This window comes from Amphiura filiformis, chromosome 11 (genome assembly GCF_039555335.1).
Source record: "Amphiura filiformis chromosome 11, Afil_fr2py, whole genome shotgun sequence".
Lineage (NCBI taxonomy): Eukaryota > Metazoa > Echinodermata > Ophiuroidea > Amphilepidida > Amphiuridae > Amphiura > Amphiura filiformis.
Genome location: NC_092638.1, coordinates 17837486 through 17909574, shown reverse-complemented (window position 1 = coordinate 17909574; position 72089 = coordinate 17837486). Strand labels below are relative to the sequence as shown.

At 35.9% G+C, this 72089-nt stretch overlaps 1 protein-coding gene across 1 annotated transcript; it reads left to right on the top strand.

Annotated features, from left to right (window-relative positions):
- The first annotated feature begins 15255 nt into the window (after window positions 1–15255).
- LOC140163519 (tolloid-like protein 1) lies at window positions 15256–47290 on the top strand. The gene is made up of 10 exons (XM_072186834.1): window positions 15256–15328; window positions 17897–18067; window positions 21327–21434; window positions 22031–22384; window positions 25853–25960; window positions 26558–26911; window positions 35501–35617; window positions 41347–41706; window positions 45033–45182; window positions 47118–47290. The coding sequence occupies exons 1-10, from the start codon at window positions 15256–15258 to the stop codon at window positions 47288–47290; spliced, it is 1968 nt and encodes a 655-aa protein (XP_072042935.1).
- Window positions 47291–72089: the final 24799 nt, after the last annotated feature.

Sequence of the window (72089 nt, the reverse complement as noted above, 5' to 3'; positions counted from 1 at the left end):
CAAGGTGTGTGATAAATAATTGTACATCGACGGTAAAGTGTGCTTTTGTGTGCATGTCACAACTCAAGCACACCCTTGGGTTGTATTAGAACAAAGGGTACCTCTCGTTCGTGTAGGCGATTTCACATGACTTTTGTTTCATCACTTATTGACAGTAGCCTGCCTATTATAGCGTTAATACGCTATCAGGTCAGTTACCGATTTAATGGCGGGAGACCTTTGTCCCTAACAAAAGGTACCTCTCGATAAATAGCGTTTCGGTAAATCAAATCGGCACAAAGGAACAAAGCATTACGTAATCTATTTTCTCTCCTTTCTATCTCTAACCTCCTTGGATTGTACACTTTCATTAATATTGATTGGCAACATCTTCCAATATGTCACACAGTGTCATCGCCCCGATATCTTCATGGCAGAAATCGCCATGGTAGGTTGAATCCACCGCCACGCATGGCTATTTTGTATCGACCTGTTTAATAGTTTTGAGTCGTATAATGGGCCGAAGGACATCTGACTAAGGCTACTGACAATAGCCCCGATTAGCTCGGTGACTGACCTCGCTGTGTGTCAGTCGAGCATGGATGCCATAGGTCATATCCTTTTAGACAACCTCAACGATTGGCCTACACACTGCGCTATATAATTCGGCACATATAAATCAGATTTATTGCCTGAATTATTGTCAGATTTTGACTCAAGACGCAAGCTACTGTCTCAAGACGTACGCTAACGACTATCATATCTGTTCAAAATATATATTCAAGGGCAAGAAACCACATCTGGTTTCTTTATACGAAATTATTTACGGGAGATATTCATCATTTTCTGGGCCGGTATCCAAAGATTTTCTTCGCATATCAAACTCGTGCATAGCAAATTCCCGTGTATCGATCCCGGGTATTTATTTTAGTATCTCTGCTGACAAAGTAATTATTAGCCAGGCGATGTCGGTGTGTGACAGTGCTCTAATCAGACACAATAGAACAATGAACGTTGCAGCCCGTTGGTGATATACAGGTACAAGTACTGATTGTTTAGAAAAAGCTGATGCATGTCCTGTTACTACTGATAATTGTCCCCAAGTACATATTATTGATAATGTTCACGTAAATGACATACCAAATAATGTTCATGAAAATTGTAAGCACTACTTGTGGCACATGCTCTAGGAAAATTATGCCTGTACAGAAAACATTTTCATGTATCCAGTGTTCAGTCAGCGTTCGAAATAGGGCCGGTCAGCCGGCCATTGGCCTGTAACTTTTTGGCCAGGCCGGTAACTTTCGTGACTAGCAGTCTAGTTGCCGGCCAGGCTGGCCGGTAACTTTTTAAAGGTCAAAGTTTTAGTTTTTAAACATAATTCATGAATAATGCATCTTTTATCTGTCATTATTTTATTAAATCACTTACGAAGCATGGTATAAATAAATTTAATAGTTTCAATCCGACAAAATGCAGTCCCGATCTTACCAGAAACATTTACGGTTCAACCACCGCTTCGACCAGCCTAAGTTTTATTGTGTGAATTATATTAGTCCGAGTCTGACTTTGGAGTCTCTGACATCAGTAATGTGGATCATGATTCAGTTGTGTAAGAAGTTTACGGTGGAGGGGACGTACTCGAATTACATTTTGATAGGGTGTGCCGCTGGAACTCTGAAACCCCTACCTGTATTAAAACGACTGATTAGACATTTGTTGACAAATTTTTCTCAAATCAGGATCCTACATGTTTAGGGATTTTTTCTCAAATCGGGACCCATGTTTAGGGATTTGTTGCAGTTGCCACTTTAGTTTAGCTCATAGACTCATAGCTGGGACAAATTCCCGGGAACTGGAATAAAATTACCAGCAGTAACCTACACGTCCCTATTTTGTACCTATTCAGAATTATTGTTATAATTATACAGTTCATTTTAAATATGCATGACAAATAATTCCTTGGTTTAAAACGTCACTATTGAACTTGTTGTAACATTTAATTGACGGAAATAATTCAATATGTGTCCCAGCTTATAATTTCACGTTTCAAAGCTCAAAACGTTTTGGCCGGTAACTTTTCACCTGGGTCGGCAACTTTTCAGAGTTACAGGACTGACTGGCCTGTAACTTTTTGAGGCATATTTCGAACACTGAGTGTTCTTTATTGTTTCATAGAAGTTGTATTGATATTGATTTTGATGAAAATAACTCTTTCTGGTGTGAATCTTTAAAATTATTTTGCTGGCAAATCATGATGATTTTGCCATATTTTTAATTGATCAATGATGACAAAGTATCACCAGCTGAATCCATTGTCAGGGTATGTCAGGTAATCAAGAAAAACAAACAAAATGGCAACTATATTGCAATTCCAGGTTCCCACCCAAAACTATTGTTCCTCAATCCGACTACCTTTCCATGGTATCATGACTGACACCGTCATAGGAGGCTTTTACTTTTACAGATTGTGTATTCAATATGTCTCCCTCTATTTATCTCATCTTTTTATTATTATTATTATTTTTTATGATGGCAGTAAACTAACACCAAGAAACTCAGCTTGAGGAAAGAGGTAGTGTTCACTTAGGCAAAACATGATAGAATGACAAAAGATGCAATGGAGAAAAGGAAAGAGGAATAAAAAGCCGCGGCAAAGAAACAAAATCCAAGGAAAAAACTAACACGTTTTCCTACCAGAACCACACTTGGCACATATGTTGCTTGGGTTAAGGACTGCTCATTATTAATGCGGGAGGGGGACCGGGAGAATGTTGAGCTTTATTGGTGAAATATACCTACCCCCCTATTGCGATTAATTTTACGTACCCCCCTTTGAATCAAACAAAATCACATAACCCCCCCCCCTCTTTCAAGCAAACTTCAATATTAATTCAGTCACAGAAATTAGGATTTTGACATGGGGGATGGGGTTTGAAAAAAATTCTTAAAGTCATAGTGAATCCAGCTCTTTTTGCGACAAAATAAGTTTATTGTAGAAATGCGCATGAAAATTTTTGCCATTTTGAAGCCAAATTGATAAAATGATGGTACAAGAGTGGAATAAATTCGCACGAAGCGCACAAAAAATTGCAATTTTGTGACTAAAATTGCCAAATATATGTTTAATTTAGTGAGAAACCACATAGGCTTACAGGCCTCAACATGGGGGGGGGGGGGGGTGATTGTATGGACCATGCCCCTGGGAAAAATATTGGGGGAAATCCCCCATCCTCTGGGATCTATGCCTATGCCAATATATAGATCTACTGTTGGTGAGAAAATTTATATGTGTGCAGTGCTTGCAGGTGGGGTGGTCATGTGGTTAGGAGTGAGTGGTTTGTGTGTGTGTAGCATGTGACAGTGCGTAGATTTCTTTTTTGACATTGGGGGATGGGGTAGGAAAAAGGAAAAATTTCTTGAAGTACAATGAATGCAGCACATTTTGGCTGTTGACTATGTTTATGGTAACAAATGCGCGCTTCGCGCGCAATTTTTTTCCCTATTGAAGCTAAAATGGTGACATATGGTGTAAAATAATAGTGAATGACTATTAAATTTCACATGACCCCCTATCAGGAAAAATAAAATCACATAACCCCCCCCTGTTTGTCAAAGTGCAAATCACATAACCCCCTCCCACATTAATAATGAGCGGTCCCTAATAGGATCAAAAAAGGCCACGGGCAACCTCGATTTTCCCCTTAAATTCAAGATGGCGCCCAAAATCCCCACGTGTACAAAAAATCATTAAAATAATATGTTTTGACATCTTTATGTGCATCAAATGTCATCATGTCACCTAAAATGTTTCCAGATATAAGGCAAAATATGCAAGCAGATTAGCTTCAGTCAATGGCTCATCACTTGACATTGAAGCACTTCAGACATATCGAATTGCATTCTGAAAACGAAAAATGTCCTGATGATATCATATAATTTTGATTTTTTGAAATTCGCAATGTAATACACATTTTATGGCAAATGATTTAAAATTGATATTTTTGATATTTATCAGTACTCGAAGTAAACTTTATAAATCTGATGATTTATGCTTAATATGTAGGTGGGATGAAAAGCCGACGATCAATTGAAAATGTTGACCTTTCGTAATAAAGATATGAATTTTTTTCCCAAAACACCAAAAAAATTAGGTCTTTTGGGGAAAAAAATCCATATCTTCAATATAAAAGGTCAAAATTTTCAATTGATCGTCGGCTACATACTCTTTAAGAATATATCATTAGATTTATAAAATTTACTTCGAGGACTGTATTATATCAAAAATATGAAAAATATCAAATTTTCATAATTTGTCATAAAATTTGTATTATATCGTGAATTTCAAAAAATGAAAATTATTTGATATCAGAAAGATATTCTTCGTATTCAGAATGCAATTCGATATGTCTGATGTGCTCTCATGTCCCACAAAAATACAGTCGAAACGCTCAAAACGCTCATTCCAGATCCCTTAAGTAAATGCCACCATTTTCGCCTAAAATGTATAAGCAAAATACACAAACAGATTAACTTCAGTCAATGTCTTATCACTTGACCTTGAAATATTCAAAGTGAATGCCACTATTTTCGCATAAAACGTATAAGCAAAATATACAAACAGTCAATGTCTCATCACTTGACCTTGAAATATTCAAAATGGCTGCTATTTGCAATGTTCAGGATAATGCTCAACCCGTCTACCTTTCCGTGGTATCATGACTGACACCGTCATCAGAGGCTTTCACTTTTACGCACTGTGTATTCAATATTTCTCCCTCTGTATATCTCATATTTTGTTTTAAATATTTTTATGATGGCAGTAAACTAACACCAAGAAATTCAGCTTGAGGAAAGAGGTAGGCTCATTATTTTCTACCCGGGTAAGCCGGGTGGAAATAAAACATATTTAAAGAAAATAATTTAATATCCCAACCTAACGCTAAATACGGTGCATCCGCCTAATGTCAATTAGCCAAGACATGGCAGAAGGAAAAAGATGGAATGAAGCAAAGGAAAGAGGTATAAATAACCGCGGCAAAGAAACAAAAAAGGTGCGCGTAGGAGGCCTATGTTCAGTTTCCACCTTACATGCAGGACATAATTTGGAGTTCATTGTCGCTTTTGGTTCAAATATGGAGGTGGTAAGTTTATCATCCAAGTACATCGTATTTGAGGATATTGCAAACTGTGTATCCAGTCAGTTTCACATATGTATAGTAAGACCTGAGAAAATAGATAGCTATAGATCCCAGATAAGTCATAACTATCATCTGACGATGTCTGTTTTTAAAATGAAACCACAAGTTAATGTACAAGCAAACATTAATTGAATACACGGTGCTTCGATAACTATAAGAACAAGGAATATGGGACTGGCAAGTTTATCATCAAAGTATTTGAGAATATCAAAATTGCGTAACCAGTCACTTTCATTTCATGGTTTCGTACGTCAGGAGACTATAGATTCAAGGTAAGTCACAACTATCATCTGACAATGTCTGTTTAAATCAAACAACTCGTTGATATACAAGGAGACATTAATTGAATGCATTTTGGTTCGATTGCTATAAGTGGGCTGATATTGACTTCTCTATAAACAAAGATCAAATCTTTACTTACAGATCTGGAGTACAAAGAAGGTGCACGGCATTCTGTAATATACCTTCCGATTGCCCTTCCTTTTATTTTCACATTCTTCTTACAATTTCACTCCAGGTCAAATTATCGTACCGTTTTTTCTAATTTGTCTGTTTATTTTCTCCAGAATCGCTGTACAGAGGTTCCGTATACCTTATTGTGATTCACTTTCAAATACTGTTCTTTTGTGTTTTGCTTTACCTCTACTTTATTTTAGGTAAAACGTGCATCATTATCATGATTATCCACGTTCTCTATGAAGTAATTTACTACGAAGATATTTCCCCCGTCAGTCTTTTCTTTCTTCAACATGGCTTTTAAACTTTAAATCTCTAAAACGCCAAATAAATGGCAAAAAAGAAAAAGAGAAAAGCAGACACCGATTAACACTAACTAAATGTTAAGTATTCGCAAAAAGTACATGCCAATCATAATGATTACAATATGCAGGCTTAAGAGCTCTTAAGCTAGAAACATACTGATATTGGAAACTTATCGAATCCAGTTTCATATGTCTTCAAATCTACGATTAATTCGCGTTGGTTGACGTAGTTTCATCTTCAACTGATTCCAAAACAGCTGTTGTCCAATTGGATTTTCAGGCCACTTCAATACTTCTTTGTTACATAATATTTGGCGAAGCAACAACGTCTTTTTCTCATCTGTACAAGTATAAGTACATCTTCATTGTCCCTTACCAATCGCATTCGCGCAATCTGTAGCTGATAATTACACCATCCGTCATCCATGAAGTTTTCTGATAACACTGCGATAGTTTTACGGCTGTGATAAATACCGTCAATACCGTGACATGGCAAATAAAATTGAGAATGTAATGCCCTGCTGGAATGTCACCTCTTTCTTTCATACAAAGACGAAACTCTTCTGGTCCATCTTCAATGTTTGCAATGAGTTGATCATTTATCCATGCTTCATTATCTCTGTGATAGGCAACATAAGCATGATATCGACGACGCATAATTGGTGCTTCTCTGGCATCAACATCATCCTCATCCTCGCTATTCATGATATCAGCATCATCATTGTCTACATATCGCTGATATCTTCTCTGATAAAACAAAACCCAGAATTTGTAGTGTATACGCCATCGATATTTATCAATGGTAGCAGTTGTGATCCATATGGCAACCACACCCAACACGACAGTGGGAATATAGTAGTCAAGATGCAGACTGCAGTCCAAATTCTGTGAAACCAGTTTGTTTTGTGCCTTCTGGAGGAGGCTCTATGTATGTTCTCTGATCTGCGAGTATCCAATATTGTAGGGGTTTAATGTTACAGGTACAAACCAATGAGTTGTTCCCAAATTCAAGATTCTGCAAGTTGTATGGATTCATCACCAAGAAGTCAGGTATTACCATTAACACATTGCTAGATATAATAAGGGTTTGTAAACTACACCAGGCACAAAAAGAAACTCTTACTGTTCAATAACTTGATAATTTGGGATTATTCTGAAATATACATTTTGTTAATTGGACTTTGCTTTCTCAATTGACACCCTGTTCGTGAAAAACGAACAAGAATTGACCAATATATGCGCCTCCAAAGCCTCAAACCCCAAAATCAAAAGTTGCATTTTGAACGATTTTCAATGGGAACGCATCATTGTATTGCACACAAGCACCACGGGCCAATCAATAAAGCACACTTTTCATTTTGGGGTTTGAGAGTTTGGTGGCGCATATCTTGGTCAATTCTTGCTCAATGTTCACGAACAGGATGTCAAATGAGAAAGACAAGTCCAATTAACAAAATGTATATTTCAGAATAATCCAAAATTATCAAGTTATTGAACAGTAAGGATGAATATAACTGACGAGTTTCTTTTTGTGCCTGGTGTATACAAACTTTTCAAAGCATTCAAATTGAAAAGATTGTTTCCAGCTAAATTAAGATAAGTGAGACTTGACATGTGATGAAATTGATTGTTTGGTAAGCTTTCTAATTTATTATGACTGAGATCCATGTGATAGAGATTTATTAGTGACCAAAAGTGCTTGTCGATATTTCGGAGGTTATTGATACTCAGGTCTAAATATCGCAAATTGTAACTCTCAGCAACAACTGACGCTAAGTTGCACTTTGTTAATGTCATATTTTCTAGGAGAGGAAACGTGACATTTTCTTGTTTATAAAATATACTTCCTTTTGAGTCAGAAATGATAAGTGACTCACAGTGTCAACACCCTGCATTATAAATATTTTTTCCATTCAGCTCCATACTCCGTTGAAATCAATATTCTATTATTGACACAGATAAAGAAATACGATTATGAAGATTATCATTCATCCAGGTATAAATAACTATGAAATTATTATAATCTGATCTACTGGACTTACGTTTTTGTGAGTGGCAATATTTCACATCCTATCTCGGATGCATCATCAGGCCAACTGATGTTAAAGCGGCAAAAGTTTGTTGACCTGTGAAGATGATGTTACGTCACAGGTCGAAGATATAGACAGATAAAGAAAGAAAGTTTACATATGTATTGTGTTATAGGACATGCACCTGGAACCTAACTGAATGGGCTAAACGTGTTCCTTTATACCTATAAAGCATAATTGTAATTCTCAAAATTAAATATATCACAATTTTTACGGGCGATTTAAATATCTTTACGGACAAAATGCAGTAAAACATATACACAACAAACAGCAGTCGCCGCTAATTAGTGTATTGCATTTCAAGTTAGTGTACTGGAAACAAAACCCTGATTTTACCTGAAAACAAATCGATTTTTCTTGTAATAGCAACATCATATGGGGGTACTAGAGCATGCACAAATCGTAATAATGTGTAGAAAATAGAAACACTGTGGTATCTCATATGATAGTCATGGTATCTCGAACAAAATCGCCATGCGTAGCTGTTGAAAAACGAGAGGATTCGCTGTACTATCACGGCAATTTTGACACGAAGATATAGGGATGATGACGATGTGTGACTTGACATGTGAACAATTGCCCCATGCAAAATTCCCTGTCATTTCAAGTCTATGGAAGACAATGTTCGCAATTTTAGGTGATAATGTACACAATGGCATACGGATGAGATAATCAATTACTATTATACTATTTGTGCCAACTGAAACAGAAAGAGATCTGAGGGAATCGATGGGTTTGTAGGATCGGTATCCAAAATAAATAGAATATGTGTTAACATTTTTCAACTGCACATTAATCACATTGTTACATGATGTAAGGTCCAAATATTCGACGGGATTATCAGAGGTAGTAAAGTGTTTCCAATCTTAACGTGATTTTGTTGGAGATATCCCCTATGCTATTTGTGCTCAGATCCAAATGTGTTAGTGAACCAGCAACCGCTCCCAGTGCTTCATAAGGAATTTCAGTGAGACCATTACGTTTGAGATCCAGTGACTCAAGGTGTGATAAGCCGCGAAAGGCATATTTGGATAGATATATTTTCACACGAATGGGTGGGTGACAAACTGATATTCTCAGATTTTGTAGGTATGGAAACATACTCAATGCACCATCTTCAATCGATAAATGACAATCCAAAGTTCGGAATTCTTTGCAATATGAAATAATTTCCAACGATGTCACAGATGAATTTGATAATGATCCAGCCATAACATGTCGGAATACACTGTTGCTATCTACAGGGTGTCCCAAAAAAAGAGGCCCCACATTGCGCCCTCTTTTTCTCCTATTTCTGAAAAGTTGATCAAATATATTTTGGTATGTAAAGAAACCTTCAATCGTTAGCTTTAATAAACCAAAACAATTATTTCAATCGGCTCATAACTTTTGAAGATATGTCCTTTTAAAGAAATGTATCCGTTTAACACTCTGTCCACGGAGGAGGTTTGGCTACTTCAAACATTGAAAAGTGCATATACCATGCATGAATATAAAACATTCCTCGATGATAACTTTATAAAATAACAACTTTATTTAAGGGAATGGGCTTTACCGGTGGGCTTATGGGTTATGGATTTTGTTAAGTGTCATTAATTTGGGCGAAATTAATGTGGGATGGGACTTCTTTTGCTATACTTGCAATTACTTATGTTTTTCTCGTTTCTTGCTTTCTTTTTATTGACAACATAAGTAATTTCTCTTTTTGGAATAAAAGGTAGCCCTGTAAAGGGCTGTTTAGTTTGTCTTTGGTTCTTTTGAAATGAGTTTACTGTGCTGCTCTGCCCTCTACCTGGTTCCCTCCGTGACGAATACATGTTTCAGCCCTAGTTCTCATTGCATTAATTGCGTTGCGTACCATCCTTAAGGCCTTGTGCGCCGGGTACTTTCGAATGCAGCAGTAATACGGGGTTGCGAAGATGTTTGAAGCTAGCTGGTGATCCTCGCTTATAGTGAATGCTTTCCCAAGACTAATGCTATTATCTATCCATGTCATTAACCATGTGTTTCGTTTAAATCTTTGATGTAGCCAAACCTCATCCGTGGACAGAGTGAAAAACTGGTACATTTCTTAAAGAGGGCATATCTTCAAAAATTGTGAGCCGATTGAAAGAATTGTTTTGGTTTATTAAAGCAAACGATTTAGGGTGTCTTTACATACCAAAATATATTTAATCAACGTTTCAGAAATAGGAGAAAAAGAGGGCGCAATGTGGGGCCTCTTTTTTTTGGGACACCCTGTACGTGCAGTTTCAGAGTATACAATGAAGCTGGTAACTTAGTAAATAGATCTGATCATTTGCTTTCATTCCAATATTTTGTAGAATTACCTGAATTATCGGAACATGATACTGTTAATTCTTTGAGACTAGTCATATTCCGAATGGGATAAGTTATATAGTCAACCCTATTGAAAGACATGTTAAATGTCTTTACCATTTGTAGACCTGCTATTGCTTTACATGGCGTAGAGGTCAACCTGGTGAGAGAAATATCTAAATATGTAAGATGGATGAGATTCATAACCAGTTTCTCCGGCATGCTTAGGGAGTGTTCATTAATACTTTGGTAGGGGGGCTGGTCTACCTCAAATTTTTCACTCCAAAACTTTTTTGACCCCCCCTCGATGGACCGCTAAACTTTTTTGACCGCCCTCTTTGACAGATAAAACTATTTGACCCCCCCATTATCGTATAACAAACATACTTAGTGTTGTTTCCAGTGGTGTGGTATCTGGGTCACATGAGGGAGGCAAATGTTTGAAACATTCCCGGTGGGACAATTGTGCATGAAATACAAGCACAAGGAAATGTTCATTTTATACTTAATTTAGATTTGTCCCAAATCAGGGTGTTTATCTGATTTTACAGGGATAAATGAAATAGAAGTATTTGGAGGTTCATAGGTGAATAATTTGGATCTGTGGCTATTACGATAGTACTGTATAAATGCGCGTGAACCGCCCAAAAATTTGGCCATATTGAAGCTTGAATTGTCAAATATTGTTAAAATTAGAACTAATTTATGCAAAAAGCTAAAATGGTCAAATATGAGATTAATTTGGTCACGCAAATGTACACAGGTATCAGTTTTGGCCCCCAAAGACCGTGGTACAAAATGTACCTGGGCCTGTGCCCACTCTGCCTATGGTAAATCTACCCATGGGCCTTTGTGTACAAAATAATTTTGCAATGAGAAATAGTAAACTGAACATGCTGAAATGTGCAGTTTACGTGCAAAGAAATCCTATTTATTTGCAATATTTTCTTGATTTAGTTGTATTTGATCAGATTGTAGCCTACTTTGAAGAGATATAAAATTTTATGATAAAAAGAGCCAGTATTTCTCAGACCAACCCAGATGTTGCATGTTACTGATCATCTTTAATGTTATAATTAATAGATATGTGTACACTAAGTGCAATCATTTTTTCAAAGAAAAGCACTGTAAACGAAAACTTGCCCATTTTAAAAGTGATATAGAAGGTCTCAATGCGCGTGAAGCGCGCGAAAATTTTGGATTTTGAAGAGGAAAACTTTTTAGGCCCCCCTTTCCTACCACCTAAAACTTTTTGGTCCCCCCTCTTTTAAGGTCCAAAACTTTTTTTTTTTTTCCTCCTTTTTTACCAGCCCCCCCCACCAAAGTATTTCTGAACACTCCCTTAATTCCACTGTTATATACTGGGTGGTTAGGTCTAAATGTTTCAGACTAGTGAGACTAGCAAACAATTGCTCTGGTAATCTTGCTATGTAATTGAAAGATAAATCTAAATATTCCAAACTGAGCAGATTCGCAAATACTGTCTTTGGTAAGCTTGATATATAATTGGCCGATATATTCAAATATTTAAGACTGATGAGGTCTTTGAACAGAACAGCTGGTACCGATGTGATGATAATATTATTACTTACATCCAATCGAGTCAGATTAGTTAAGGCTTTGAAAACAGAAGCAGATAAGGTACTAATTGAATTATCTGACATGTTAAGCTCTTGCAACATGTGTAGACCACTAAATACTGATGGTGGTAGACTTTCCAGAACACAGAAAGCAATATCTAACCTTTTCAATGATTTGATAGAGTGAAATGGAGTTCCATTTAATGTAAAGCCATATTGATTCAATTGATAGCTTAGATCTAACGTTTCCAGCTTGTTCAGTCCTGTAAATGCATTGGTACTAATATTGAGTATCTTGTTGTGGCTCAAATCTAATTCATGAAGCGAGGTGAGATGAATAAATCTCATCCCATTGACGGTTGTTAGTTCATTGTAACTAAAATTTAACATCTTAATCATGTTAATGTCGCGGTGCTTAAGCGGCATGAGCGGTGGAATACTAGTAAGTTGTCTATTATTACAGTCTAATTTGGTGCTGTTGTACACGGTAAACCTTTTGGGTAGATAACGCTACTAGATGATTCTACGGTGATAACAAGAACAGCCAATCTCAATAAGAGAGAAAACATTGTGAACAGTCTGTTGGCAAATATGAAGTGGAGAAAGCTGCTCAAGGGAGCGGAATGTGTTCAAATTATAAACCTTCACTGATTGTCGGATGCTTTAGTAAGTCACGGCTACTCTCTAACAGCTTCTTTGACAAAGTGAAACGAAATAAAGATTGGTCAAAATATAATAATGAAGACTTTACCAACAGCAAATTCGAAAATTTCAGAAATGTAAATCTTCATGACCATATTTGGAATCAGCATGAAAAATGCATTCAAAGGAGTACAAACAAGCCTAGTATTGATTCAGTAGTTCTTAAGATAACTATTGATATTTTGGGAAAATATTTCAAAACTTGAACTTTTTCCATTGAAGCGCATGGCTAGCACGCAGAGCATTAAGTTTATCTTCAAGGTAAAGGCTGTTTGAGAATATTTGAAACCTATGTATCCAGTCAGTTTCACTTCATTGTCTGGTAAGACATGAAACCAATGAATCCCAGGTACGATTTGCGTAATGTTTAAATGAAACAAGTCGTTGAAGTACAAGTAAACAGTAATTGAATACACGGTGCTTCAATTGCTATAAGAACAAAGAATATAGCTTAAAAATTTGTAACTCATAAGCACACTGCTGTTTGAATAATATTATCGTTATAACGCTGTCGGAAAGCTGAATACACTTTAATTAAGAGAGCAGTTATTATATTTTCAGATACATCTTTGATATGCTGATTTACTTGTACTTTGGCACAAACATTTGTGTTAGTGCTCAACAGAATGTGCTCAAAGAATTTAGAAAAAAAAAAATAGACACAGAGCAGGCTCCACAAAACAGAGTGACATGTATGCATGTTATAATTTGAAATATACTTGAGTCTAATTATAAATAATTATTATATTTAAATGAAACAAGTCGTTGAAGTACAAGTAAACATTAATTGAATACACGATGCTTCAATTGCTATAAGAACAAAGAATATACAGGGTGTAACAATAAAATTTATACAATTGCATTTTGACTTCTCCGGAAAAAACTAAATGAGTTATGGCACAAATGTTATATGCAATACAAGCAGTAATATCTTGGCTAAAAGAAGACGTTTAGTTGGTTTCTTTACTAGCTTGGATTCAAAAGTTATGTCAGATTAATTAAATCGTCCAGAAAACGTGTTGGGCCACTTTTGCCATGTTTGCGCATATCAAGTTTGAACCGCGTAGATATGCATATCGTGCATTAAACATCAAAGAACTGACACAAAATAATTATAAGTGGTGTTTCTTCATATAATTAACATGAACTTAATAATGATAGGCCTATTTCTTTAAAATCTATAAATGAAGTCATGACATTTCTTTCAAATAATCTTATAAATAAAGTAATTTCTCATATCCCTGAGATATCATCGGTAAAACTGAGAACAGTTTTTGCATCCATAAGTACAAAACAATACAATTTTGAAATTAAGTTCATCTGGGCTTCTGTAGCTGTTCTGGGGCGACCACTATTGCCAGCATTCTGTTAACAAATTCCAGATACTTCTCATAGTTATATGTAGTTGTATTCCTTGATGGAAGACGTGAGTTTGGCAAATGAGCTAAAAACGATCGTATGGTTTCTGCTTGGCTCCGTGTGCTACCGAATGTCACAAACATAAAAATACGCTCTTCCAACGAGAATTGGGGTTGAAGTTGTTGAGCTGCAGCCACGATTTCTAGCAAATGAGGTTGTTATGTCAGTGCTTAGTTGTGACTTCCAAAAACTCAAGGAGATATTCTATTATGTAATCATTTCTACCACTTCGAATACCCCATTGTTTAAAACTACCTATCATAAGCGCACCGTCCAACTGGTCCGTGGTTCAACTCTATTCAGTCACTTTTGTAACACTTAGACAAAAGTGGCCCAAGCGGTTTTAAGACTAGGTTACATAATTGGCCATATCTTCACTTGTATACCATATATTTTATTCAAACAAAGCTTATCTGGTGGCTAAAGAAATTATCCTGATAGACATATAAATATCAAACCAAAAAATACGCGGCATACCAGTGTCATTCTATTTTCAAAATTGTACAAATTTTATTGTTACACCCTGTAGGAGTGGAAAGTTTATCATCAAGGTATAGGTTATTTGCGAATATTAAAAACTGTGTATCCAGTCAGTTTCACTTCATTGTCTGAATAGATGAGAAAATAGATCCCAGGTTATATCTTCTGACATGTCTGACGATATCTGTTTAAATGAAAAGACTCGTAGGTGTGAAAATGTAGGTCTTTTGGGGATGTGTATCTTCAATACGAAAGGTCAAAATTTTCAAATGATCGTTGGCTTTTCTCCCAGCTACATACACTTTAAGTAAATAATTTATAAAGTTTACTTCGAGGATTGTTAAATGTAAAAAAATATAAAATTTTAATAATATGCCATAACATTTATAAAACAATGATTTAAGCTTTTCAATTTCCTATGGTATAAAGCGAGGCCCTCTAATTTACAAAAACCACGTGTATTGCCTGAACGACACATAACATGTAATGTTAATAGAGGGCTTGGAATTGCCACAGTAAAAACAAGATTTTTGCACCAATACCATGAATACCATAAGCCACACGACTTCAGCATCAACCTTCATGCGGTAAAATATCCGTCAAGTAGTAGGGACAAACGAAAGAGACGAAGCGGCGTATTTTATTTCCTATTTGGTTTGAATGTGCTAATACCTCTGAAATGATGTATCCACCGATATGATTTTGGATGTTCTATTCAGCCACCATGGATATTGCAAAGATGGTGATTTTTCTTGCAATTATTAGATATGCAGATGGATTGATACTTGAACAAACAGGTAAGGGAGTAATTATTATTTGTTTGGTCATTTCAATATCTATTTAATTACCATACAGCATTTAATGAAATGAATAAAAATAAACACACAATCCAGATTAGATAAAGGGAAGATGTCATGTCCATGTCTCCGCAAAAGTAATCCCAAAATATTACACATTTGCTCAAAGTTGACGTTTCCTTAATATTATACGAGTATTCTGACAAGTTGGATATCTAGAACCATTCAATTTTTTTTTAATATCATCTTAATACCGCGATACCCCCCAAGTTAAAAGAGCATTTTCTATGAAGACTTTCTAAAGATGAGTCATTAAAAATGAAGTTCAAAATAAATTACGTTTTATACTTCTATTTTTTATACGGGGGTTATTCATCATCTCAGCGTTTTGTTGTTGCGACATATGATGTTATGATGATGATGATGATGGCGGTGATGATAATGATAATGATGATGATGATGATGAAGATGATGATGACGGTAATAATAATGATGATGATGGGGATGACGGGGATGATTATTATGATGATGATGTTGATGACGACAACGATGACGACGATGGTGGTGGTGATGATGATGATGATGACGATAACGATGATGATGACGATGGCGATGATGACAATGATTATGATGATAATAATAATGACGATCTCGATGATGACGATCTCGATGATGGCAATGATGATGGTGATGATGATGATGATGATGATGATGATGATGATGATGATGATGATGAAGATGATGACGGTAATAATGCTGAAGATGACGATGACGATGATGGCGATGACAGGGATGATGATGATGATGACGACGATGATGATAATGATGATGATGATGGAGAGATACACACGCAAATAATGATACATCGATCACGCTCATTTGGCAAGAAGACCTACAATTAACCTACAATTTTAGAATTTGGCTTAACTTCAAAAAGTAAAATAAAATACTTACCGACATTTAAATAATTTGTGTTTGTAAGCTGTAACAGGATAGTATGTTTCCTATTATTGGTGAAAAATCGTATCTTTACCTCTAATGGTTGAGTATTTTATTCAAACTATCTATTCTACAGCATTTTGCTCACTCATCTGCCCTCAAACACTTTCAGTTCTACATAAATTGCGTGAAAATAAGTTGAATTGATAAATAAATACAATTAAAACTAAATACTTACCGACATTTAAATAATTTTATATTGCAAGCTGTAATAGGGTAGTAGGCTATGTTTCCATTATTGGGGAAAAACCTGGTCTTAATTACGAGTGTATGGATATTGCACCAGCACCATTTCTATTTGAATACAAATTTCCCTCTACAATTTCAAGTCAACGGGTCCTTTATTTAACATGTAATCTTTGCAAACCTGACATTGTAATTGAATATCAATATTATTGATTTAATAATCATGATAATGCGAAGTAACATTAATTTGTCTTGGATTTGCTTAACATGTACGTAGTCATGGTAGTTGCATTTTGTTACTGCGGTAGAGAACACGGATAAACTTACTTCCGTGTGTTGGTCTAAAAATGGGATGATAATTTGAAAATGCGATATCTTCTGACTAAAACCACTTATTATCAAAATTCAAAATTTCTACTACAGAACCCTTATAACTGCTTTCTATGATAGTTTTTTGATATGTACAATCTCTGCAAATATATATAAAAAAATTAGGTGAAGTCGGGTACAGTTCATTTTAAATCACCCTGTATAGTAGGTGTAATAAAATTGCATAGGGATTTTTAAAAATACTTTGAAAACCAATTTTATTCTCATATAGAATGAAAACGCAATTTTCAACATACAACAGAACGGGACTAAATTGAAGAAAACAAGCGAACCTAGGATTGAATTAATACAAGAATTCACTCAAGGATCCATCTGACAAACAAACAAATGACATTTTCCACTTAAAATTCATACACCCAATGTGAAAGACATGAGCATGACTTTAATCTTCCACAAAGGGAGTGTGAGTTTAAAAAGGGGTTTACCTGATAGGGTAACCCCGTGTGAAATCTATATCCCCATGTTGAAGTAGGTGTATGGATTTCAACAGGAATAGCCCAATACAGATTTTTTTAGAAAAATAGCTCCAGAGAGGAGAATTATAGACTTAGTAAAGAAATAAAACACAAAAGTTTATTCCCCAAAACCAGTGGGTTACCAGGTGGCAAGGGGTAGAGTGTCCTGCCGACAAAACATCGGAAGTGGAAATCGGGACGACAACGAGAAAGAAAAGGGGAGAGGAGAAAAAAGGAAAAGAAAAGATATATTAAGAATAACCAAAAGAAATGGCAGGAAAAAAGAAAATGAAAGTGTCTGTTGCATCCTTTGATGCGTGACCCGTTTCACACAAAAATTTATCTTAAACATGGGCCAAGATACAAGCGCATGCAATATTTCACTCGCTAGAGCTCGTTTTACCGTGTAGCAAGAAGACTTACCAGTCTCTATAGAAACCCAGGTATGTTTAGTAGATATCAACTAAAAAAGTTTATTCCCAAAATTTCAGTTGAAACCTTAATTTCAAATTATTCTTTTGCATGTTTATTCTTCCAGGTCGTTGTCAATTTTCTGTGACATTATCGGTTGGCGATACTTACAATATTTCCTCACCTAATTACCCGGCATTTTATCCTCCAAACCTTGATTGTTGCTGGATATTTAATGCAGACGATGGAGCTTACGATACTTTCGTGGTTCAGATCCATGATTTTAACCTTCGGTCAGGTTCGGATTATCTAAAATTTGGGAAAAATAAATGGATTTGGCAAGCGATAGTTCTAGAACCAAGCTTTTATCCAGTAACTTTGGTGCTTACTGGACCAGAGATGCGAATGGCTTTTAAAACGGATAACAAATTCACAAGTATTGGATTTAATTTGCAGATAAAACGCGTTTTATTCAGGGATTATGGTAAGATTGATTTAGTATTTGGATATTTCTATCTTAATAATTTGTAACTCATAAGCACACTGCTATTTGAATAATATTATCGTTATGACGCTTTCGGAAAGCTGAATACACTTTGATTAAGAGATCAGTTATTATTTTTCCAGATACATCTTTGATTTACTTGTACTTTGGCACAAAAATTTGTGTTTGTGCTCAAGAGAATGTGCTCAGAGAAAAAAGAAAAAAACACACCAGACACAGTGCAGACTTTACAAAACAGACATGTATGCATGTTATAATTTGAAATATACTTGAGTCTGATCCTCTTGCCATAACATGCGTAGTTCCCATAAGTAATATTTTAGGACCTCTGATATTCTATGGTATATTAATGACATGTCCATTTCTATTAATTACATTATGTTGTAGTATGCTGATGATAGTGCTTTGAGTTATTCCGACAAGATGCAGAGAGATCGGTCATGTTCTTCGGAGAATTGCAATAAATGGGTTATAAAAAATAATGTCTTTCTATATACACACGGGCTGATTCTCTTTAAATCGAAGCGCAAGGTCAATAATGTTTCTGATTTTTCTATTATCCTTAGCAATGGTCGAATAGTCCAAGCATATACTGTTGTTTATCTTGGTCTCTGTTTCTTGATGGTGAGGAAATTGCAACCAAATTGTGAAACAAGTTAACTCTCGTTTACAATTCCTCTGCCGACAAGCACATTTTTATAATCAAAAGTGAAGGAAATGGTCTGCTCAGCTATTGTATTGTGTCTGTTCGACTATTTTATTTCCTCCTGGTATTGCGCCATTTCTAAACATCATTCGATCATATTACAACGTGATCAGAACAAAGTTATGAGATTCATTCTAGGCAAAGATCACATGTATCATATTAACAAAGCTGACTTATGCTGAATTTAGGCATTTCGAATATCAGAACAAGGGTTGAGCAGCTCCGTTTGGACCATGTTTTGAATAATTTTCATGATATTTGCCCAAGCTATATGAAAGAAAACTGTGTCTAATTATCTAATCTTCATCATTATAATTATCACTATGGGTAGCAATTTCAACCTTCAAGTTCAGAAAATAAAAACAGCAGATTCTGCTTCATTTTTTTGCATTTAGAAAAAGTAAAAACCTGTAGTCGTACAACCCTCATTATTGTCTAGCATGTTTGTCACTAAAGAAGGAACCAAAATCTAAAAGCTTTTATCTGTAGGGTAACAATAGCAAAATTTTTATTTCATTGCAGATCTACCAGAGATGAGCCGTAATTAAAGGAGTATTTCGTGATCCTAGCATCCTCTTTTTATGACATTTTTCAGTACATATCCACGTAAAAAGCATATTCCCAAAATTTCAGTTGATTCCGATATTGTGTTTGCGAGTTATGCATGATTATGTGTATTACACTGCTCCATAGACAATACGTTGTAAAATCATTCTGGTACACCAGAACGAAATTCACGATATCTTTGCTAAACGAATTAATCTGCAAGAAATATTTTGTACATAAACATTATGTAGCCAAAGGTTCCAGTGATATAAAAATCTGAAATATTTTTGAGAAAAGTGGGGGGGGGGGGATGAGGCTGTGGATCACGAAATGCCCCTTTAAGATGGGCTATGAACTGTAATTGCAGATAATATAATGCAAAGCTTGCGTTTTGTGTACTTGCTTTTCATAAAAAGAAGGAATCAAACCCTAAAAGCTTTTATCGGCAGTGTGACATTATAACAAAATATTATATATAATTTCATAGCTACATAAGATGTGCTCTGAACTGGACTACGTGTATAAGGCAAATCATGTATATATCCTTGAACCTGCTCTTGTATATTTTGTAGATATTTGTGTCCTGAGATGTACTCTAGACTTAACTATAATATAAAGCAAACACATACTTCATTTTCACCCCTTACGAGACTTGTCCTTCTATTTTCTCAAAATTAATCAAATTTCCCAGTAAAATTGACAAAAAATGGGTTTAAATGGCTGTTTCTGTGGGAACTGTCTTCGCTTTGAATTCTCCTAATAGCTTAAAATTAAAAGAAGTCGTGTATATCAATAAATTTGGGCTATTCCAGAAAATAGATGCATACCCCCTATAGAGGAGTTCGGATATCCGGACTTTTTGTCCAGTCGTGACTGTTGGAAATCCAGCCTTCCAAAGGTAAAAACAAATCAAAATCAGAAATCCTCAATTTGACAGGTCATTTTGGACATTTGCGTGATTTTTCCTTCATTTAATTGGATTTCCAAGCTTTTTCAAGTGACATTGGCAACTGGAATTCCGGTCGTTTTCAGAAAGCAGACTTGGAAATCCGAACATTTCTTTGATTTAAAATTTACTTCTCTATAGGGGGTGTGCACCTATTTTCTGGAATAGCCCAATATGAAGTGAAATTAAAACTTCTGTTATGCCAGAAGTTGTTAAAAATGGTGACAAATTGTCAATTTTTGCCAATGGCGTAGCGTCTCATGACAAAAAAGATTCTCCAGACTCTTGTGAACATTTTGATATATACTTTGCCCATTAGGGGGTTACTACACCCCTTGATAAATTTGTGTCTATTTTTGCATTTTTCTCAAAAACTAATAACACAGTGGTAACAAAAGTTATGTATATGAAAGGGGCAAGGAATCCAATTACTACAGTGGAATTTCAGTGACCCAAGATAAGCGGTTCATTATTTACGATAAGAAATAAGGTACTGTTAGGATGTACCTCATTTACTATCATATACACTGAACCGCTTGTCTTGAGTCACTGAAATTTCAGTGTAACATTGATTCCTTGCCCCAATAATATAATAAATTTTATTACCAGTGTGTTATTATTTTTGAGAAAAATGCAAAAAATAGTCTAAATTTACCACAGGATGTAGTACCCCTTAAAACATCTGTCCAACGACACGTAAATTTCATGGGGCTGGCCCTATACTGTTATGGTAATATAATTGCAGTTTAACAAGTTGTTATGCATATATTAATATTATTATTCATAGGTTTTGCATCTTGTTACATTAGCTCCCTTTAAATCAACATTATTTTCCTTTTGTGTATTAATTCAAGATATTACAAACGATACGAATGATATAGACGTAACCCAGTATGGCTGCCTATCAAGTCATTCATGCAAAGGATATGATCTATGTTGTGATCTCACTGAAGGATATTGTGGTGAGTGAACAAAAATAGTGTAGTACTAGTTCTATTTCCCCAATTATTTGCTATAAATACTGCAATGTTTCTTATACATGTATAATTTGTCAGAAAACGCATATTAGTATCTATTAATTTTGCAGACATGAAGCAGACATGTAGACCGATACATTGTGATACTGATGGCATCAAAATCTGTGCAGAAAATACAACTGGGATGAACAAATGTCACGGTATGTAAAAACCTCTGAAGTATCAATTTTAGAAAAAATGTAATGGTTGCGGGGGGGGGGGGGGGGTATGTGAATATTGTGGATGTGATGGTGGTGGCTGAGTGTGTGAGTATTGAAGATACTTTAAAAGATTGTGATATAGGCATACAGCCTTTTCTTTCTTTCTTTCTTTCTTTCTTTCTTTCTTTCTTTCTTTCTTTCTTTCTTTCTTTCTTTCTTTCTTTCTTTCTTTCTTTCTTTCTTTCTTTCTTTCTTTCGCACTTTCTTTCGCACTTTCTTTCTTTCTTTCGCACTTTCTTTCGCACCTTATCTATTTTTGGTAAACCATAGTTTCAAGTATTTTAGTGTTCACACTTTGAACCACTATTCAAACCTATCCAGTATCAGTTTTGTTGACTAGCGACCAGAGGAAGAGTTTGACATCTCCTAACTTTCCATGTGGTTATCAACGCAATTTACATCATCTCTGGTACATCTCTGGTCAAATACCAGACATGAGTATCATCATCCAGATACTGGCTTTTCAAATTCAGAATGAGCGTGATCTTGTGATCATTGGCAATGGAAACGATTCAACGGCAACAGAAATTATTGTAGAGCTCACTGGAATGCATCAAATACGTACATTAAGTTCACGGGATTCCACGATTTGGATTGAAATGACCACTGATAGCAATGGAGGCAAAGGAGGAGAAAGGGGGTTTCATTTTCAACTTTGGCAAACCAACGAAACAGGTAGGCGAATTCGCTCTAATTAAACATAATGTACTCTAATGACTTATAAATAATTTGTAGCCTATTTGTTATTGAGCCACGTTAAATACCTCAGCGGAAATAACATTCTCCACCAGCACCACTACCTCTACCACCACCACCACCACCACCACCACCACCACCACCACCACCACGATCCATGATTTTAACCTTCGGTCAGGTTCGGATTATCTAAAATTTGGGAAAAATAAATGGATTTGGCAAGCGATAGTTCTAGAACCAAGCTTTTATCCAGTAACTTTGGTGCTTACTGGACCAGAGATGCGAATGGCTTTTAAAACGGATAACAAATTCACAAGTATTGGATTTAATTTGCAGATAAAACGCGTTTTATTCAGGGATTATGGTAAGATTGATTTAGTATTTGGATATTTCTATCTTAATAATTTGTAACTCATAAGCACACTGCTATTTGAATAATATTATCGTTATGACGCTTTCGGAAAGCTGAATACACTTTGATTAAGAGATCAGTTATTATTTTTCCAGATACATCTTTGATTTACTTGTACTTTGGCACAAAATTTGTGTTTGTGCTCAAGAGAATGTGCTCAGAGAATTTAGAAAAAAACACACCAGACACAGTGCAGACTTTACAAAACAGACATGTATGCATGTTATAATTTGAAATATACTTGAGTCTGATCCTCTTGCCATAACATGCGTAGTTCCCATAAGTAATATTTTAGGACCTCTGATATTCTATGGTATATTAATGACATGTCCATTTCTATTAATTACATTATGTTGTAGTATGCTGATGATAGTGCTTTGAGTTATTCCGACAAGATGCAGAGAGAATCGGTCATGTTCTTCGGAGAATTGCAATAAATGGGTTATAAAAAATAATGTCTTTCTATATACACACGGGCTGATTCTCTTTAAATCGAAGCGCAAGGTCAATAATGTTTCTGATTTTTCTATTATCCTTAGCAATGGTCGAATAGTCCAAGCATATACTGTTGTTTATCTTGGTCTCTGTTTCTTGATGGTGAGGAAATTGCAACCAAATTGTGAAACAAGTTAACTCTCGTTTACAATTCCTCTGCCGACAAGCACATTTTTATAATCAAAAGTGAAGGAAATGGTCTGCTCAGCTATTGTATTGTGTCTGTTCGACTATTTTATTTCCTCCTGGTATTGCGCCATTTCTAAACATCATTCGATCATATTACAACGTGATCAGAACAAAGTTATGAGATTCATTCTAGGCAAAGATCACATGTATCATATTAACAAAGCTGACTTATGCTGAATTTAGGCATTTCGAATATCAGAACAAGGGTTGAGCAGCTCCGTTTGGACCATGTTTTTAATAATTTTCATGATATTTGCCCAAGCTATATGAAAGAAAACTGTGTCTAATTATCTAATCTTCATCATTATAATTATCACTATGGGTAGCAATTTCAACCTTCAAGTTCAGAAAATAAAAACAGCAGATTCTGCTTCATTTTTTTGCAAACAGAAAAAGTAAAAACCTGTAGTCGTACAACCCTCATTATTGTCTAGCATGTTTGTCACTAAAGAAGGAACCAAAATCTAAAAGCTTTTATCTGTAGGGTAACAATAGCAAAATTTTTATTTCATTGCAGATCTACCAGAGATGAGCCGTAATTAAAGGAGTATTTCGTGATCCTAGCATCCTCTTTTTATGACATTTTTCAGTACATATCCACGTAAAAAGCATATTCCCAAAATTTCAGTTGATTCCGATATTGTGTTTGCGAGTTATGCATGATTATGTGTATTACACTGCTCCATAGACAATACGTTGTAAAATCATTCTGGTACACCAGAACGAAATTCACGATATCTTTGCTAAACGAATTAATCTGCAAGAAATATTTTGTACATAAACATTATGTAGCCAAAGGTTCCAGTGATATAAAAATCTGAAATATTTTTGAGAAAAGTGGGGGGGATGAGGCTGTGGATCACGAAATGCCCCTTTAAGATGGGCTATGAACTGTAATTGCAGATAATATAATGCAAAGCTTGCGTTTTGTGTACTTGCTTTTCATAAAAAGAAGGAATCAAACCCTAAAAGCTTTTATCGGCAGTGTGACATTATAACAAAATATTATATATAATTTCATAGCTACATAAGATGTGCTCTGAACTGGACTACGTGTATAAGGCAAATCATGTATATATCCTTGAACCTGCTCTTGTATATTTTGTAGATATTTGTGTCCTGAGATGTACTCTAGACTTAACTATAATATAAAGCAAACACATACTTCATTTTCACCCCTTACGAGACTTGTCCTTCTATTTTCTCAAAAATTAATCAAATTTCCCAGTAAAATTGACAAAAAATGGGTTTAAATGGCTGTTTCTGTGGGAACTGTCTTCGCTTTGAATTCTCCTAATAGCTTAAAATTAAAAGAAGTCGTGTATATCAATAAATTTGGGCTATTCCAGAAAATAGATGCATACCCCCTATAGAGGAGTTCGGATATCCGGACTTTTTGTCCAGTCGTGACTGTTGGAAATCCAGCCTTTGAAAGTGTCCAAAGGTAAAAACAAATCAAAATCAGAAATCCTCAATTTGACAGGTCATTTTGGACATTTGCGTGATTTTTCCTTCATTTAATTGGATTTCCAAGCTTTTTCAAGTGACATTGGCAACTGGAATTCCGGTCGTTTTCAGAAAGCAGACTTGGAAATCCGAACATTTCTTTGATTTAAAATTTACTTCTCTATAGGGGGTGTGCACCTATTTTCTGGAATAGCCCAATATGAAGTGAAATTAAAACTTCTGTTATGCCAGAAGTTGTTAAAAATGGTGACAAATTGTCAATTTTTGCCAATGGCGTAGCGTCTCATGACAAAAAAGATTCTCCAGACTCTTGTGAACATTTTGATATATAATTTGCCCATTAAGGGGGTACTACACCCCTTGATAAATTTGTGTCTATTTTTGCATTTTTCTCAAAAACTAATAACACAGTGGTAACAAAAGTTATGTATATGAAAGGGGCAAGGAATCCAATTACTACAGTGGAATTTCAGTGACCCAAGATAAGCGGTTCATTATTTACGATAAGAAATAAGGTACTGTTAGGATGTACCTCATTTACTATCATATACACTGAACCGCTTGTCTTGAGTCACTGAAATTTCAGTGTAGCATTGGATTCCTTGCCCCAATAATATACATAAATTTTATTACCAGTGTGTTATTATTTTTTGAGAAAAATGCAAAAATAGTCACAAATTTACCACAGGGATGTAGTACCCCCTTAAAACATCTGTCCAACGACACGTAAATTTCATGGGGCTGGCCCTATACTGTTATGGTAATATAATTGCAGTTTAACAAGTTGTTATGCATATATTAATATTATTATTCATAGGTTTTGCATCTTGTTACATTAGCTCCCTTTAAATCAACATTATTTTCCTTTTGTGTATTAATTCAAGATATTACAAACGATACGAATGATATAGACGTAACCCAGTATGGCTGCCTATCAAGTCATTCATGCAAAGGATATGATCTATGTTGTGATCTCACTGAAGGATATTGTGGTGAGTGAACAAAAATAGTGTAGTACTAGTTCTATTTCCCCAATTATTTGCTATAAATACTGCAATGTTTCTTATACATGTATAATTTGTCAGAAAACGCATATTAGTATCTATTAATTTTGCAGACATGAAGCAGACATGTAGACCGATACATTGTGATACTGATGGCATCAAAATCTGTGCAGAAAATACAACTGGGATGAACAAATGTCACGGTATGTAAAAACCTCTGAAGTATCAATTTTAGAAAAAATGTAATGGTTGCGGGGGGGGTGTATGTGAATATTGTGGATGTGATGGTGGTGGCTGAGTGTGTGAGTATTGAAGATACTTTAAAAGATTGTGATATAGGCATACAGCCTTTTCTTTCTTTCTTTCTTTCTTTCTTTCTTTCTTTTTCTTTCTTTCTTTCTTTCTTTCTTTCTTTCTTTCTTTCTTTCTTTCTTTCTTTCTTTCTTTCTTTCTTTCTTTCGCACTTTCTTTCGCACTTTCTTTCTTTCTTTCGCACTTTCTTTCGCACCTTATCTATTTTTGGTAAACCATAGTTTCAAGTATTTTTAGTGTTCACACTTTGAACCACTATTCAAACCTATCCAGTATCAGTTTTGTTGACTAGCGACCAGAGGAAGAGTTTGACATCTCCTAACTTTCCATGTGGTTATCAACGCAATTTACATCATCTCTGGTACATCTCTGGTCAAATACCAGACATGAGTATCATCATCCAGATACTGGCTTTTCAAATTCAGAATGAGCGTGATCTTGTGATCATTGGCAATGGAAACGATTCAACGGCAACAGAAATTATTGTAGAGCTCACTGGAATGCATCAAATACGTACATTAAGTTCACGGGATTCCACGATTTGGATTGAAATGACCACTGATAGCAATGGAGGCAAAGGAGGAGAAAGGGGGTTTCATTTTCAACTTTGGCAAACCAACGAAACAGGTAGGCGAATTCGCTCTAATTAAACATAATGTACTCTAATGACTTATAAATAATTTGTAGCCTATTTGTTATTGAGCCACGTTAAATACCTCAGCGGAAATAACATTCTCCACCAGCACCACTACCTCTACCACCACCACCACCACCACCACCACCACCACCACCACCACGATCCATGATTTTAACCTTCGGTCAGGTTCGGATTATCTAAAATTTGGGAAAAATAAATGGATTTGGCAAGCGATAGTTCTAGAACCAAGCTTTTATCCAGTAACTTTGGTGCTTACTGGACCAGAGATGCGAATGGCTTTTAAAACGGATAACAAATTCACAAGTATTGATTTAATTTGCAGATAAAACGCGTTTTATTCAGGGATTATGGTAAGATTGATTTAGTATTTGGATATTTCTATCTTAATAATTTGTAACTCATAAGCACACTGCTATTTGAATAATATTATCGTTATGACGCTTTCGGAAAGCTGAATACACTTTGATTAAGAGATCAGTTATTATTTTTCCAGATACATCTTTGATTTACTTGTACTTTGGCACAAAAATTTGTGTTTGTGCTCAAGAGAATGTGCTCAGAGAATTTAGAAAAAAAACACACCAGACACAGTGCAGACTTTACAAAACAGACATGTATGCATGTTATAATTTGAAATATACTTGAGTCTGATCCTCTTGCCATAACATGCGTAGTTCCCATAAGTAATATTTTAGGACCTCTGATATTCTATGGTATATTAATGACATGTCCATTTCTATTAATTACATTATGTTGTAGTATGCTGATGATAGTGCTTTGAGTTATTCCGACAAGATGCAGAGAGAATCGGTCATGTTCTTCGGAGAATTGCAATAAATGGGTTATAAAAAATAATGTCTTTCTATATACACACGGGCTGATTCTCTTTAAATCGAAGCGCAAGGTCAATAATGTTTCTGATTTTTCTATTATCCTTAGCAATGGTCGAATAGTCCAAGCATATACTGTTGTTTATCTTGGTCTCTGTTTCTTGATGGTGAGGAAATTGCAACCAAATTGTGAAACAAGTTAACTCTCGTTTACAATTCCTCTGCCGACAAGCACATTTTTATAATCAAAAAGTGAAGGAAATGGTCTGCTCAGCTATTGTATTGTGTCTGTTCGACTATTTTATTTCCTCCTGGTATTGCGCCATTTCTAAACATCATTCGATCATATTACAACGTGATCAGAACAAAGTTATGAGATTCATTCTAGGCAAAGATCACATGTATCATATTAACAAAGCTGACTTATGCTGAATTTAGGCATTTCGAATATCAGAACAAGGGTTGAGCAGCTCCGTTTGAACCATGTTTTTAATCATTTTCAAGATATTTGCCCAAGCTATATGAAAGAAAACTGTATCTAATTATCTAATCTTCATCATTATAATTATCACTATGGGTAGCAATTTTAACCTTCAAGTTCAGAAAATAAAAACAGCAGATTCTGCTTCATTTTTTTGCAAACCGGAAAAGTAAAAACCTGTAGTCGTACAACCCTCATTATTGTCTAGCATGTTTGTCACTAAAGAAGGAACCAAAATCTAAAAGCTTTTATCTGTAGGGTAACAATAGCAAATTTTTTTATTTCATTGCAGATCTACCAGAGATGAGCCGTAATTAAAGGAGTATTTCGTGATCCTAGCATCCTCTTTTTATGACATTTTTCAGTGCATATCCACGAAAAAAGCATATTCCCAAAATTTCAGTTGATTCCGATATTGTGTTTGCGAGTTATGCATGATTATGTGTATTACACTGCTCCATAGACAATACGTTGTAATTTCGTTCTGGTGCACCAGAACGAAATTCAAATTTCACGATATCTTTGCTAAACGAATTAATCTGCAAGAAATATTTTGTACATAAACATTATGTAGCCAGAGGTTCCAGTGATATAAAAATCTGAACTATTTTTGAGAAAAGTGGGGGGATGAGGCTGTGGATCACGAAATGCCCCTTTAAGATGTGCTATGAACTGTAATTGCAGATAATATAATGCAAAGCTTGCGTTTTGTGTGCTTGCTTTTCATAAAAAGAAGGAATCAAACCCTAAAAGCTTTTAACGGCAGTGTGACATTATAACAAAATATTATATATAATTTCATAGCTACATAAGATGTGCTCTGAACTGGACTACGTGTATAAGGCAAATCATGTATATATCCTTGAACCTGCTCTTGTATATTTTGTAGATACTTGTGTCCTGAGATGTACTCTAGACTTAACTATAATATAAAGCAAAAACATACTTCATTTTCACCCCTTACGAGACTTGTCCTTCTATTTTCTCAAAAATTAATCAAATTTCCCAGTAAAATTGACAAAAAATGGGTTTAAATGGCTGTTTCTGTGGGAACTGTCTTCGCTTTGAATTCTCCTAATAGCTTAAAATTAAAATTTGGGCTATTCCAGAAAATATATGCACACCCCCTATAGAGGAGTTCGGATATCCGGACTTTTTGTCCAGTCGTGACTGTTGGAAATCCAGACTTTGAAAGTGTCCAAAGGTAAAAACAAATCAAAATCAGAAATCCTCAATTTGACAGGTCATTTTGGACATTTGCGTGATTTTTCCTTCATTTACTTGGATTTCCAAGCTTTTTCAAGTGACATTGGCAACTGGAATTCCGGTCGTTTTCAGAAAGCAGACTTGGAAATCCGGACATTTCTTTGATTTAAAATGTACTCCTCTATAGGGGGTGTGCACCTATTTTCTGGAATAGCCCAATATGAAGTGAAATTAAAACTTCTGTTATGCCAGAAGTTGTTAAAAATGGTGACAAACTGTTAATTTTTGCCAATGGCATAGCGTCATATGACAAAAAAGATTCTCCAGACTCTTGTGAACATTTTGATATATAATTTGCCCATTTAGGGGGTACTACACCCCTTGATAAATGTGTGTCTATTTTTGCATTTTTCTCAAAAACTAATAACACAGTGGTAACAAAAGTTATGTATATGAAAGGGGCAAGGAATCCAATTACTACAGTGGAATTTCAGTCACCCAAGATAAGCGGTTCATTATTTACGATAAGAAATAAGGTACCGTTGGGATGTACCTCATTTACTATCATATACACTGAACCGTTTGTCTTGGGTCACTGAAATTCCAGTGTAGCATTGGATTCCTTGCCCCAATAATATACATAAATTTTGTTACCAGTGTGTTATTATTTTTTTGAGAAAAATGCAAAAATAGTCACAAATTTACCACAGGGATGTAGTACCCCCTTAAAACATCTGTCCAACGACACGTAAATTTCATGGGGCTGGCCCTATACTGTTATGGTAATATAATTGCAATTTAACAAGTTGTTATGCATATATTAATATTATTATTCATACTTTGTTTTGCATCTTGTTACATTAGCTCCCTTTAAATCAACATTATTTTCCTTTTGTTTATTAATTCAAGATATTTCAAACGATACGAATGATATAGACGAAACCCAGTATGGCCGCCTGTCAAGTTATTCATGTAATGGACATGATCTCTGTTGTGATCTAACTGAAGGATATTGTGGTGAGTGAACAAAAATAGTATATAGTACTAGCTCTATTCCCCAATTATTTGCTATAAATACTGTAATGTTTCTTATACATGTATACTTTGTCAGAAAACACATATTAGTATCTATTAATTTTGCAGACATGAAGCAGACATGTAGACCGATACATTGTGATACTGATGGCATCAAAATCTGTGCGGAAAATACAGCTTGGATGAACAAATGTCACGGTATGTAAAAACCTCTGAATCATCAATTTTAGAAAAAAATGTAATTGTCGGGGTGTGGGTATTGTGGGTCTGAGGGTGGTGGATGAGTGTGTGAGTATTGAAGATACTTTAAAAGATTGTGATATAGGCATACAGCCTTTGCTTTCTTTCTTTCTCTTTCTTTCTTTCTTTCTTTCTTTCTTTCTTTCTTTCTTTCTTTCTTTCTTTCTTTCTTTCTTTCTTTCTTTCTTTCTTTCTTTCTTTCTTTCTTTCTTTCTTTCTTTCTTTCTTTCTTTCTTTCTTTCTTTTTTTCTTTCTTTCTTTCTTTCTTTCTTTCTTTCTTTCTTTCTTTTTTTCTTTCTTTCTTTCTATTTTTAGTGCCCACACTTTGAACCACTATTCAAATCTTTCCCAGTGTCCGTTTTGTTGACCAGTGACCAGAGGATGAGTTTGACATCTCCTAATTTTCCATGTGGTTATCAACGCAATTTACATCATCTCTGGTACATCTCTGGTCAAATACCAGGCATGAGTATCACCATCCAGATAGTAGCTTTTCAAATGCAGAATGAGCGTGATCTTGTGATTATTGGGAATGGAAACGATTCAACAGCAACAGAAATTATTGTAGAGCTCACTGGAATGCATCAAATACGTACATTAAGTTCACGGGATTCCGCGATTTGGATTGAAATGACCACTGATAGCAATGGAGGCAAATGAGGAGAAAAGGGGTTTCATTTTCAACTTTGGCAAACCAACGAAACAGGTAGGCGAATTCGCTCTAATTAAACATAATGTGCTCTAATGACTTATAAATAATTTGTAGCCTATTTGTTATTGAGCCCCTGCCACTACCACCACCACCAACAACAAAACACAAAAAACACCACAATCACCAGCCTTAAACCTGAAATGATAAAAATTTGATTGGTTCCATTTTTTCCAGACCCTGATTTTTTCTATGCCCCCTGTGGTTCCCACGAGAGGTCGAAGGCTACAGGAGAAAACCTAAAAATAGTCCCATCATGTTGTAATGTATCTCAAATTGTTCCTCTTATCACACGGAATAAAAAAAATCAATTGTCATATTTTTCTACGCTGCTTAGAAGTAAATAAAAAATGTCGAATAGGTCAAATGTAAAAATATTTCATACAAAGACGTCGAAATTTAAAAATGGTCCGATTTCATCGAAACTGGTCTCAAATTACTCCCCTTTTAAGAACTCTCAAGCATATACTTAAATCGCAATTTAAGTGCATTTTTGTATTGTCAGAGTTCATGCAGCCAAAGTCCAATAGAAATATGTACAAGCATAACATTTGACTAGTCCGACAAGTAGGACCTTTTTTTTCTAAGTTACCAGACTCGACTATACACATTTCACATATGATCACTATCTCATGTAGGAAAAGTAGATGCTATCTCAAAAATCACCCAACCGCGCCCTGTACTACTACACCAACAATTGCACAATTCTTAGTCAGTGGGAGTGGTCTAGTTAGTAGACACATTTCTGATTGGACAATCGTATGATTTCGGGTGCCGTCTATCAGGCCGTAGACGACCCCACGTCATCATGCGTCTTGATAATGGGTAACACGCGTGTAGAGGTGCGAGTATGTATCGCGCTGGATGCGTAGACTAGTGCGGAATACGCGAACGCGCTAGCAGTACACGCAACAGAATACGTGAAGTTGTAAACAAGTTTCGTTCATTGTATAATGTGGGGAGTTTTTAAGACGGTAACTTAGTTTTTGCTTTAAAAATTGTTTACAGTTATTAAAATAATATTTAACTGACTAAGAATGAGAATAAACGATAGGAATTTTTATTTTGCCTATCCTCTACCTATGATAGACGACAGACAGGTCCAATATTTTATCGTAGTGGATACCGGCTGCGCCGGCATCCACTACTCAAAATATTGGACCTGCCTGTCGTCTATCACACGGTAGAGGATAGGCAAAATAAAAATTCTATCGTTTATTCTCTAAATAGAGGATTCTTATGAGCGCCTTTCCCTTTACACCAACGCCTACAACACGAACAGAACTCAGGGGCGAATTTCATGGGGGTGCTCGCGAAGCGATAACGAGGCCCTTGCTTGCGCCGAGGGACTGGTGTATTTTGTAATGTCAGAGAGGGCTTGTTGTCATGGTCCCCACTAAACAAATTTTATTTTAGTCTACAATTGTGCCAATATTGTCCCTTTTTACAATGTTTATCATGAAAATGCATATTTTCGCTTCGCGCGCATTTGTCCGTCCAGATAAAGTCATTTGAGGATACTTAATCAACTTGAAGCGAGAATTCTTGGAAAAAAACTTGGTTGCGGTGGGGGTGAGTGGGGTGTGATATACTTCAATCCAAAGTGCCAGTGGGCCCATTATGTTGCCGTGCACAGGAGCTAAAGGTAAATTCCTCCATGAGACATTTTGCTACTATTAAATGTAGAATTATTATACCGTTAGGTGCACCCAATAACTACTTAAGGGGTTACTACACCCATTGCATTTTTTTTAAATTTTTTTGCATTTTGTAAAGAAATTAGAAAAGAAAAATTGTACAAAGTGGTATGCAAAATGAAGGGACAAATCTTCTCGTTTTAATAGTGGCATCGGTATCAATGTAGCTTACATGCTTTAAAAGGTAGAAGCCCGGGGGCACTTCAATTTGAAATGGATATAGGTGTAGTGCTGGCACTTTCGCACTAAGGGGCATTCGGTGAGAGCAACATATACAAAATATGGGGTCATTGGGTGAGAGCATGATTTTGGGCATTCGGTGAGAGGAAAATGTAAAAAATATGGGGTCATTGGGCGAGAATATGACCTTTTTTTAATGGAATCTTTGGTTGAGAGCCGAAACAGCGTCCCAGATATCTCAAAAATCAAATTTTTAGTTCTAAATGGCTTCAAATTTCTTTGTTTTTTCAAAATAAGCGCCAAAATCAGTGATAAATGAAAGTTGCTGTTAAAATTGAACTTGTAAGGGTCTTTGGGTGACAGATCAAATGAAAAATTAGGGGTCTTCGGGTGATAGAACAGATATGCGGTTTTTGGGTGACAGCGACGCTGAAAAAGGGGGTCTTAACAGCCCTACATACGCGTCACCTCCAAAGTTGGAGTGACCCCCCCCCCAGGGTAGAAGCCAAAAGGTGGTACATCAATGATGTTTTAAATTCACTTCATTTTGGAAAGCTTACTATCAACGGATTTCGTTAAAAAATTGGATATGTGTTGCTAACACATTAGGGAAATAATGTTGATATGTATACTGGTAATAAGTGGTTCCTAATTTCTGTTATGACTTCATGAACTTTGTGCTCCACACCTATCAAAAAACGAACTGGTTAAAATGCTTCTATTTCCAATCTTGAGCTATATTTTGTATTTTCAACTTGCGTCATTATTTCACTGAAACTTAATTAAGCCATAGGTAACAGGTTATTACAATCACACTACAGCAATGTTGACAAAAATTGTATTTCTTGTCACCTATGCCACCATATTAGGTAGTTTTCCGTGAGCTTCAGTTTTGGGACTTTGGTAACTATTTTATATTTATTTCTCCAATCCATCTCAACTAGGCAATCTAAATTGTACTCACCATTTACATCCCAAGGTATTTTAGTATATCCACCTCACACTTTTCAATATATATCCAGTAAAAGACAAAATATCAAAATTGATGCCTCATTATGATATCACAGACTATCACATGTATTCAAAATGGATGCCTAAATTTGACCTGAACCAAGTGACCTATAACCTGACCTATGATGACCTATAGCCTTTTTTTAATCTCTTTTCCTAACAACACATTATAGAACATGTAGATGGTTAATAGTATTAAATTGACTATGCATCCATTGTGCAAGAGTTTATTTTATTTATTCAGTGTTATTTAGCATGCACCGATGAATAAATTTTCTATAGAGAGTATAACAAAGGATTTAATGTATTCTATTCATGTAAATTGAATAGAATAAATTATGGTTTGTTGTGAAACACACATCTGAGTTACTAGGATACATATATATGGCTAAAACAGTGGCGTAGCTGGGATTTTTTTCCGGGGGGCAAGCCTGTATGGGGCAGGGGCCCAAATCCACCAAACAAAAATTTTGCCGTCCCTTCCTCAAAAAAGGTTGACCCATTTAGAAGAGCAAAAACAAACAAAAAAAAAAAAAAAAAAAAAGGAATACAAGGGATATCGACTTCATTTTGATATAATATAGTTCCATTTTTTAACAAAATTTTCAAATTGTTCAAATTCTATCCGTACCATTGGCCTATGGATACTCTCTTTCTCTTTCTCTTCCCCTTTTTTCCGTCTCTCTCACTCCTTTATTATTTTGCCCTGCGCTTGGGGGGGGGGGGGGGGCCCAAATAGGCATTGCCAGGGGGGAAATTGCCCCCCTGCCCCCGGCAGCTACGCCACTGGGCTAAAATGATTTACTAAAATGGTTTTAAAGCACTTAGGACATGAGGTGATGAACATATTTATGTACTTCATAAATTTGCAACACAAAAAGAAGACGGGTACTGATGAAAATCATGGTATTATAACCCCTTAAAACAATCTGATTGCTGAGATTGGCAGCGGCTGGCTGCGCCTGTATTAGCACTTTCGTCCCCCCCCTTGAAATTCACTTCCCTAATTTCACCCCACCTGAGCAATTGTGCCTACACTTGCATATTAGATCGATACAAAACAAACCATTTAAATCATGCATGTAGATCAATTATTTCAATCAGTTTCCCTATGTTTTTACAAGCCGATATATAGTCGATATCAAGATTTCTTCATTTCTTCCATGCAGACTTGTGTAAACTTCATGAGTTTGACTGTGGTAATGGATTTTGTATGGATCCGTGCGTACAATGCGATGGAAAACGTGATTGCCCCTTCAATGGTGCTGATGAGTACGAATGTCAAGGTAAACTATCGAGTGAGTTTGATATTTTTTGAATGGTAGCACACCGCCATCCAAAGGCTCGATTCACTACGAAACAAATAGTAGAATGCTTGGTTGAAATTAGATCGGTACCTGTGTCGGTTTTTTATTTTTTTAAATTTTGTTTGCATGAAATATGAAAATAACATATTCAAATCAATGCTAATTGTGATATTTTGGCCTAAATACATTTGTTTAGCAAGATACGGCTTTCGAAAGGAGTGGATACATGCAGTTGGCTTATACCCCTGAGTGTGTGATTATTACGTATTCTATTACCCCCACGACCCATTATTCAAAATCGCGCACTGTGATTTGTTGAAACGCGTCACGTGAGAGCCCATTATTCTGCTATAATGGGTCAAGCGCCGTAACACATTCTAAACACAACATTACGCTTGGTTACGCGTGCAATATTTCCGCGATACGTGCTGTCACTTACGCGTACGCGCTCCACCTTGAAGTAAACAACTTAAAATATTTGTGCCAAAAATGATGTTTTCTCTTTAAATTCTCTTTAAATCGCACTAACTCGGCAGTAAAAACGTTTAAATAATGGGTTCGGCTGCGCCTCACCCATTATTTACGTTTTTACTGCCTGGGACACATTATTTGCGTGTAAAGGACAATGCATTACCCTTTATTTCTTAAGTCAATTCACCACACACAGGTGAATGGGAGATGTCCTTTAACTTTTTTTTTTATAATGGTACCAATATGATGAGGAAAAGATGTAAAAATACATCAGAAAATGAATGAAAATGTGTGATTGGGCTCAGAATGTGGGGTCATAGCAATGTATTCAGAATCCTAAAAGTACTAGTAGTCACAGATTTTTTTTGTCGATATATGGCAGTGCAAACAACAGTCCCTCATTTCAAATCTTTAGTTTTGGTTTCTCTGCTCTCTGTCGAAGGTAGGTGGCATATTACAATCACGAGTTCTAGGCCTAGAAATCATATACATGCGCGTATATTGAAGGATGGGGCGGGGTGGGGGATTTGTTTGTTTGTATCATACTGCAGTTACTGTCCGTTTTCCTATACACAATACACAGTGCTCTTTCCCATTGGCGCGTGACCTCTACAAATAGCCCTACGTTAAAAGTATGGGGATATGACTAGTTAACGTCGCTGTGTGAAAAATAACCGGCCAATATTAAAAGTACTCTTCTAAGGTTCTAGAAAATATAGTTTTTTAACATGTCCTAAATTTTTAGCTAATTTAGATGTTTGGAAATATTCGTACTTTGGTGTTTTAGTTAAAGTTATAGGTAATAGTACATTGCCTAGTTAACGTCGCTGTGTGAAAAATAACCGGCCAATATTAAAAGTACTCTTCTAAAACTAGACAATATAGTTTTGTAACATGTCCTAAATTTTTAGCTAATTTAGGTGTTTGGAGAGGGTCGTACTTTTGTGTTTTAGGAAGGATATGTAAACGACAGATAACACCAAAAATATGAAGAAATTATTTCCAAACCGTGTTAAGTCAACAATCATTATGTTGCTCATTTTCAAGAATGCTGGTTTACAAAAAGCACGCCATTGTCTCATTTCGTGAACAAAAGTACACATACCATTGTTTCCTTTCGTTTCCTTTATAATCGGTTACCCAACTGAAGCTATAATACAAACTTTATTGCGATATCGCACATGAAAACAGTCACATGTGCACAGCCAGAGAAGATCCGATTTAATCAGTTGAGCTGTTTCAATGAGTGTTATCTTGGTTTAATAGCTTTTAATGGGGTTAAGTCCTGCAAAGGTAGACATGACTGCATCATGTGAAACATAAACGATGCATGGAGATGATTTGATTATGAATTAGTTTATTATCCCCGGGAAGCACAACCCATACCTCTTTAAGAGGGGGCTCCCCTCCCTATATAACTACCTCTTCCCTAAATTACCCCTTTCCCCCAGTGGCGTAACTAGGGGGGCAGGGGGGCAACATGCCCCGGGCGCTACCGTTAGGGGGGCGCCAAATTGACCAATTCAGCCAGGACCAGCATCAATTCTGCTGCGCCCCTCCAAGGGATGAAAGTCAAAATTTTCGCGCGCTTCGCGCGCATTTCAACACAAAATCAATTCAAAGAACATTTTAAGATCGATATTCAACTTCTAGTAACCAAAATTAATTAGTGGTAGGCGAGCAATTCTTTCAGGTATTAAAAAATTCGCGGGGGGGGGGGGGGGGGGGCGCCAATTTTGTTTCTTGCCCCGGGCGCTACCAACTCCAGTTACGCCACTCCTTTCCCCCTCCTCCTCCCCTACATTCGATATCTTCATCTCGAGCTCTCCTCCCCCCTTCTCTTTCACTTCCAATGCTCTCTCTCATCCGTTTCTCTCTCTCCCGGCCCATATCCCCCTTGCCTTCCAACCCCCCCCCCACACACACACACACCACACAATCTCTTCTCCCCTCTATCTTCTACTTTTGCAGTAAAAATTGCTTCAGTAAAGGTCATTAGGTTATTGGAGGTCATATAATGGCCTTCCATCGATTCTGGTACATGGGATTAAGGATATAAATCGATTTTGTTTATAGCACCTATACAATTACAATAGTGGCCCCTTTTGTATGTCGAATGCAAATATTTCGATGGTCTATATTTTTTCACAGGTGAATTAGCCTAGGCTTATTCGGTTTTGTAAACCACGTCTTTCAATGTACAGGGTGTCCCAAAAAAAGAGACCCCACATTGCACCCTCTTTTTCTCCCATTTCTGAAAAGTTGATCAAATATATTTTGGTATATAAAGAAACCTTAAATCGTTAGCTTTAATAAACCAAAACAATTTTTTCAATCGGCTCATAACCATGATAACTTTTGAAGATATGTCCTTTTAAAGAAATGTATCCGTTTTTCAATCTGTCCACGGAGGAGGTTTGGCTACTTCAAAGATTGAAAAGTGCATATACCATGCATGAATATAAAACATTCCTCGATGATAACTTTATAAAATAACAACTTTATTTTAGGGAATGGGCTTTACAGGTGGGCTTATGGGTTATGGAATTTGTTAAGTGTCATTAATTTTGGGCGAAATTGATGTGGGACTTCTTTTGCTATACTTGCAATTACTTATGTTTTTCTCGTTTCTTGCTTTCTTTTTATTGACAACATAAGTCATTTCTCTTTTTGGAATAAAAGGTAGCCCTGAAAAGGGCTGTTTAGTTTGTCTTTGGTTCTTTTGAGGTGAGTTTCCTATGCTGCTCTGCCCTCTACCTGGTTGCCTCCATGACGAATACAGGTTTCAGCCCTAGTTCTTGCATTAATTGCGTTGCGTACCATCCTTGTGCGCCGGATACTTGCGAATGCAGCAGAAATACGGGGTTGCGAAGATGTTTGAAGCTAGCTGGTGATCCTCGCTTATAGTGAATGCTTTTCCAAGCCTAATGCTATTATCTATCCATGTCATTAACCGTGTGTTTCGTTTAAATCTTTGATGTAGCCAAACCTCATCCGTGGACAGAGTAAAAAACGGGTACATTTCTTAAAGGGGGCATATCTTCAAAAATTGTGAGCCGATTGAAAGAATTGTTTTGGTTTATTAAAGCTTACGATTTAAGGTTTCTTTACATACCAACATAATTTATATTTGATCAACTTTTCAGAAATATAAGAAAAAGAGGGCGCAATGTGGGGCCTCTTTTTTTTGGGACACCCTGTAGATTACCATGCTCGATTTCTCTCCTCGTGAATATTGCACTGCGAAATTTAAACATTTCTTTTGTATACTTAGAGTAGGTAACTTCAAATCAAATAATTTTACGATTCACACCACTTATAAGAAACTGAAACCAAAACCGAAACTGACACAAATGTTCGGTTTTAAACAAAAGGTAGAAACAATGAGTTCGATATCTTATGATTCAAGTGGTTAGGCAGGACAATAGGAAACCACGTATATTAAAACTAAACATTTGAAATGAGGCAGTGCCTCATTTCAAATATATAGTTTTAGTTTTAGATATCGAACTCATTGTTTCTACCTTTTGTTTAAAACCGAACATTTGTGTCAGTCAGTTTCGGTTTTGGTTTCAGTTTTTTAAGTGGTGTGGATCGTAAAATTATTTGATTTGAAGTTACCTACTCTAAGTATACAAAAGAAATGTTTAAATTTCGCAGTGCAATATTCACGAGGAGAGAAATCGAGCATGGTAATCTACATTGAAAGACGTGGTTTACAAAACCGAATAAGTCTAGGCTAATTCACCTGTGAAAAAATATAGACCATCGAAATATTTGCATTCGACATTACAAAAGGGGTCATTATTGTAATTGTATAGGTGCTATAAACAAAATCGATTCATGTCCTTAATCCCATGTACCAGAATCGATGGAAGGCCATTATATGACCTCTAATAACCTAATGACTTTTACTGAAGCAATTTTTACTGCAAAAAGTAGAAGATAGAGGGGAAAAGAGATTGTGTGGGTGTGTGTGTGTGTGTGTGTGTGGTGGGGGGGGGGGGGCTGGTTGGAGGGCAAGGGGGATATGGGCCGGGAGAGAGAGAAACAGATGAGAGAGAGCATTGGAAGTGAAAGAAGGGGAGGAGAGCTCGAGATGAAGATATCGAATGTAGGGGAGGAGGAGGGGAAAGGGGTAATTTAGGGAAGAGGTGGTTATATAGAGAGGGAGCCCCTCTTAAAGAGGTATGGGTTGTGCTTCCCGGGGATAATAAACTAATTCATAATCAAATCATCTCCATGCATCGTTTATGTTTCATACAAACAAACAAATCCCCCACCCCGCCCCATCCTTCAATATACGCGCATGTATATGATTTCTAGGCCTAGAACTCGTAAGTGTAATTATATGCCACCTACCTTCGACAGAGAGCATCAACTGTCGTCCGCGGGATAGATTTCCGATATCAATCATGATAATAATTATGTTAGCACAATAGGCTATTGTATACTTCTGGTTATATACCCTATACTGTGTCCTTCCAGCATAATAGTGTTATGATTGCAAACCAGATCAGCTCTACTTTTTAATCCCTTGATTTTTGGTTTCTAAACAAAAGAGAAACCAAAACTAAATATTTGAAATGAGGGAGTGGCAGAGTAAAAAAGGTCGAAAACGCAAACAAATTTGAGTGAAGATAGATGAACGTTGCTGGATGATCAAACAGAGCAAGAGAGGACAAAATCAAAAATACTGTTGAACATTCAAACTTAAAATTATTAACATATATTGCTTTGAAATTTGTTCAATTTGTTTTCGGCTTTTAAACACAGAAGATACCGTGACTACTCTCTAGTCCGATGGGTTGCTAGTTCGAAGGTTCTCTAGTCCGAAGTGTCGCTAGTCCGAATATAGAATAAGGGTTAGTGTTAGGGTTAGGGGTAAGGTTTAAGGGTTAAGGGTAGGGTTAGAGTTTAGGGTTAGGGTTACGGTTTAGGGTTAGGGTTTACGGTTAGGGTTAGCGAGCCTTATTCTATATTCGGACTAGAAAACCCGATATTCGGACTAGCGAACCTTTTTCAGAATTCGGACTAGCGAATGGTAAATTACGTGTTCGGACTAGCTAACCTTCGGACTAAGGAGCCTTCGGACTCGACAATCTTCAGACTAGAGAGTTGTCACCGAAGATACTTGTTTTTTGTTTGTTACTTGTGTATATCATTTTTACTAGCGGAAATACTACTAAATGACAAGAATTTGTGTTTAACTTTCTATCGCTTTCTATGTTTTCTAGCACAACAAAACCATGAAATTTCATTGACGGATATCATCACGAGGGTAAGCCTTATGTCTCGCCGATTCCCATGCAACTATGAAAATAACACACGCCATACGTGGAACATTGTTGGACACCATGGCTTCAGAATAGTCGTTGACATCATAGAATGTCAGTTGGAAGATGGCTTTGCTTTTGTCACCATTGGTGATGGAGACATCTCGGTATCATCATCACTCATTACAAAGCTGACAGGTGCTGTGACAAATGCGTCTTTGATGTCAATTAATGATAGGATATGGATAATACTAGAGACTGATTTTGTCATCTCATATGGAGGATTCTATTTTGAAGTCAGACAGATTACAAATATGACAGGTGATATAAAATTGTATTTTGCGGTTTGTAAAATACACTCATAGAAATTGTTCGTTGGCATTACTCAGTAAGTTGATGTAAGTCGTGCATCAACTTTCCGAGTAATGCCAACACGTACAATTTTGAGTAACGCTGACTCAATATCATTATGTAGGTCGCACTCATTTGCACTTACTTTATTGAGTTGTTACAACTCAGAAAATGAAACTAGCCTAGGTTAGCATAATTTTCTAAAGGTGTGCTATAGTATACAAAATTTTGCACTGATTACAAAAATAAATATTTGAATACTGCTAATTGTGCAGAAAATGATCAAATTACGTGAATTAAGTAACAAAGTACCAAATTGGAATAACTCAAAACAATAAGTACCAGTATAACTTAATATGAACGAGTTACATCATCTTACATGTTGAGTTACAATAACTCAACTAATTGGTTCTTTGAACCTTGTTTATTTTTCTAAGTTCCCTGAACTTGAATTCAGAAGATGGCATTACTTAAAAAGTTGACGCAACGACTTACATCAACTTTTTAAGTAATGCCAACAAAGTTGATTAGTTGACGGAACTTTTTGAGCTTTTTCAACATTTTTTAAGTTCGGATAACTAAAATGAATTTTGTTTTGGCAACTTTTACACTATTTTTGAGTTGTCCAAACTTACTCCTTTTGAATTGCGCCAATAAGGCGAACAAGTCATTTCTATGAGTGTAGAGTATTGAAAAAACGGGTCATTTCATTATGCTATAAACCGGGAAATTTGCCCCCACATGCGACAACTGATGATAAGCCACTGCTCAAGAACACTTTTAAACTTCAGCAACACTCATACACTCAGAACGTTAGTCAGTTGCTGGCTATTGTTTTACAAGGCCCACTCAGTCATTTACCGCCTGTGTCAAAAAAGAAATTGTGCAAGTGAAAAGCGCCCTCTTTGGCAATTAGAAAATACTGTTGTGACATAATGCTTACATCAACGTCACGGGCGCAGTCTTAGCTCTCACATGCTGTTTGTTCTGTTCAATTTTCTTGTGCCAATTTCGAGATATGTTTATTTAACAACGAAAGGGTAAAACCACAATTGTGCCACTTTTACTAGGGAAGTGAGCTGTACATGTAAATCAATGATAGCTGATGTTGATGCGTCTAATACACTCCCCCTTTCGGGGCGTATGCATTATATGCATCAACATCAGCACGCGTGCATTATTTTGTCTAATATCTCTCCCAACAAGTAATACGCGTTCATTAACCTATAACATGTATAAGTGCGCAATATTTATTTGTCTTTTAACATGTCTTATTAGTGACTAAGAGAACAGTATTTACCATGATAAAATCATTGACATGCACATGCAATACAGCAGAATGTGAAATCATTTTTTACAGCAGAATGTGAAATATTTATTTATCTTTTAATCTCTTTTAAGCGAAAAAAGAGAATCTTCATTCCCGCATCATGATAAAACAGTAAAAACAGTAAACAATTTTGTATTGTGTAATTGATGCATTCTTTTGATTTCACGAAGGAACTCTTGATAAACTTGATGCTATCACTGTTACATGTAAAGCCCTCTTCCCTAAAAGTGGCACAATTGTGATTTTACCATTTTGTCTTTAACTAAACATATCTCAAGATTAAAACAAGCAAATTGAACAGAACAAACGGCATTTGAGAGCTAAGACTACACCCTTGACGTTGTTGTAAGCATTATGTCACAACGGTATTTTCTATTTGCCAGAGAGGGCGCTCTTCACTTGCACAATTTTTTTTTAGACAGGCTGTAATTAGGCATTGGAAGCGATCGAATTCAGTGTTGAAATGAGCAAAATTTTGAGCTGAATCTTTTCACGTTAAGATAAATTTTCTCGGCCAAATTAAATTAGCCATTTTCATTTTTTCAGTAAATGTCAGATCAAAACCATTATGCTTGATACTGTATATTTTTATTAAATCCTGGCGTTAAACTTTTAATCTTTAATCTTTAGTATTAAGGGGGTACTACACCCCTGTCCAATTTTGTGCCTAATTTTGCATTTTTCTCAAAAATTATAGCGCATTGGGGACAAGTAAGATATGTATATTATAGGGACTACAACTACTGCACTGGGAATTTTATTTCAGCACATACAACAGTTGTGGAATCACAGTCAAAAATGAGGGAAACCCAATATTTGATCAATAAATCAATAACTATTGACTCGAGTTGCTGAATTTTCAGTGCAGTAGTTGTAGTCCTTGCCTATAATATACATATCTTACTTGTCACCAATGCGCTATAACTTTTGAGATAAATGCAAAAATAGGCACAAAATTGGACAGGGGTGTAGTACCCCCTTAATCTTTCTTTGATTAGAAAAGTGTGGACTTGACCATTTTGCTCGTGGTTACGGTGTTTGTATGCTTGGAGAGACGTATTGTGATGACATAACAGAATGCCTTTGGAATAGCACTCATGTCAAAGACGAAAACAAATGTTTCGGAGGTTCTCCTATTATTTATACAGGATCAGGAGGGCCCGGTATGTGCCGTAGGCTTAATTTACTGGGAGCAGATGTTTCCTGTATAAACATAGTTTAGATTTTGTCCTTCCAAATTTGAACACGTTGTTTTAATAGTGTAAAATTTGTATATTGCACTAAAATTCGCTTCACTCTGCCACCACAGCCGCTTCATTTCCAACCTCCCCACACACAAATACCCCTGCAAACATTAGCAACAAACAATATCCCAATAAAAATGCAATTTTCCCGGCTCCAGAACTAACCAGTTGGACAGCATATCTGTCTTTTGAAACCAATTAATGAGTTTGATAAAACATTGCATTTCGCGGCTCCTGAGATAAGCAGGCCTGCTTTACACTATCAAAACCGTATGTATATTCAAGCACTTTTCTAAACACTTAATGTTGAACCTTGTATGTACGTTTTTAAACATCGTAAAAAGATACTAAACATGTTTGGGAATTTGATGCATGCATGGAATTAAACACATGAACATAATGAATGTCTCAGAATTTGACATTGGTGTTTGGCATTAAACCTGTTTAGAAACGTTAAGCAATTTATTGTTTAAAAGTGTTTAAAGTTTTAACACTGTTTTACAGTGTACACTCTTAAAACAACGTGGTCAAAATTGACCACGTAGTAGTTAACTATGCACCTTGCCCCTAAATTGTGGTCACCTTTTGCCCCTTTTTGTGGTTTAATTAAATTTGATCACAATTTAAGGGTAAGGTGCATAGTTAACAACTACGTGATCAGTTTTGACCACGTTGTTTTAAGAGTGTAGTGTTATCTATCCATTATATTGTTCATGTTACAGAGATTGTCCATCAATATGATACGATAATGCTTAATGACGTGGAATATGGCAGGCGGAAACTCGCCTCTCCAGGTTTTCAGCAGTACCCGTATACATATTCACCCATATCGGAATCAAATTGGATTATTGAAGGCAATGATTATAATAGTCGTAAGGATTCATCATTTTGAACTGGAAGACGGATTTGATTATCTTGTCATTGGGAATGGCAAAGAAGTTGTTTCAGAATCTACCGTGTTAGTCAATCTTACTGGTAAAACAAAACTACGAAGTATAATAACAACTGGTTCCACAATACGGATGCAGATGAAAACCGATGCTTACGTCAATGAGAGGGGATTTCTAGTGGAGTTTCAACAAGTTGAAGATATCACCGGTAAGCCACTATTCCGAATTCCAGAAAAATACAGCACTACTTTTTTTGGATTAAAAAAATATTATCCTGTTTTGCCAAATGAAACAGCTAAATCCTAATCCTTTAGTTAGTCCTAACTGGCAACAAAATTAATATTTTAATATTTGGCAAATATTTGCAAATAGAGCAAAAAAAAAAAAAAAAAATCAAATATTGTCCTTTTTCGAAACTGTCTGCGAGCGACAAGTGTGGCTCTTTTGTACATGGAACCGACGGCGTAATGTCCCAACTGAAGGACGGAGTGATGTCATGGTTCATTTACCCACTTCGAAATGTACTATGCTCTGAATTTAATCAGATAATACAATTCTCCTTGCTAATTGACACTTAACATATTGATCTTCTACTTACCGATTGATAATCATGCACAATTATTCAAATAAATTTATTTCTGGTATGATTTCTAGTGGTCTGTAACCATGTCGACTTTGCGGTGAAGGCGTTTGTATTGACTCAGCTGGCAGATGCAATGGCTTTATTGACTGTATTAACAATACTAAAGACGAAACTAATTGCGGTAAGTGTAGAGAATCAAACAAACTGATCCCTGGCACTATCGCTGTCGAAGTGACGTAATAATCTGATTAATTACCATAGCAATAGATGAATACAATTTTTGACTTTATCGCCCTACACTTCAGCGTTCACGCGATACCTATATACATTGAACCATATCATCCTGATCACTCGCACCTGTAAGATAAGTATCTTTGAAAATAGCGGTATCATAGTCAATTTATGATTGCAGACATGCACAGGTGATGAGTGCAACCTGCTTGTAGTGCAGGGCGATATAGTCAAAATTGTATTCATCTATTGCTAAGGTAGTTATTCCGATTTATTACGTCACTTCGACAGCGAATAGTCCAACGATTTTGCGGGCGTTTCCCGTTGCAAGTAGGCCTGAAGTTGTGCGATAGCAGCACGTTCAAATGATCTTGCCCAGCAATGGCCCCGTTCAATGACACGCCAGGATAATAATAATAATAATAATAATAATAATAATAATAATAATACTACTACTACTACTACTACTACTAATAATAATAATAATAATAATAATAATAATAATAATAATAATAATAATAATAATAATAATAATAATAATAATAACAATAATAATAATAATAATAATAATAACATGTACACTTGTAAAGCGCGCAGATCCGCAATAAACGCTCGTGGCGCATACAGAGCAAAAACAAAATATACCAGCAGGAAAAATGGAAACAAGGAACAAATGCAATCAACAATAGAACATTTCAACATACATGAAGTAAAAAAAGGATGACACGGTGGCGAGGCGGCGGTACGGGCTCTGCCTCGAAATCGGAGGATTGCGAGTTCGAGCCCCGGCGGCGGTGCAGTGCCATCGTGTTGTGCACTTTGACAAGGCACTTTACCTTACTTGCCTCTCTCAACCAGGGTTGAAACGGGGAGCTGTTATGAATATTGTTCATGCGAGTGGGTATGAGCATAGGTATGAGCATGCCTTGGGCATTGTAGGCAGCTGAGATATTCTAATGACGGCGGAATAAATGTAAAGCGATTTGGAATATTGTATAGCGTATTACGTGTATAGCTGATATAAGCTGGTATTAACGACCACAGTTCTGATTATATTCAACATTCATTAATTAATTTTATATTGTTTTTTTTCTAAATTACAGATTATAATCCAGATATATGTCCTGAATCCTACTTATGTGAACAATCTTCACAAAATGCCACGTTACCACAGAAGTGTGTGTTGAAGCGACAACTTTGTGACGGGGAAGTGGAAAACGACTGTCCCGAAGGAGACGACGAGACAAACTGTAGTATGTCATATTTAGACAATTAATATGAAGGTTATTTTATTTTATTGGAAAAATAAACTGGGTGTTATTGAACAATGAATTTCATAGTTACTAATTTAGCGGTATAAACATAAATAATTACAAATTGGTCTAAACTCTTACATACATCAATATCATATACTAGTAGATTTTCATTTTTCAAACGTAAAAGCGTTATGGCCTGTGCTTGTTTTAATTGTGTTATATGCTAATTCAAGGTAACATTGGTTCATCATAATTTATACCGGTAAGCCTATGATAACAAATGAACTGAAATACTAATTTCAGAATTATTTCATACAAATCCATAAGTCATGAAGTTGATGAAAAAGAATTCTGAAGTTACTTTTTTACTGACAATCCAACTTGCGAATTGTAATACTTATTTTAATTACTAACAATAATTATTATCGGATTGATTTTAGCTTACAAAGCTTGCCCACCAAGTTGCGATTGTGAATACCGCAAACCAAAGGACAATCACAACAACGAGACAAAATATCTTGCAGTTACATGCTCACATAATTGGACATCAATTGTACGTTTCATTCCAGCGAGAACTGTACACCTGTAAGTATCATTATAGTATCTTACGTTTTGGGTGCATTTTTTCGGTACGACAACGCCACTGCGCCATTTAGCTGGAGCATTTTCTGTTGCGCTGCTGCAAAATTTTGTTATAGAAAGATTTAACATGGTGAAGTAGAACACAAGATTTGGAATTTAAAGAGAATTTGTCATTGTTCATTGAAATGAAGCTAGTATATGGACAATATAAGTGTGCTCTTACATGACATAAAATCTGAAAAACATTCCTTTTTTTTTTTTGACTTAAAACCTACATTTTGGTCAAAAATTGTGCGTGAATAGCTCGTTTTCAACAGATTTACCACATTCGCATTGCTATAAACATTGAATTGCGTTATCTGTTGACGCAATGAATAAAATGTGTTTTAGGTGGAAGTGTTAGCTTTCGTTTGATATAAACAAATGTCTGATTGGATGAAGGGAACACTTGAGGGTTGAACATAAATAAACCAATCACAGATAATTATTTTCCATTAGTCACCAGCTAAAAGCTCACACAGCTCTTATGATGCTATAATAATAATAATAATAATAATAATGAAAACTTATAATGCGCAAGTATCCGACAGAGCCGCTCACTGCGCAACAACAGGAAAATGAACACAAAGGGAACATGGTGAACATAGCATAATACAGAAAATATACAAAATACCATAATAAGAAACACATTCTACACTACAAGTCATCAGCAAAAGCGATATTAAAAGATGGGTTTTAACGAAGATTTAAAAGAGTCCAAAGTAGTACAGTTTTTAATGTGAGTTGGTAGATTGTTCCAGAGTTTAGGAGCACAAATGACAAAAGAACGGTCTCCAAAAGAATTGCTAGATCTTGGTTCCTGAAGAAGATGTAGATTGGCTGAACGAAGTCCAGTGCGACCAGGTATGTAAGTGTGCAGAAGCTCGGAGATATATGACGGTGCAAGATCATTCAGTGATTTGAAAACAAAAGTAAGAATTTTAAATTCAATGCGCTGATCAACAGGCAGCCAGTGCAAGTCAATGAGTATTGGAGTGATGTGCGACCGTTTCTTTGTGAGAGTGATGAGGCGGGCGGCAGTATTTTGAACCAATTGCAGACGACGAAGTTGAGATTGTGGAAGACCGTACAAAAGAGAATTACATGTGTCCAAGCGAGATATAACAAGTGAATGAACAATGAGTTGAGTTGCTTCTGTTGTGAGATATTTGCGAATCTTGCCGATGTTGCGGATTTGATGATATGCAGCTTTAATAGAAGACGAAACTTGTAGCTTATGAGACATGTCAGAGTCAAAGATGACACCCAGATTTCGTGCATCACAAGATGGTGGAATTTGTGATTCTCCGATGACAATATTGTTAATGATGGATTTTGATTTCTGATGCTTTGAGCCGATGATGAGAAATTCAGTTTTGGTGTCATTGAGTTTAAGAAAGTTTTCACGCATCCACAGTCTGATTTCCTCGATGCAAGCTTCAATGCGAGAAATACTTTGAGAAGAATCACATGGTTTGAAGGCAAAATAAATCTGGGTGTCATCTGCGTAAAGATGGAATTGCAGATTGTACCTTCTGACTATATCACCAATTGGATGAGTGTAGATTGTGAACCACTGCGGCCCCAACACCGATCCCTGCGGTAGGCCGAATTTAAGTGTGCAAGGCTCCGACATGGAGTTGCCGATGACAACACGCTGAGAACGATTGCTTAAGTACGATTTAGCCCAGGATAATGCAGTGCCACTCAAGCCAATATAATCATGCAGCCTTTTCAAGAGAATTGCAGAGTCAACAGTGTCAAATGCTGCAGATAGGTCTAATAAAACAAGAGCACATATATCCCCACTGTTTAATGCACTCAAAATATCACTCTGGACGCGTAATAATGCAGTCTCAACACTATGACGTTTCTTGTAAGCAGATTGATAGCATTCTTGAAGCTGGTTACTGTCCTGAAAATCAGATATTCTAGCAGAGACAACTCTTTCAATGAGTTTGGAAATCCAAGGCAAGTTTGACACAGGCCGATAATTTTTCAGATCTTCTTGATCGAGACCCGACTTTTTAAGCAGAGGTCTATTACATTATATACACTCAACCGTGTAGTGTAAAAAAAGACTGTGTAGAGACAATTCACTGCTTGCTTAGAAGTCCTTGGACGAAATTGTGAGCTCAGGTGTATCGAGGTGGAAACTATGCATATATGCGTTTATGAGAGAATCGTTTTGTAGCCAAACCTTTCCATATGAATGCATATATTTGATCGATTAGCTCGATTGCGGCCTGACGAAGGGGAAAAATATCGCTGATTGTTTTGATCTGCATACATATAAGGGATTGTATGATTTAACACGTATGTACGCCTAACTTGAATTGGTTTGCTATATTTTAAAAATAGTTTAATTTTTTGTTGTAAATAAATCATAAAAGCTACGTTTTAAACTCTTTTTGTGGTTTCGTTAACTTCTTTTCAGAATACTGAAATACAACAACGGTTCATGGATTCCATCAGGGATGTTTAAACGGTTAGCGCGTTTGCAATATCTGTAAGTTTTATTTTCAGCATGAATCATTACCTGTAAGATATTAATGGTTATCAACACTGTTTCCCGATATAAAAATATTACAATATGTACAATATACACTACTCCAAGAAATTAGAGACACAAGCCTATATTTCATGTTTTCATCAAAGATAAAACTTAAATACATTGCAAAATTGGTTCAACATCATTGCAGACAAATTCCATTGTTTGCTAGACATAATGACTAATGAAAAAATGTGTTTCTCCAATCAGCTGGTCCTCAGAGTATCGGAGTGTCCATTTGTCAAATTTTGGCATTATTTTTGCTTACAAAAGGTTCTCCAAACTTCTCCTGAGGAATATTCATCCACTCTTCAATCAGATCATCTCTTAGTGACTGGACATTGTCTGGAACTTGTTGCCGTTGTTTTACCCGTCTACCAAACATGTCCCAATCATGTTATATTGGATTCAGGTCAAGTGACCTTGCAGGCCAGTCCAGAGTCTTAATTCCCTCATTGTCCAGGAAATTCATCACAACACGAGCGATATGTGGACGGGCGTTATCCTGCATAAGAATGAAATTTTGACTAATTGCACGAGCAATGGGGACAACAACAGGTCTCAGTACCTCATCTCTGTATCTTACACCCGTCAGTGAGCCTCTGTCTATCACAATAAGGTCCGTACGTCCGTTCAAAAAGATCCCTGCCCAGACCATATGACGGACCCACCTCCAAAATGATCAACTTCAACATGTTATAGCAACTTGGTCTCCTTGACGTCTCCATACCCTCACACGCCTATTATTGGTGGAAACAGTGAATCTGCTCTCATTTGTGAACAGTACAGGGGTCCAATCACCATCTTGCCAATGTTAGTGATTTCTGGCAAAGTCCAATCTGGCTCTGCGGTGCCGTGGGATTAAAATGGGACCTGTTGCAGGTCTTCTAGCGTTCATTCCGTCTTCATGCAAACGACTCCTTACTGCAGGGCTGTCAACTTTTTGGAATTGCTTGGCGTGAGACAGAGGCGTACCGGGATTTGCCGACTCCAATGTTCATTTTGTACCATGATTATTTGAGCCATAGCGCTCGTGAATGTGAAAAGCGGGGGGGGGTAGGAGCAACAAATTATTCAGGATGATGCGTGACATTTTACTCATTTTTCAGCTTTTTGCGTGAGATTTACTACCTAGGCGTGAGATTATACTACCTTGGCGTGAGACCGTGAGAAAGTGACCCAATGCGTGAGACTCACGGCCAATGCGTGAGAGTTGACAGCCCTGCCTTACTGTTTCATTGCTCATACGCACACCAGCCCCTCTGCGAAAGGCCACATTTATGGATCTTGCTGTACTCTGGAGGTTTCGACGAGTAAGGAACTGGAGATAACGGTCTTGCCGGGGGGTTGGTATACGTCTGCGGCCTTGGCCTGGTCTTCTGCCTTACTGATTAATGACACTGGGGGATACCCAAGCTGCTCAGCTGCATAACGCTGTGTGTGACCTTCTGCAAGCATCTGGACAACCCTAGCAACCGTAACCTCGGTCAATTTGGCATTAACAACATCCCACATGCTCAGAAGACTGAGCGGTACCAGTAGAAATTGGATTAACATGTTGGAATGAAGAAATCTGAGAAAAGCTTATGGAGTCTGCTTTACACAAAATCAGTGCTTTGAGTGAACACATGGATGTCCAAGGCCGTAAGTCCTTGAAGACATGCATAATTTCACATTTGACTGTTCAGTATTGCTAAGATTACAATAGGCTACACCTGGTATACAAATGACATGTCCTTGATGCCTTCTGTTGATGCAATACCAAGTTAAAGTTATTACATAACCTTGTTCCTCTAATTTCTTGGAGTAGTGTATAAAGTGAAAGTTGACATTCTATCAAAGAAAAGAAAGAGTTGGTTGTTTGTCTTATTTGTCCTGCCATTAAATGACAAGTGCCTTATTAAAAAGAATATGAAATATTTCACAGCCTTTTGCATACCCCATTTCAACAAAATGTTTTAATGTTTTAATGCGCCGCTGCCACTCATCATGCAGTTCGAAGGACTCCTTTTTACGATGTCGGCAGGATGGTTACGCATCTTAGCTTTGCCAACTCAAGAAAATTCGATTTTTGTCAGTTTTTGTTTTCAAGACGAAGGCTGGGTTTTCAATACGCAAACTGAAGACTATCAAGTATCATATTCTTTCAACACATATATTCAAGTGCAAGCCTTACAATAGGAACCAAAAATAACGAGATATGTTCAGAGCTTTGAGATATAGGCATTCAAACATCATCAACAAACATCAAAGTATATGGTCAATTCCAGCCAAAGCGGGCCAAAATTCTCTCTGTGGGCCATTTTGAAAATGTTTTCCTTTTCAATTCTAGACTTATCAAATGAGACGATCATGTCTAGTGAATCATCAGGTGGAAGTGCCATCGGATTGAAAAAAAACTTTTCTTGCTAGACCAAATAAAGTGTTAAATGCGCATATGCATGTTACCCACGAATTCAAGCATTTTTCACCTGTTGTACGCCATAAAACTTCACTTTCTTTAATATCTTTCAATATTTTATGTGTGACTCATATACACTAGAAATCGGTGAAGACTTTGAACGTAAAATAGAATTTTATTACATATATCTACAAAGAAATATTTTGGTTATTACAAATTTTAAGAAAGAACCAGGTGTACAGTTTAGATTGTGTCAATTCTTCGAACTCTTTCCAAAGTGGCTGTCATTTAACATTACTGTATTATTTCGAAAGATTAGAATAAATGCTTCATATAAATATAAAGTTAGATTTTGTATCTCGTCGCAGGATGAGGATCTCGGATGGATTCGTGGGTAACAGCGTCTGGAAAATAGCAATTCCTATTATTTTTTTTAAATAAAAATAAAAATACTTTTCCGTATGTCAATAATTCAGGCTGCAATGGCACTAAAATGAATTTTAATCAAAATACAGACTACATGGAATATTTAGAATGGATCATTATGGCATTTTGGGTATAAAAAAGTTGTGAATAATGAAGTTGCCAAATTCAAATAGACAGAGCAAACATTTTTATATTATTATTTTAGTAAAATCATTCCATATTTTCATGCAGCAATATTCTATTAAATCGTGTTTGACAGTTCCTATGAACTAAAACACTATCAATACATTGTTAACTATAATTTAAGTAGGGATTCGTGGGTAACCAAAATGTTCGTGGGTAACACATATTTGAAGGTATGTATTGGTAAGCGGCAAAATGGAAAATATTACAGAAGGTTGGAAACCACCATGCGGTTATTCCTCCACTGTGTTTCAATGATTCCCGTTTCCCAATTGCATTTACCCAAAAAATGGTAATTTAGGATAATCAATCAAAACTTCATGATACAGCTTCAGTATACCTTCAAGAGGACGCTATTAAACAGGACTGTTTGGAACCTATTTCGCATGTTTTCAAAATGTTAAGATGCATAAGAAACATATAATTTACGAGAAAATCCTTGGATTCGTGGGTAACGCCGAATTCGTGGGTAAAGCTATAAGTACTATAGTACCGTTTGGGGTTTATGTTTCTTAGGTGTATAAACTGTAAGTACTGTCAAAATTATAGCATACCCACGGCTTGAATATGTGCTGATTTAAACTTAAAATAAACAATCTCCTTATTTTTCAAGGTTAGCATCTATTCGGGATTCGTGGGTAACAAAAGTTTAAACCGTCGTAGATTCTTTTTTAAAGCGGTGAAAGTTTTTTTACGATTTACAATTTTAAGCGCTTGTCAAACTAAATTCAGTGTCCAAAGTCATTAAATGTTAATTTAAGTTATGGCAATTATATTTGCTGGACTCGTGGGTAACAGTTGATACGTGGGTAACGTCAAATTTGATTTTATGGAATTTTATGGGTAAAACGTATTTGCATAAAATAATCACTTGGACCTCAGAATTATAGAACGAAACTTCGTTTCATGATATAGTCATTTATGGCATATTCACTTAACATTTTCAGAACGATCATTTTATTTTTGATACGCGGGTAACAAAATTATTAGCCAAATTGACTTAATGGCCTCTAGAGTCCACAAACTTTGGTGGAATTCAATCGTTTTACATATGATGAGAGATCATGCAAACGTCTTTCTAACGGTAATAATTTCATTTTGATTGAAGGACATTCAATGACATATATGGTGCTTTATCTTTGAATTCGTGGGTAACGCCAATTCATTTAAGCTATCATAACTTGTCCCCTGGTATGACTTGCTAGTAAAGGCCTATATGCACAAAGAGAGCACATTGGACGTGACATGATATGCTCCATCAATAACGTGATTTCCTTTATTAATGACATTTTAAAGTGGAAAGTTAACATAGAGAGAATTTTGTCCTGCTTTCGCTGGAATTGACCATATATATATATCAATATGATATGACACCAATATGATACATGTAGTATCATCCATAAACTCGGGTAGCCCATTCAGACCACGTACTGACAGCACAACAGCGCAACTTATTTTTCTGTTTACATTATAGCTAGGAATATATTCAAATAATATGTGGCAGTCTGGTCATTTCAAATCAGCCGCTAATAGGAATGTGCTGCTATCATGGTTATTGTCATCGAGGCTGTCAATTCTATAGCACAATCAGCATGGTGAAACACAATACAACCTTCAATTGTCTGGGTCAGCAATAGGATTTTGTTTCTGTTAATATATGGAATGGGAAATACATCTCTATCACTGATCGATAGCGATTGGCGATAGGACTCCTTTTCTTGCGTTCGGAAAGGCGAGCTACCTTATTGGTGAAATACCAATCGCCCGTCGCTAACCGACGGAGTATAGGCCTGAATTCATCTTATTTTGTAAAGTGGCACTTGCTTGATGGTGTGATTACAATTCCACGTGATTCGCTGCAGGGCGCATTTCTATTGGTTACTTTTTTGTCTGTACTAAAATAATAATTTACCTGCTGTTGACGCTGTGCGTATATGCAAAGTCTCATAATATCTGGGTGACGTGTGCAAGCCATCAGGTGTTGGCCACTATTATCATTTAGGGAATGATATAAAACACGATCTAAAGTAACTGCATCGTCCCTTTACTTTCATGCAGATTTCCACAGACAGTAACAATACATTATATATTCCGTCATTTCAGATCGTTAACCAACAATGGATTTACAAGCATTTATTCTGGAATTCTAGCAGGATTACAAGATCTGAAAGTCCTGTAAGTGAATTTATCTTTGACTTATTCAACCGTAGGACAATAATAATTATGTGCAATAGTTATCGTTCTGTCCTGGTGGAAAGTATCTTTCCAAATGAGGTAACTTTTCATATGGCATGAAGTTGTGTTTCTAACATCGCTTGCTGTCTGTTTCTGCAACAAGCAATTGAATAACCGCTTCATAAGGCTTCAAAGGCGGAATTGCACAAACACGCAGCAATCATTTAAATAAATGCACAAAAGTTAGCAACAATTCAGGAAGAAGCACACCACATATGTGACCGTACAGCACGAATGACCTGTAAATGTCCTAAATTGTATTCTAAAATGTGCATGAAGGTCGTATTCATAGGTACCTCAAGTTGGTGCTACCATGTATCTCATTTTAATAGCCCAAGTCAAACACCATTTAAACCAATCAATAATCCTATTGTTCAAGAGGATAATAAGCTTAATTCTACCTGTGTCTATAGAATTCTTAAATAGCTCTAGTCGTTGTTTGCGTTGGCTAAATCCAGTTCAAGTGGTAGGTTACAAAGCATTTTGTCTAGGTATGTACAACCAACAATTAACAATGAGAGGACATTCCTGAAACTCGTTGACTTGGGGGTGATTTGAAATGACCGCCAATTATGACTGTTTGATATTTATTACCATCAATGTGAGAAAAGAGACACATGTAGAACCGAAAAAGGTATACCATTTTGTTGAAGGAGCAAAGTTCAACAAACCATAACCCCGCTTCTGGATATCGTTTGAAGTCAAATGATATACCATATTAAAGCTTATGATATACATTTTCTAATAGCGATAGTTGAAGAGACAGAAAGCCACCAAAATCACATATATAGGGAAGAATTGAAGTCAATGTAATAAGAATGGGGCTCTGCAAACCTGTTAGTGCGTGTAGGTATATGGTGATGTCAGTGTTATTTCTCAAATGTCTTGGATCCCTTGTCTGATATATAGACCTATACGGTAGAAGAACGCCCTATTGCGCTCAGATCTATGAAGCGAACGGGCAAAATGCAAAAGAATTTATCTCTCTACGAACAGAAAAGATCAAGATCACAGATCTGAAGTGCACTTTCTCTAATAATGCAATATTCCCATCTTTTGTATTAATTATTTTTGTATTAATTGTCATTCAGGGATCTTTCCGACAACAAACTAGAGGAGATCGAAAGCAAAGCCTTTGAAGAAAATAAAGTGCTGAAGAGATTGTAAGTTATTAAAAAGCTCCATGCATATGCATTGTTTTATCTGATTTAAATGAATGAATTATCTACATGATCTACATGCTGTTCGACACTGCCTAAACTAACAATACGATCGATCATTCTAATAACGTCAATAAAGATCCCATTTTCAATTCATACTTTGCTTATCACAGATTTTTAAACAATGTTCCATTGACGACCATACACACTGATGCATTTAAGGATCTAAAGAATTTGGAAACTTTGTAAGTTAGGATGTTCTTCTCTATACATATTAGGTCAAAGAAATGGTTTGTCTAGGAAACAATAATTATTGGCTAAGATGTTATGACCTACTTGTGTTGGGTTTTTTTTAGTTAAACTAGCTAATCGCTATGCATGATTGCGTTTTTAGCCCACTTAACAAACTTTTTAGCACACTTTACACACAGAATTTACCATAAGCTCGTACTTTTAAGTACTTTTTGGAAAAATACTTTTTGGAAAAGGACGTACGTAGCAGTCCACTTATCTCAGTCGGTAAGGCTCTAAACTCTGTTCGAGTTCAAGCGCCAGTGTTTATTTCTTTCTCTTGGAAAAGTTGAGCTAGCTTGAAATTCTCACGGTCAAGGAACTTTCTGCTAACTGTCCTGGTCTACGGTATCCGTTCGTAACTCGAGGAGCTGGCTACGATGGATATTATATGTATAGGTTAACTATTAGTATTATAGCTATACACTCGTAGGAAAAAGTGATCGGGATTTGACAGCTAATGTTCTAGACAAAATTATTCTTCTTGGCATTTACAAAACTTTTGCATATCTAAAATGATATTTTTTTAGTTCTTTGTAGAACTGTTTAAGGTTATATATATATATATATATATATAGGACAGTTTAAGAACTTTTTAGGTTCTATTTGGAAATATTAAATTGGAATTATAAAACTAATCAACTGGACTCGCTTTTATTTTGAGAGGCTACGGTATACCAGGTGCATCATCAGGGCGTCTGATGATCTGGCGGCAAAACATCATTGACATTGATCATGATCAGGAACATTCCTAAGAAGTTTGACTCAAAATCAACGACCCTGGCAACACCACCTTGTCACAGGTCAATGACCTTTTGTCGCCTGATCAATAGGCGGCCTGAAGATGCACCTATAGACGAATCCAACGAGCCAAGTCATGATCAGGATTTGGTCGGCCATCTTTGGTTTCCCGCTAGAACCAACCTGGTGTTTTGAGCGCCCGATTGTGCAAATAAAAGCCGCCTAACACCGAGAGAAGATGCAAAGACGAGGAGGGTTAATAGAATAATATATACAATAGAGGTAATCATGTCGCATCTATTCATACATAGTCCTTTTGTTCATCCATTTGTATATCTATGAATAGATGCGACGGGATTACCTGCGGAATTATCTCTATTGTATTATTCTATTAACCCTCCTCGACCTTCTCTAGGTGTAAGGCGGCTTTTATTTGCACAACTGTTGAAAAAAAAAGGTTTCAGGCGCTAGCGCCCTAAAAGCAGCACATTTTCAAGTATAGTACCATTTTTTCCAAAATTGTTATGCTTTATCAAATTTCCCCCCTTTTTTATTTACTTATTCTTTTTGCCGCCCCTGTTATTGCCGCCCCTTCTTCTTCCGCCGCCCCTTCATTTTGGCCGCCCCCTGCCTTTACCCCGGGGGCTGGCGTCCCCAAAGCCCCCCCTCAAAATACGCTTATGATAAGGTGCGAATCCGTAGCCTCTCGAAAATAAAAATGAGTCCAGTTGCATTGTTTTGAATGACAACCTTCACAAACGTTCTATTTGGAACACTTTTACTGTTTGTCACCACAATACCACAAACAACAACATGATAACCACAATTATCTTCCATACTGCATGCACTGGAAGTGATTGTAAATTTTCAATGGAGTCACCCATTCAGGTAACCCCATTTCAAATTCACACTCCCTGTGTAGAAGATTAAGGTCATGTCTTCCACATGGGGTGTAAGGATTTCAAATGGAATAGCACATGTTGAATGTCATGAATAACACCACTAAAAGAGGAAAAACAATTGGGAAAAAGATTGTCTATTTAGAAAAGAAAACGAGCAAGGTACACCAACTTGATGTGGGGAAACATGTAAAATACAGACTAGACAATATGCGGGGGGGCAAAACCAGCAAATGTAGGCATAGGAAGTAGGCAAAGTTCGATAGCCAAAAATTACCAGGAGGGACAAGTGGAGGTCAATCTGCTACCAAAAACACCTCATTTATACCATCTTCTACTTCAGTGGAACTATCTGGACAAAGTATCGAGTAATAATAGACGAATCCAATTTCACGCATACCTACACCTCAATGGCAGCCATAGCTGGGTTCCCGTCGGCTCCATCTCCCCTAAAATGTGAAATGATGCAGCCTTGGAGGGTATTTTAAACTGCATTCTATCACCCGTGTTACACGTTGACAAAAGAATGATGACAGTTTACAACACAAAAGAATCTAACATCGAATTTTAAGCGGCTTTAATCCACCCAATTGGGCAGTCACGGCCAGTAATGGCCGACCAAATCCTTCCTGACCATGACTTGGCTCGTTGGATTCGTCTATACCAGAAACAATATAATTGTACACTTACTCCTGATTCCAGGAAAATATAGCACTAGTTTGTTCTTTTTATTAAAAGCTAGTATTCAGTTTTGCCAAATAAATCATAGCCAAATCCTACTAACTGGCAATAAAATTCAAATTTTAATATTGTTGCAATTTGAGGGAAAGTGGGTCAAACATGCACAATTTTGTATGCTTTCCTAAGACTTGGCACAAGCATTCAAAATCAAGAGTGTTCTCATAATTTGAATATTTTATGTTAAGTATTGATTATAAAAGAGATTAGATCACGTGTTTTTCAAAAAATACATAACCTGACTTAATTATCACCTCATATCACCACGTGTTTTTCAAAAAATACATAACCTGACTTAATTATCACATCATATGAAAAACACTCCAACTTTAAAATATTAAACTTTTGATTTTACTGCCAGTTAATAACCTTGGAGTGTGGCAATGCATGTGAAGTTTAAGTTCCTAACTATTGTAAACAAATTTATTTTCAAACATTTTATAAATAGATGCCCTATTGGTGTAATAAGATTGAAATAAAAAAGGATTTTTAAACGTAAAAATGTCGGGTTATAAGAAAGTCAGGAAAACGATTTAAAACATTTTATATAAAACATTTCTAAAATATTTGAAAAATATTGCATCGAAATATTAATTAAAAAGTCTGTTACACGCTAAAAATGTTTGACCTGATATTGTTTTTATATACCCTGTTGACTACAACATGTCACTGTCATGTTTTAAAAACCTATTGTCATAGCACTTTTCGGGTTTAAAGCTTTTTTAGTTACGATGCACCTTTCACACTATTATCGCAGATATTAAGAAAACGCTGTTTAGAAGAAATTGTTTAACATTGTTGCTCTGATTACGATTTTTTTTATTTATCCCGTAGCCATAATTTATTGGGGTGCGACCGGCTCATAAGGGGACCTTTTGTGATTTAAGGGCTTATTTTCAACGTTTTTACAGAAAAAAGTGGACCATTGCATTCGGATTGGCATTTTGTCATATTAATGTGAATTAATTTAACAACATCCAAGACGAGAGAGCGCTAGACCATTAAAAATACCGGTGCTCCATAATCTTGTCTCTCCAGCCTCGATTGACACAGGCATCCACCTCTATTGAAACAAGCTGATTGGTACTTCGAAGTTAACAGTGAATTCAAGTTACAGATAAACTCACTTAACAATGACGTCAGATTATAGTAAACTTACCTAATACCTTGCGTTTTCGTATCTGAACAATAGACTTACGAAAACTGAAAAGATAAAAAAAAGACCCTAAATACAGTGTATGCAATAAACCACCCGGAACGGTATAACAATTGAAATGGCATGTTGGAGGATAGTTCTAAGACAGCTTAAGATGACAGAGGGACAGGTCTCTAGATCGATTCCACAACCATTCATACTTATCAGAATTTTATTTAAATGAGGATGACTCAGCCATGAGTGACGTAGTATTGAATACCCTCTATACTGTGTGGTTAAGGAATATATCAGCTATCACATACTTTTTGAATTTTGACAATTGACCATACCGTTCTTGAAATATAAGAATTTTAAGAAACTCCCTTATTTTCAAACCGTTCCAAATCAATCGATGATCTAATATATTCTGAGTGCTAAGGCTATCTTGGTTTAATAATCCGTAAAGCCCCCGCGCGCATTAGTATAAAATCGCCCTTTTTCGCGTTATTCCCGCAGGATTGAGTAAATTGCAGTTTTTTTCGCTGTTTTATTTTTTATTTTTCGATCTACCAAACAAAAATCTCAAAGCCCAAAGCGTACATCTCAATTAAAAATTCATTATGCATCCTGACCACAGTGCAATCTCCCTGAGCATGCTGAGAGATGAGAAGGTAGTCTATTCTTGCCACAGATACACAAAATTAAAGAAAGAAAGAAAGAAAGAAAGAAAGAAAGAAAGAAAGAAAGAAAGAAAGAAAGAAAGAAAGAAAGAAAGAAAGAAAGAAAGAAAGAAAGCAAGAAAGCAAGAAAGCAAGAAAGAGAAAGAAAGAAAGAAAGAAAGAGAAAGAAAGAGAAAGAAAGAGAAAGAAAGAAAAGAAAGAAAGAGAAAGAAAAAGAAAGAAAAAGAAAAGAAAGAGAAAGAAAGAAAGAAAGAAAGGAAAGAAAAAGAAAGAAAGAGAGAGAAAGAAAGAAAGAAAGAAAACAAACCAAAACATTAATATTTGTTCGATTATACATTAATATTAATTCGATTATACATTATTTCTTGTTATACATTATTTCTTGTAATAAACTGTAATATAGTATCTTTTACATATAGTTTACATATAGTTTATATGTATTTAAACTTATATGGAGTTTTTATTCTACATATGTGACTGGACACCACGAATCAGCCGTAAAGTCGGCCCGGTCGATTTTGTTGCATTTCGTGTTTAGAAAATATATATATCATAGCTTTAAAATGGTATATCATTTGACTTCAAACGATATCCAGAAGCGGGGTTATGGTTTGTTGTTGTTAGGTAGAAGCTTATTATCCTCTTCAGCAATATGATTATTGATTGGCTTAAACAGTGTTTGATGAGATACTTGTCGCACCGAATTGAAATATCTATGAATACGACCTTCACGCACATTTTACACTGTAATTCATAATACAATTTGCCGAGTTAACGGCTCATTCGTGGTGTCCAGTCATATATAACTTGTCTTGATACAATAATACAAATAACATTAACATTTGTTCGATTATATAAGTTGTAATATTTATGCTACAGCCTGTATATTAAAGGCCCATTCAGTGATTTACTCAACCGGACGATCATTAAAATCATCAAAATTCAGATTTTGGCACCTTCGACATTGTCATAAATGTGCTAACATAGCCTTCTCGTGTTTCAGCTGTGAGAGTCGTGTATCTAAGACAAAATAAGGCAATTACATATAATCTGTAATTATACTAAATCATGAACTGATGCTCCTAAAAAAATAAATTATATACTGTCAGTATATAAATTAGCTACATGAATGTGAATGGGGCTTCAACTTTGTCAATGCTGCTGTTTTCTTCGTTTTTGCCAAATTTTCCATTTCAAAAATATCAAATGATAATTTGAATGACATCACTGTTAAGCAATTTAGGCCTATAAACAATTTTAATATTTTTACACTTGCGCTGGCATCACTGAATGGATCTTTAGCACTACAAATACAAAATAACATAAACTGTTAATTAATTGCCAAAACAAATGTTCCCTTCTCTACTTACGATGGCTCTATTCAAGTGTTTAATGTTGCTTTCGTTTATTTTCGGGTTTTCTGGACGACACTGGACATTCAACATACCAACATTCATTTTTCTTGATATCGATTTATTAATCTAGTCAAAGATTTGTAAACAACAACCTACACCAAACAATAGCCGGAAGTTATATTCTCAGATGCAAATTTGAACATTGGCCTAATCTCCAAACCTCATGCTGGTGCAAAGAATACCCGGATTATTATATTTTGTAAATAATTGTTGAAAGAACACTGGACAACACCTATTCAAATCGATAGGCTTTGATTGGCTTACTTCCATAACACTCCTCCCTACGTCAGAATTGGCTAGTTTCCTTCACAGCTGATTTCTGTTAGTCCTAACGCTCGTCGTTCATACAGACCATGTAGTCTGGACGCGAGATTAAGAATTGGATCGCCACGAGAAAGTCTACTCCGCTTTTGTCGAGGAGTAATATGAAGATGGCGATTTTTTTTATACTTAATGCAAAAAATCCGCATATAACTCCTAAGTTAATTTCAGAAAATAGAAGATTAGATTACCATAAAAACGAAACAGTAATCTTTAGCGGGATTCTGTGCAATTTTTACATAAACTTTTCATCATCTTTTTAGTCTTCAATTTCACTAGTTAAATACTTTTATGTGGTTTTGAACAAAATCTGATCAGTTTTGAAATTTGACCCCTGTATGACCTTACGATGACCTTAAGAGGGCCATAACTCTTTTGGGAGCAAGCTGCATTTTGCCACCAACGTTTTTCTGGTATTTCGAGGTATTCAGGTAATTCGAGTTATCACAAAAGTTGCACGATATTATGAAAGCCATACACTTTGCAACTGGACTATAATATCGCCTGTAAACACAAAAAAGCATAACATTTGTTCATTTATACATTATTACTTCTAATAAACTGTAATACACAGCAGCATCTTTTACATATAGTTTACATGTAATTAAGCTTTACTAAAATCTGCAGTGTACACTTATTTACATCACATATGACATCCATCTTTTATTTTACAAGCTAATTCTTAACATCACAAAATGATATCCCTCTTTTATTTTACATCCTACATAATAATTGTCGTCAGTAAATATAACACAAAAGGAATAACATTTGTTCGGTTATACGTTATTTCTTGTAATAAACTGTAATATATGTGACCGTCCACGGCGAATGAGCCGTAAATTCCTCCCCCGGTCAATTTTGTTTTATTTCGTGTTTAAAAAATTAACATCATAAACTTAAAAATGGTATATCATTTGACTTCAAACGATATCCAGAAGCGGGGTTATGGTTTGTTAAACTTTGCTCCTTCAACGAAATTGTAGTTTTTTTCGTTTCTACGTGTGTCTCTTTCTCCACATTGCTGGCAATAAATATCAAGCAGTCATAATTGGCGGTCTTTTCAAATCATCCCCAAGTCAACGAGGTTTAAGAAGGTTCTCTCATTGTTAATTGTTGGTTATGCATACCTATACAAAATACAATGCCTGGTAACCCACCACTTGAAAAGGATTTAGCAAAAGCAAACAAAGACCAGAGCTATTAAAAGTTCTATAGCCATCTAAGGTAGAAGCTTATTATCCACTTCAATAATAGGATTATTGATTGGTGTTGTGACTATCAAAATAAGACAGATGTCGCGCCAGCTTAAGTGACCGATGAATACGACCTTCGTACACATTTTACACCGTAACTCAGAATACAATTTAGGGAATTTACGGCTCGTTTGTGCTGCGGGGTCACATATTATATTTTACATATAGTTAAGCTTTAAAATCTGCAGTGTGCAATTATATACATCACATCCCTCTTTTATTCTACAGTCTAATTCTTTACATCACAAAATGATATCCCTCTTTTATTTTACATCCTACATAATAACTGTCGTCAGTAACTATAACACAAAAACATTAACATTAATTGTTCGATTATACATTATTACTTCTGATAAACTGCAATATAGCATATTGTAGTTTACACGTATAATTAAGATTTAAAATCTGCAGTGTACTACAGCCTGATTCTTTATATCACAAAATGATATCCCTTTTATTTTACATCGTACATAATAACTTTCGTCAGTACAATAACACACAAACATTAACATTTGTTCGGTTATACATTATTTCTTGTAATAAACTGTAATATAGTATATTTTACATGTAATTAAGCTTTAAAATCCGCACTGTACAATTATTTACATCACATATGACAGGCTAATTCTTTACATCACAAAATGATATCCCTTTACATACATAATAATTGTCGTTAGTGTTTAAGGGAAGGGGTATATGAACGTTTGGATAGTATTTATTGTGGGACATTAGAGCACATCAGACATATCGATTTGCATTCTGAATACGAAGAATGTCCTTCTGATATCAAATAATTTTGATTTCTTGAAATTCGCAATGCAATGCACATTTTATGGCAAATCATTAAAAATTGATATTTTTGATATTTAACAGTACTTGAAGTAAACTTTATAAATCTGATGATTTATACTTAAAGTGTATGTAGGTGGGATGAAAAGCCGACGATCAATGGACAATTTTAACCTTTCGTATTGAAGATATGGATTTTTTTCCCAAAACACCATAAAAATAGGTCTTTTTGGGAAAAAAATCCATACCTTCAATATAAAAGGTCAGAATTTTCAATTGATCGTCGGCTTTTCCCTCCCACTACATAAACTTTAAGAATATATCATTAGATTTATAAAATTTATTTCGAGGACTGTTATATATAAAAATTTGAAAAATATCAAATTTTAATAATTTGTCATAAAATTTACTATATCGTGAATTTCAAAAATGAAAATTATTTGATATCAGAAAGACATGCTTCGTATTCAGAATGCAATTCGATACGTCTGAGGTGCTCTCATGTCCCACAAAAATACTGTCGAAACCCCATAAACGCTCATTCTAGATCCCTTAATGTAGCTTTCGTTTATTTTCGTGTTTTCTAGACGACACTTGACATTCGGCATGCCAACATTCATCTTTCTTGATATCTATTTACTAATCCAGTCAAAGATTTGTAAACAACAGCCTACTCCAAGTCACATCTTGTTGGTTGTGACAAATAGCTAGCCAAAATTGTACTAAATTTTATACCGTATTGTCCCTTCAACAATAGGAGTTTTGGTTGAATAAAAATCTGTTTGACCGTCATTACAAAAGAGTTTACCATGTTTACTACTTATCATACACATGACAGAATTGGCTAGTCTCTTTCACAGCCGATTTCTGTTAGTCCTAACACTTGTCGTTCGTAACAGACCATGCAGTCTGGGCGCGATACTAAGAATTGGATTGCCACGAGAAAGTCTAAACTCCGCTTTTGTCGAGGAGTAATGTGGAAAGATGGTGATTTTATGCAAAAAATCCACATAGAACTCCTAAGTTAATTTCAGAAAATAGAAGATTAGATTACCATAAAAACGAAACAGTAATCTTTACGCGGAATTCTATGTAATTTTTACATAGAATTTTGATCAACTTTTGAGTCTTCATTTTCACTAAATTAAAAAAATGAGCTATATAAAATGAAAATAAAAATACTCTGCCTTCTAAACCAGACGAATTGTGCCACGATTGAGTATCACAAATCGTTATATATGATGTACAGTTGATATTCATATGTTCTTTTATACATAGGATGCTTCAGTTTTGACACAAAAAATATTTCATTGAAAATCCTCCCACTCGGCTATTTCAAAAAGGTACCCACTCTTCCTTAGCATGTGCAATAAATTAGAATTAAAATTAATCTTATTCTATAGGGATTCTAGAAAATTGGCGTATGGGGTCCACTGCTGTGCTTCCAAAACAATAGTATATCTGAATGGTTTTGACAAAATTATTGACATCCGCATATTGACAGTTGTGAGTCATGGTCTGCTACATGTACTAGAAGCGTATCAGCATGATAGCGCCAGTACCATTAATGGAATTACAGCATAATACAAAAACGAAAAGGCTCGGTTTGTGCTTGTTTACGAGGTACATTGTAGATCAAAAGACATAAATCAGAAATCAAATGAAATAAAAAATGTTAAGAGGAAAGATTAAATTTGACCCCGTCCTACTAAACCCAAAACATGTCTATCTGCTACTCTTTTGAGATCCAAGTCTTTTCAAGATAAATATCATCAAAAACCATGGTAACATTTCTAAAATCGACTTTTGTTTACACGACACCAGCTTTACTTACAAAGCAGAAAGGTATTCAAAACAGAAGAATTAGTCAATCAAAACTGCATTGATTTAACCTTCGATCTCCACACGGGTGTCTGCAGACGGCAAATGAGTACAAACAAGCCCAGTATTGTCTCAGTGGTTTTTGAGATACCTCTTGATATTTTGAGAAAATATTTCAAAACGTCGACGTTTTATGTTATGTCCAGCACGCAGAGCACACTAAAATCAAAACAAATTTCTTTCGTTGCGTTTTCGTTTCTGAATAATAGACTTACGAAAACTGAAAAGATAAAAAGACCCTTTGTTTTTATTCTAGCCAAAGTAGGTATACCAGGCATTACACTCTAGCGTCGGCGTCCATTTTCTCCGTATGAGAAACCGCCGATACCATAGTTTGCCTTTCCTTACTTGCATCTTTATTTGAAAAGCCAAAAGCTTGTCTAAAAGCTAGGCGATATCGAGGGTTGGTAGCACTGTAAATAACTGGATTTATTGAAGAATTAAGTCTCAAAAATGTCACGCCAATTTTACTCCATGTGGTGGAGACATTTCCGAAAAACCATGATAGGCTGACACCCCATTCCACCAGAAGCCACATAGACATATAGCTGGCCCATGGTAGACTGGTTAAAAAGAAAATAACCCCGTTGCAGATTAACATTTTCGCAACTTGTCGTTTGATCTCGTCCATTTGATCGGATTTTGTGCCTTGTGGTCCATCTGAGACTCTCTTCCCAAGTGTTCTTATTATCATGTAATAAAGGAAGGAGTTTATGACCAGTGCAATGAGCAATGGGAAAACTTCTAGAATGGTTAATGTGTGCTCTACAAAGAACGATATCTTCGGATTGTCATAGTTGTGCCCGCAGCGCCGCCTAACTGGCGTAAGATACTTGTATCTTTCAGGCCAAATCAAACAGTATTCAAAAATGTACACATAATATGGCAACCTGAATAATACAGGCAGGAAAGTTATTACCCATGCCGCTACGTTGAGCTTGATAGTACGACTCCAGGTGCTAATCATTCGACTCTTCAGTGGGTGACATATGCCCAAAAATCGCTCAAAACTCACCAATGTTACAATCGCGATAGAGGCATATTGAGGCCAAATAACAAAGGTATTAGTTATCATACACTGATATGCGTTGGTGAACCAGTGGCCGATTACGAAACCAAAGTTAATACGAGTCAGCACTACATTAAGCGTTCCACAAAATATGTAGCAAAAATCTGCTAAAGCCAAATTACCCAAGTAGCAATTGGTAATTGTTCTCATGACAGGAACTCGAGCAAGAACAAACAAGAAAGCTAGATTAGCAATCATGCCAAATAGCATAATACAATTATTTACATAAGTTTCATGGATTATCACACCGGGTGTCATCCTGATTCTGATTTGATCATCGGTGTAATTTCGCATATCGATGACGCGGGAATAATTATGTCCAGAACAAGACTCCATATTTGAATACAGGTTCCGTAGCAGTAACGCCAAATCCTGATTTCAACGAACGGTCTGATATTTATTAATGAAATACTTCAAACTTTCTTCAATATATATGGTCGACCAATTGTCAGGTTGTCAGGTCTCAAACCAATCCTATAATAGATTCTGGAAATGACGTGATATACTGAATGTAACTGCCTCGCTACAAGGCGTTAGAATAAGATTACACACCCACAAGGTGATGATGTGAGTGCCAATCTCTTTGTCTAGGTTCTGAAGGATACACAATGGCGCAACCATTCTTGAAATAATTGTGCGCGGCGTGAAAATGTACACAAATAGGGCCTAGCACTAACTATTAAATTTATGTTATAATGAAGCTGAATATTGGTTTTGAATTGATGTTTAAAATGGTTTTCTGCTGAAAAGCGTGCGAAAATGTTGACTTTCATCGCTTGGAGGGGGCTCAGAATCGATGCTGAATTGGTCAATTCGACGCTACTGCGATAATGTTTTATCTATGACCGTGCAACGGAGCATAGATATTATATTTGTTGTGGGGATTTGGGCTCCTTGCACAAAGTCCACACAAACAGATGTCTCATGTGTTTCTTGTATACAAAAAAGCAGACAAACGAAGTATTTTTTTTCAGTGACACTTTCAGGATATGTCAAGTGTGTGCTAATGATGAAACCTATTAAATTTGAATGGTAGTCGACATCTACAAAAAGAATAACGAAGTATTCAGAATTGTACTAATTTAGTTGGACGTTCACAAAGTCACCCAATATTATACCTTATTAATCTGCAATGGCAACTCTGTATTCCGTGCGATCCAACCAGAGGTTGGTCCATATAGTCGTGCACATAGGCGTGCATAGCCGGTTTTGCCTACCGTTGCCATTGGTTACGAATTTATACTTCTATCTCAGACTGGCTGAGGGCCAATCAAGTGGAAGTTGCCCAATAGTCATGATAGTATATCCCCCCATTGACTCGGTCGCTTTTAGAGTCGTAACGATGTGGTATAGACTTGCCAGTCTCGTGTACGCCGTTTGTACACAGAGACTGGCTTATGCCACTGTGTGTGTCATTGGGATCTATACAAACGTAGCAACATTTTTTTTTGCAATTGAGTCAATTTATATAAAATTGGTACTCACATATCTGATTTCTAAATCATAATTATCCTGTTTAATGTATCCAAGTACCTTACACTTGGAATTTGTGATACTTCAAAGATAATTTTGAGCCATCGACCTTACGAGATGAAACAATGCAAGTCACAAGATCTCGCGAGATGACCCACCTCTTTTACAGCCGGTTTCTGTCTTCAAGTCATGTTCGCGATACAGCCACGTTGCACTCTGGGGTCGAGACTAATCAGTTACGTCGTTAACAACGAGTAAACAAAATGGCTGGGAAAACGGAGAAAATTGTGTCCTTAAAAGTGTTTCAGCGTGACGATCAGAAACCTCAAAAACTATTTTTGTTGGGCCGCGCTTGATATGCTAATGATATACAGGTACATTGTAGGATATAAATTGGATGGTAAATAAGCCAAATATTGCAAGAAATCTACTCGCTAGAATCCTAGCGACCCCGCAAAAAAAATGACCGTCCATGCGAATGTAATATTGAAATCGAAAATCCCTACTAGTAATAGACCTACTTGTCACTAATCGTGGCGCGTGATCAAGTCGTGATAAAAAGGTCAAAGTGGCTGATCAATGTGTGGGCAAATGTTCAAGTGGCTTTTTGACCAATCGGCTTTCTAGCAGTAAAATATGGGGACCAATCAGGTTGTATCAATGTGATACCAATAAACTATGATGTATGACTCATCTTGTTAGGCCTACTAAAAATAAAATTCGGTTTCCGGTAACCCGCCCGCCCTCTTTTTGGTGCCGCAAAAAAATAATTTATGCCACTTTTGGAAAAAATAAAAATTTTCAAGAGTCGTCCGTGTCGAAATTCTGACATGAAATAATTTATGCCACTTTTGGAAAAAATAAAATTTTTCAAGAGTCGTCCGTGTCGAAATTCTGATATGAAGTTGTTGGAAATCACATTATTTTATTTTCCCCGACTTTCTGCCATTCAATGATTAAAGAAATACAGTTGAATTGATAGATAATATTTATCGCGATATAGGCCTAGGCCTATGCACAACTATTTTATTTATGAAAACAGCGTGCAGCAGGACTCGTAATATTAAGTAGGCCTACAACTATTGAAAAACTATTGAACTACCCAGCAAACACAAAAACGTTTTAAAAACGTTTTAAATAAGTTATATTTTGGCTTTTGGTTTAGCTAAAACGTTTTAATAACATTAAAATGTCGGGTTATATAAAGGTCATGATAACGTTTTAAAACGTTTTGTATGAATACACAATACAACAATATTTTTCAATGTTTTCAACAAATGTTATTGTAAACTATTTTTACAAACATTTTTGCCAAATATTGTGTCAATACTTAAATAACATTATGTTAAAATGTTTGAACCCAGCAAACACAGAAATGTTCTTAAAATGTTTTTTCAAAACCTTTTAATAACATTTAAATGTCGGGTTATATAAAGGTCATGAAAACGTTTTTAAAACGTTATTGAAAATATTTTGGGCAAACATTTTTTCGCAAATATTTTTCAACCCCAAAATAACATTCTGTTTAGAATGTTTTGTATCAAGTTTTCAAGAATGTTTTTGGAATGTTATTAAAACGTTTTTATACCCTTTATATAACCCGACATTTAAACGTTTTCTGTAAAACATTTTTGTTTGCTGAGCAGTAGATTATCAAAAATGTTTTTAAGGTTATGAAAATGTTTTATACTCTTAATATACCCTTTATATAACCCGACATTTAAACGTTTTCTGACAACCTTTTATAACCTTTTGCGAATGATGTCGAAAACGTTTTGTGTTTGCTGGGTATTTTGTCTGTGTCCGCAAAAAATTTGATAAAAACGGTAATAGTAGGCCTAACACTATAAGACAAAGGCCTAACGCTCATTAAATCGGTGTTGTTGTCGAACTAATTCCCATAAAGCTCGTATTAAAAAGAGCAAGTAATAAAAAAGTTAAAATGCTAAAAATGATGTAGGCCGAAAAATTGTGTAATCTTGTCCTAGACACTCAACGATAAACCCCTATCAAGTATAAATAAAAGACTGTTCATTTCAATTTATAAACGTTGAGGAAGTTGTGCATTTTGTCAGCACCGATATAATAAAAATTAAAATAACTAACCTGGCAGATTTCAGGATTAACCAACATTTATTTTCTCATGCCGCTCGCCCAGGCCTGCATATTATCCCGTCAAGAAACTCAACCCTAGGCCTACCTTTTTCAACATGTAAATATAATTCCATAGCGATAAATAGTGAACGTTGCATTGAAGATGAGGATACTTGGATGATACAGATATTAAGCACATGTTAAATGGGGGGTATGGGGATGTCCCAGTTTGTTTTACAAGGGCAATTATTATTTGACCCAAACTTTTTGGTGGGTGGGTTCATGATGACCCGAGACAGAACAAGTTTGTATTGGTTAATGGGTCAAGGTCATCCAGGGGTCATCTGAGGTCAAATTAGTAAAAACTATCATATGGGCATGAAACTTGATAGGGTAGATTCAATATTTAGAGCCAAATTTGTGGAGGGTAATTTCGGGGTCACCAAAGGTCAAATTAGTAAAA

Bases quoted from the DNA above. Each gene is read 5' to 3' on its own strand.
- LOC140163519 (XM_072186834.1), top strand. From the start codon at position 15,256: ATGGATATTGCAAAGATGGTGATTTTTCTTGCAATTATTAGATATGCA. The intron at 15,329-17,896 runs GTAAGGGAGTAA...TTATTCTTCCAG, and splicing joins ATTGATACTTGAACAAACAG to GTCGTTGTCAATTTTCTGTG. The intron at 35,618-41,346 runs GTAAACTATCGA...TATGTTTTCTAG, and splicing joins TGATGAGTACGAATGTCAAG to CACAACAAAACCATGAAATT.